The sequence below is a fragment of the Barbus barbus genome (assembly GCF_936440315.1).
Source record: "Barbus barbus genome assembly, chromosome: 2".
Lineage (NCBI taxonomy): Eukaryota > Metazoa > Chordata > Actinopteri > Cypriniformes > Cyprinidae > Barbus > Barbus barbus.
In genome coordinates, this window is record NC_136730.1 from 2,744,244 (window position 1) to 2,816,332 (window position 72,089).

The window sequence follows — 72,089 nt, forward strand, 5'->3', positions numbered from 1 at the left end:
CTGAAATAAATACATTAAATAAACATTAAAATAATTTTGAACGGCAGTGTGTGTGTGTGTGTGTGTGTGTATATATATATATATATATATATATATATATATATATATATATATATATATATATATATATATATATATATATTAGTGCTGTCAATCGATTAAAAAAATTAACTAATTAATCACACATTTTTCTAAAATTAATCGTGATTAATCACGCTTAACCCCACCTAACATTCAAGTTTTTAAATAAACAATCTTCAAATGTACAATGTACAAACAACATAAAGACAGTATATTTTTTATATTTCTTTAATGGTATCTTTTTTATGATTGAAGGCCAGCATCACTGATATCAATACTACTGATGTCTCTATAAAAATTTTTTTTTGCCCCCTGAATATTTAACCATTGACTGTAGCCATTCAGCATTACAGTATAATTGAGAGCGATCAATTTTAACATTTATTAGACTTAACATCTAATTTAAGTGAACTTAAAACAATCTTCACATGAACCCATTATAATAAATGACACATTTAGCCACCTGTGCCCTTCAGCAGAAATATTCAGAAAATGAATACTTACCAAACACTAAATTCTAAATTAAATATAGATGAACCCCTTAAAACTATAAAAGTTATTGATTTGCTCTTTTTTCTTTTGTTCTTGGATTAATAGACATCACAGCAGCTGGTTATTAACTTATTTGCCTGCTATTGCTTTAAAGCTGCTGCTGCTGAAGGTGATGGGGATCTGACATGCATCTTATTTTCTCACAAATCTCTTTACATTTTCTGACTCACTTCAGGTCTGAAAGTCTCAACTAATGAGCGGATGAGTTGAATTGGGTATTTTAGATGAGGGAGACAGTGCTGGGGTGCCTCAGGACAGTTTTTAAAACCATTTCAGAGACAAATACTTAAATGTGACGCATATATAGGCTATTACATGCATGCACACAGTTTAAGGCAGCTTTAATCGCCTTTTTGGAAACTTCATGCCTTAACTGACGGCATAACTACGTCATTGCATGCACGTAGTTTCTTTCGCTGTATGATATGAAATGATATAGGCTACAGCGCGCACCGGCACCTACATATGTGCGTGTATTTGAAGAGTGCGCTACGAGCACAGTATCTTTTACGCGTTTGTTTGACTCGTGTCTGGCGTGGAGGCGACGTATAGAGCACGTGTCTGAAACTTCTCCCGTTTGATGTGCTCATAAAGACATTCTGCATCTAAATAAACGCAATCCTTTGCAAGAAAAAAAGAGACAGAGGCAGCAGTTGCGAATGGGGTGGCCAACCCTAGCCCCGCCCCTGCGTTAATTGCATTAAATATTTTTAACGCTTAATCTGAAAATAATTAATAGCATGCGTTAACGCGCTAATTTTGACACCACTAATATATATATATATATATATATATATATATATATATATATATATATATATATATATATATATATATATATATATATATATATATATATATACAGATATGTGTATGTGTGTACATACAATTTATACATACATATACATATATATCTAAATATCTATATATCTAAATAAAAATAGACTATATTCAGTATATGATCCAAACTAGTAACTAACTACTTGAGTAGTTTTCTTATCTGATGCTTTTTTACTCTTACTCAAGTAACTATTCGGACTATTACTTTTACTTTTACTTGAGTAAATATTTATTCAAGTACTTGAAGAAATTCAGTACAGTTTTTGGGTACTCTACCCACCTCTGATTCTCGGCCCCCCACAGATTACATCTTTGTATGGGGGATGAGAAATCTCTGTAGGAGCTGTTCTCGAGCCCCAAATGGTCACACCTTGTGTGGAGAAATTTTTATCAGATATTGAAAGGAGACCGAATATACAGAAGTACAGAATTCACTTAAGTTTTCAATATTTCTCATAATATAGGTGACTACTGTAAAATTTAGACCAATCTACCAATCACACAGAGACCTTTAAAATTATACCAAACATGAAAGGGAAAGAACAACATTGACAAGATATAACATTTGTAGCATATGGATATTCTTGCTTTTTGGGGAAGAAGAGTGAAGGAGGAGAGGCGGGGGGTAGATGATCAAGGAGATAAATTTGGTCGGGGTGATATTGTTTGTTCTCTTTGGAGATCTCTTCTCCAGATTAGTTTTATGGTTTTATTGCATGGCATCTGTCTTTGCGAGAGTTCCTGAGTTTTGGCCTAAGAATTAATTTTATAAGGAAATAAATTCACTCCTTGCACACTTCTGTGGTCCTTTTTTTAAAAAGTCTCATAAAAAAATTTCAATAAAAAGAGAAAAGCTAAACAGTTTTAAAAAATAACACAACAAGCACGGAGCCCAACCAACCATTTAAGTGTGCATGCGCCAAACAAGAAAGTTTATTGTTTTGTCGTATGACATCTATTTTGTGTGAGTTCCTGATGTTTGGTTTCATGAGGAGTAATTTTCATAATTTTGCCTCTTATAACAGAAATAAGTTTGCATGTTTCAAAATTCAGTTTCAGGAATCAGTAGTTTAAATTTTCACATACAACTTTATTGTGATCAACACAGTGATGAAGAATATTCCAGCAGGTAAGTGAAGAACATAAGATTTTCTGAAAGATGTTCTGATCCGAAGTTTAGGTTTCCCCATCATCGTCATCATCATCATCTCTTTCTTACAGCACATTGAGCTGTAAATAAAAGTTCACTACATCATAAAACAATCTTCCATTTAATTTGTAATATATGCAGATATATTTTAATAATTAGATTTTTACGTAAGTCAACATTCTGTTCAGGTTTTTCCAGTATGTGAATGAACACACTCACCTGGTGCAGCTTCCTTCCGTATCACTTCCTTTTTGGGCGGTTGAGACCATTGCAGTGTTATGTCAGAAAACCCTCGTTCCTCCAGGGCAGACTGAAGCTGAAACAAGCAGAACTCTTAAAACTGCTATCAGTGCACTTAGATTTATGTGTGTTTCCCTCTCTCACCTGTGACAGGAGCTGGGCTCTCATTTCAAGTTCAGACAGACTCGAACTGGACTTCATTTTCATCTTCACAAGGGTCTTCTTCAGTAGAGGACCTACAAGAGTGGCACATGAGAGTGGGCATACACGGACAGAAGAGAAACAAAAATGCTAAAAGAAAATCAAAACATAAAATGCATTGTGACTTCAATGAAATTTGATTGCTTGGGGCGCATGCGCAAGTGCTGACCCACACATGGTGTGCTCGTGTCTGTTTCACATAAAATGTAAGGCATTAATGTTTGCCTGCAAATCCACCACTGGGTCTGCACCCCTTTACCTAAATTGACTACTTCAGACCTATGTGCCCTCTAGAAGCTTGCGTTCTGCAAGTGAACAACACATCATTGTACCATCCAAAAGAGGCACAAAATCACTTTCACAGACTTTTTCATTAACTGTTCCCTTCTGGTGGAATGACCTGCCCAACTCAATCCAAGCAGCTGAGTCCTTATCTCTTCCATCTTTATTTGAACCTCTAAATATAGCACTCTATTCTAATTCTGTTTTATCTATCTGTTTTCTTTGTATTTATAATCTACTTGTTTTCTTTATAAAAAAAATAAAAAAAACACTTGCTACATGTACTGTATGAAGGTCATAGCGCTTGCATATTATTGCTCTTTTGTTGGTTTTGATCGCTTCTATAGTCCTCATTTGTAAGTCGCTTTGGATAAAAGCGTCTGCTACATAATGTAAAATGTAAATGTTTAAGTTTGTTTGTTTGTTTTTATGCTATTTTATCCATAGACGTTTGGAAATATGCTTTTTAAATTTATTTTGGTCTGGATCTGGAGTTTAAAATGTGCAGTAATCTTACACTCGAAGCTGAAGTGGAGTCGGGAAGTTTGAAAACCAACGGACTGATATTTACAGCTGTGATGATTTACTGAGTCTTTGATATAAAATGAAACTCCCGCCGAATTCTCTTTGTGATGTTCCCATCAAAATTATTTATTCCCCACAAACAACGTGAAAAAAAAAAAAAAAAAAAAAGAGATTCTAGAGGAGGAATTCGGAATCGACTCAAACGACACTGCAGCCGCTTTCCGCTGCCCACAGTAACTCTGACTAATGTTCATTCACTCAAGAACAAAATGCCTGAACTCTCATCATTAATGAAATATCATTGAGATTACAAGAGAAGGAATCTGCTCTGCATTATTGAAACATGGTTAACAGAGTCTGACGATATAAGCCTCGAGGGATATTTGTTAATTCGACTGGACCGCGATAGCCAGAAATCATCCAAAACCATCAGAGGAGGACTATGTATGTTTGTCAGCGACCGCTGGGCAACAACTTTAATGGTACATGGGACCTACTGTTTAACTGATTATGAATTGTCTCTTTCATTTAGACCACATTACTTGCCCAGAGAGTGCGGACAAATTACTGTTATCCTGGTCTATGTACCTGGGCCAAACTTCACACTTGCCGCAGAGGGCATTGCTGATAGTTATAACAAGGTGGTGCACAACTCAGCAGATGATCCAGTGTTTTTCCTCTGTGATTGTAACAACTGTGAAATATCCACATTTTTGCCGAATTTGGAGCCTTATATAACTTGTCTGATGAGGCTGGGTAAAATTCTGGACAAGTGTTTTGGTAATGTGGACGGTGCTTATGTTTTGAGGTCACATCCACCATTAGGTCGCTCAGACCATAACGTCATCCACCTTCTTCCAAAATACAGACAGATGTTAAAAAGGGCTAAACCTGCCATCCAAGAGAGCACTAATTGGGACTTGTTCTTTAATTATTTTAATTGTTGTGTAGATCTTGAGCTGTCGAACGACACATTACCAGTTACATTCATTTTTCTTCAAAGACTGTGGTTCAAACTAAAAAGGTTAGAATATTCCCAAATAACAAACCCTGGATTAACAAAGGTCTTAAACAATTTATAAATAAGAAGGGAATGGCTTTTTTAAAGAATGAACGGGTAAAAGAGTGAGTAAAAGAGCTAAATAAAGAAACATAAAATTGCACATGGTAAATGTGTAGCACCTACGGAAAAATGTGCTATTATGTGGTAACAAACAAGACACATACTGTACTTGGTGTACAGGTGGTAAATATGTAGTACTTACAAATAAGTGTGTGTTAATGTTAAATTGCTCTCCACAACAATGATTACAATGTTTGAAGTACTGGTAATTCCTGTATAATGTTTATGTAAAATGGTGCACCTTTATTTTACAGTCCTATTTCCATATACTTACTATGTAAGTACTGGTGTATGTGCCTATTAGTTAATATACAGAACAAGTTACTGCATGCAGTACTCAAGTTGGGGGTATAAACATGTACCAAGGTACTTATTGAATAATTGATTGTAGATGTACATAGTAAGTATATGGAAATATGACTGTAAAATAAAATGCACCATTTTACATAAATATTACACAGGAATTACCAAGTCTTCAAACTTTGTAAGCACTGTTGTGGAGAGCAATTTAACATTAACACACAGCAGGGATGAACGAGGAACACGCAGACGAGGATGTAACTCAAAATAACAGTCTTTAATCAAATCCAAGCAAGGCAAGGCAAGGCAAGGCTGACAGACAGGAACGCTGGGGAGTAACGAGTAGACCAGACGAAATCAAACTGAACAGACAGGACTATGAATACAAGGGATAAACATAGATGATGAGAAAAACACAGCTGGACAAGAATTAACTAATGATCATGCTAAGCGAGGACAGGAAACAAACCAAATAAGGAAACATGAGGCGAGAACACAAGACACACACAACAGAGGACTGACAGTTTCGTGGTATGGCAGTTTAACATTGAAACAGAAAAAAATAAAAATAAAAAAATAACACGAGTAATTAACAAGACAAATTGAATCATCAGCCAGAGGCAGAGTACAATTCAAAAGCTGTTTAAACAATTTATGGAGAGTGAGACAGTTGCAGTGTACTCTGACCATACTCATATATTGTGCCTTGTATTCATGTGTTTTTATTTATTCATTTATTTATTTTTTATTTTTTTATGAGGATAATGTGTGTTCCATGTGTTCTATAGATAGTATACGTTTTCTGTCTATTGTATGTTTTTATGCCAGTGTCAAATATGAATTTCTGTCCAGGGCCTCTGTACAGACAATAAAGTAAAGTAATGTAAAGTAAAGTATCTACAGCAATTTAGTGCAAATGCATCTCTTAAGATTAAATGGATGCAATGATAAGTTGTGTAATGATCCTGAAAAATCTATGAAAAACAACAAAAAAGACCCAGATAACATTAAATACAGGTTCACTTTAAATAAGGATGGACATGGTTTAGTGAATTATTGACTGTTGAAAGCATGCATCTCTTGAACTTAACATTTTCAATCAATAATTTATATTTAAAAAATAAAGTCATTAATAGTTTCCCAAAACACTAAATCTGCTTGTTTGATCTCACCTTCTCCATAGACCTCCACCTCACACAGAGTAAGATACTTTGAATCTCCAAGAATGAACAGATTCACGTATCGACCCTCCATATCGTTACATGTGTAGGTGGAGGAAACACTAGCTGGAATGCTAGAAATCACAGCACATCTAAAGAGAGACGGAGAAACCATTATTTATACTTCTAGTCTTTCTTCACGTGTTTTCAGTGATCTTTATGGATATTAAGCCACAGAAAGAGGGTCTCACATGGGATTGTTGTTGCCGTTGTTCTCCAGAGAGTTTCCAATGTGAATCTCTGCTCCGTCTATTCCCTCTGGACAGCAGTCCAGTCTGTTTGTGATGACAACTCTACTTATTCTGTAAATATAACGCAGATCCACCCTCCACCATGGGTTAGTCTGAGTAGTGGTTGCGGCACATGATGACGACGGTTGTTTGAAACCTGGATTGAAGTCAATGGCTCGTTCAGCAGACCAGGAGCCATAGGTTGATGACTGTGTGACGGTTCTTCCTGTTGCCAAATTACCTGTAAGATGTCATAGGGTCAAGAAATGGTTTTAGTCAGCTCATTTTATACTCTTTGAATGTGCTTTAGGTTTTATTAGATTAATAAATTATGGTGAAAAATAACAAGTTCAAATTATTAACACATTTAATGCACTTGCCCCGCCCCAGACCCACGTGGGTCAAATGAGATTTCATACAGTTGATTGATGACAAATATGAGGCAGGGCAACAACTCACTGCGTGAAGGAGCCTAGAGATGTAGTTAGAATGTCCCTAAAGATATTTTCCTTCAAGATACGGGGAAAAAACGCCCCTGTTTCAGTTTTTGTCTCATATTTACATCATATAGTTAAAGTGGTCCTATTATGCTCTTTTACAAAGTCTTGATTTTGTTTTGGGGGTGTATTAGAACATGCTCTCATGCTTGATGGTTCAAAAATTTAGATGGTTCAAAATATTTTCACATAACTTAGATTTATTACAATACCTTTCTCCCCAGCCTGACACAAACGGCTGGATTAGTTCCGCCTTCCGAAAAATGAAATGTTTTGTGATTGGTTAGCTGTCCCAGTGTGTTGTGATTGGTGAACAGCTTAGATGGTGTTTCAGTATTGCCCTGCCCCTTGCCAGAACAGCAAGTTCATCAGTATTGCTATATATGGAATTATTTTTGTGTCTTTATTATTCAAACAAAAATTCTGTATTTGAGAGCAAAACTAATTATTTTGTAATTAAAAAATAAAAGTTTGCAAAAAAAGTCTTCTTAAGGTTCAAAATTAAAGTAATTGAAAACAAAATAATTTGCAGTGCATGTAAATCTTTAAAAAATATATTTTTCTTTGTGCACTTCAAAAACCTTTTATCACTAATCCACAAATGTTGCTCTCTTTCCTGCCTTCTTTTTTTGCGGGTCTAAAACTTTTGTTTGCGAGTTGAAAAGTTTTGCTTGCGAGTGAAGCTGTGTGTCAGTGGGCCGTCTCTACGCACCAGGATGAAAGGAACTTTTCTATTGGCCACTCTCGATTGAAGTGACAGGTTGACCACGCCCACTACGCTTTCCCGCCACTGACGCCAGGTCTGTCAGAAGAGCGAGCTTCTAGCAGCAATAGCCAGCAACCGCTCCTTTACTGGGTAAGTTAACTAATTTAACATCTTAAATTCAGTGTCTAGTGAACTGAATTATTCTCTCTATATACACACACACACACACACACACAAAAGCTGGCTAACCAAAGACTATAGAAACTTGTAGCTAAGGTACTGTTGTCTAATCAAATCTATTCAGCGGTATCACCAACTACAGACAGGCTTAGCTAACATTATGTATTTAGGTGGAGGAGCATGAGAAGAGAGAATAATTCAGTTCACTAGTCACTGAATTTAAGATGTTAAATTAGTTGATTTACCCAGTTAACTGAAAACATGGCTACAAAGAACCTGCAGTATAAAAGGAGTCAACTTCATCGACAATTTCAATCTTTTCTGGGGCCACAGACAACTGTTTAGACTGGATGGTCTCCACCCAAACAAACTTGGTGCAAGAGTGCTAAAGGACAATATCTATTTCTCCCTCCATCATCCTTCAGTGGTGTGTGCCAATCCACTTAACCTGAATGGCGCACACACACCCCTGGACAGAATATGAGTGACCACAGGTCTTCATATCAGCTTTCGAGCCATCATGGGGTTGTAACATCCCACAAGGTCACTGATAACACCACGCAGCAAAAACAACCATTGTTCATGGACATTCCGGCTGAGTCCTGCCCACAGAGTGACGTATTACAACAGCTCCAAGACTCAGCACCAGGACAACATATTACAGCTACCAGAAATTAAAGAGCCAGAGCCCATCTCACCAGACACATTATTCCTCTCTGCAGCATCTCCACTTCTAAGCTTCTCAAAGAAAATGGAAGAAATGGCGTATGCTGGGACCAAACTCTCCCACTCTTTTGCTGCAAGCCCCCAGATATCAACAAAAAAACGGCGGGCCCCCCAACCACCAAAGACTGCAGGCCCAGCTCTCCCTCCTCCTCCTGCGAGAGCTCTCCGGCCGCTGCCACAACGTCAGGGCCCAAACCCTCCTCCATCTGGTGTAGGTGAACCAAAAACAACTGATAACTACTCTCAGTGATATGTGTCGGGTCCCCGCTATATTAGCAGCAACATTCACAAATATTTACAGAACAAGCGGGAACCCAGTGTGCCTGTAGCCTCCTCTATTTCTGTTTTATCACATGCTAGAAAGTCTAAGACCTTCTCAAGCCGTTTGGCTGACCCATCTAATCTGCATCAATCTAAGATTGCTGTAGAGACTAAATGTAATTCCATCAAATTAGCATTTTTAAACATTCGCTCACTAAACAATAAATAATTTCTGATCAATTATTTAATAACCACAAACAACCTGGATTTTATGTTTCTAAATGAAACATGGCTAGAAGACAGCAGCAGTGCAACAGTCCTAAATGAAACAGCCCCTCCTAACTGCAGGGCTGTTAGGAGAGGTGGAGGTGTTGCTGCTCTGTTTAAAGTTGTTTATCAATGCAAGCAAGTGTCATTTGGTCAGTATTTGTCTTTGAATACCTAAGTATTGTGCTGAGAGGAGCTCCACACATTCTGTTTATCATTATTTACAGGCCTCCTAAATATTTTCCAGCCTTTGTTGAAGAGCTCACTGAACTGTTATCAATGATTTCCTCAGAGTTTGACTGTTTTGCTATTGCGGGGATTTTAATATTCACATAGATAATGCAGAAATCAAAACTACAAAAGAAATTATAACTGTTTTAAACACTGTTGACCTGAGTCAGCATGTGCATGGACCCACACACAATCGTGGACACACTCTAGATTTACTCTAGAGGTCTAAACAGTTCATCCATTGTTATTATGGATGTAGCACTATCTGATCACTTCTGTATTTTCTTTGATATATTGATCTCTGTCACCATTGAATCTAGATCTGTCTCTGTCAGAAAGACTGTCAAAACTTTCTGCAGACTCTGTTGATCTTCTCCTGGATTAACTCAAAAGTTAAGAATGTTATTGATGATATAGCTCCGATAAAGGTCAGCAAGAAGACTGGCAGACAAAAATAATTTTGGAGAAAATCAACAGCAGTTCAGAGTATGAAAAGACAATGCAGAAAAGCTGAGCGGATGTGGTGGAAGATGAAACTCAAAATTCACTATAGCATCTATAAACACAGCCTTCATGCTTTTCAATTAAGGGGAAGTTGTGGCCTAATGGTTAGAGAGTCGGACTTGTAATCCGAAGGTTGCGGGTTCGAGTCTCGGGCCGGCAGGAATTGTAGGTGGGGGGAGTGAATGTCCAGCGCTCTCTCCACCCTCAATACCACGACTGAGGTGCCCTTGAGCAAGGCACCGAACCCCCAACTGCTCCCCGGGCGCTGCAGCATAAAATGGCTGCCCGTTGCTCCGGGTGTATGTTCACGGTGTGTGTGTGTTCACTGCTGTGTGTGTGCACGTTGGATGGGTTAAATGCAGAGCACGAATTCCGAGTATGGGTCACCATACTTGGCTGAATGTCACTTCACTTCACTTCAATGTGGAACTAGCCATAGCTAGACAGACCTTCTTTTCAAACCTTATAAACAGTAACTTAAACAACACTCGCAATCGGTTTGAGACTGTTGAGAGACTGACAAACCCCCCCAAGTCAGATTCCCGGTGAAATGCTCTCCGACAGCAAATGCAATGAGTTTGCTTCCTTCTTTTCTGAGAAGATCAGTAATATCAGAAAGGAGATAGGCAAATCCTCAAGTTATGCAGAGGTCACACAGATTCGACCGCAATTTCAAAAAGAAGTGACTATGTATGTTTTTAAAGCAATTGATAGCAAAATTTTGGAAGAAACAGTACAGCACCTTAAATCGTCAACCTGCTATCTTGACTCACTTCCCACATCTGTTTTCAAAAGTGTGTTTAAATGTTTGGAAGTTGATCTCTTAGAAGTGGTGAAAGCCTCACTTCTTACTAGGACTTTTCCAATGAAGGAGTGGATCGCAGATCTACAATGGCCTTCATAATAATATTCATTATAATGTTTCTTGAATAATTATTAATCAAAGTTACATTTATGCATGTTAGAAAATAAGTTGAATATAGCTTTAGTCTTCCTTTTTACTCTCTAAGAAGCTGCTCTCGTTTTGTGTATGAGACCATGCCCGATAAGGTTTAGGGCAGAGGCAACCTTGAAGTAAGATAAGTGTTTCTCTGCATATGTGTGTTAGTATCTGTCTGTACAGGGAGAAGCGCAGACAGTCCCAGGACAAACGTTCAACTGTCGATGTCCAGCATATCAGATATACGTCTTTGGAGAGACGTATTGCATCTGATCATTTGTCACCAAAATAGTCATCAGAAGATATGCTTCAAGCTTGCATCCATATGTGGAAATTGTCTAAGTTTATCTAGGTTTTGGAACCAATCAGAATTTTGATGACTTATGCATTGACGCAATTAGCAACCTCTGTTAGGGTATAATTGCTGGTGTTTTTGAATTGTAAAGCAGGTTGGCCTACGAACTCCATCGTGAGTGTTAAAGCTGACTTCTGTGGATGAAATTGCAAACTATTTCTTCAGTAAATTTCTTTAATTAATCACAATCTGACTCCTGGTCTTTGTTCATCATACCTGGTCCATGGGTTTTAACTGTTATTCCCCAACACCAGACTCCCTCAAAACTGCAGTTGTTAAGCCCCTTCTGAAAAAGTGCAATCTTGATAACACCATGTTGAGCAACTATAGAACAATATCAAATGTTACTTTCATAGATAAGATTATTTAAAAGGTAGTTTTTAATCAGCTGAACAACTACATAAATTATGTTTTATTAAAAAGGTTCGGGAGGAGCACGATCAGATAATCAGTCTGGCCAGGTGCAGCTTGTCAGCTAATCACCTTAACAAGCACATCAGGTGTGTATATATACACACAGCCAACTGACCTCTGTTCTATTGCAGTTTTTCAGCATCCCGCCTCCACCCCAACTCTGCGCTCCAATCTAAATTTCATCCCATTCTTGGGATGAGGTGGGGAGTTCTCTGGGTTTGGGCTCCATCCCGAGCTCGGAGCCCTCCCTCCTGACAGCACGCCAAATATGCTTACTAATTGCTCAATCGTATTATATGTTAGTGCGAACTCGTGAAACTCAGATGGATATCTGGGCAATTTTCAGTCTGGATTCCGAGCGCATCACAGCAAAGAGACAGCACTCATTAAGATAATAAATGATATTCGCTTTAATTCTGATTCCGGAAAAATATCAGTGCTGGTACTATTAGATCTTAGTGCTGCGTTTGACACTGTCGATCATAACATACTTCTAGAGAGATTGGAAAACTGGGTAAGGCTTTCTGGGATGGCACTCAAATGGTTCAGGTCATACTTAGAAGGGAGAGGTTATTACGTGAGTATAGGAGAGCATACGTCTAAGTGGACGGCCATGACATGCGGAGTCCCACAAGGCTCAATTCTTGCACCGCTCTTGTTTAGCCTGTATATGCTCCCACTAAGTCAGATAATGAGGAAGAACCAAATTGCCTATCACGGCTATGCTGATGATATCCGGATTTACCTAGCCTTATCTTCAAATGACTATAGCCCCATTGACTCCCTCTGCCAATGCATTGATTAAATTAACAGTTGGATGTGCCAAAACCTTCTTCAGTTAAACAAGGAGAAGACTAAAGTCATTGCACTTGGAAACAAAGATGAAGTTCTCAAGGTGAATGCATACCTTGACTCTAGGGGTCAAACAACTAAAAAAATCTTGAGGTGATCCTGGAGACATACCTTAGTTTTAGTAGTCATGTCAAAGCAGTAACTAAATCAGCATATTATCATCTCAAAAACATTGCAAGAATTAGAGGCTGTTTTGTTTCCAGTCAAGACTTGGAGAAACTTGTTCATGCCTTTATCACCAGCAGGGTGGACTATTGTAATTGTCTGCTAACAGGCCTTCCAAAGAAGACCATTAGACAGCTGCAGCTCATCCAGAACGCTGCTGCCAGGATTCTGACTAGAACCAGAAAATCTGAGCATATCACACCAGTCCTCAGGTCCTTACACTGGCTTCCAGTTACATTTTGGATTGGTTTTAAAGTACTTTTACTTGTTTATAAGTCACTCAATGGCCTAGGACCTAAATACAATGCAGATATGCTCATTGATTATAAACCTAAAAGACCACTCAGATCATTAGGATCGAGTCAGTTAGTAATACCAAGGGTTCACACAAAACAAGGGGAGTCCACTTTTAGCTATTATGCTGCCCACAGTTGGAACCAGCTTCCAGAAGAGATCAGATGTGCTAAAAACATTAGCCACATTTAAATCCAGACTCAAAGCTCATCTGTTTAGCTGTGCATTTGTTGAATGAGCACTGTGCTATGTCCAAACTGACTGCATTGTATTTTATGTAATCATTTTCTATTCTTAACTGTTTTAAATGCATTTTAAATCAATTTCTATTTTTTTATTGCTTATTATTGATTATTAATTTTAATGACTATTTCACTTTCTTTTATGTGAAGCCCTTTGAATTACCACTGTGTATGAAATGTGCTATATAAATAAACTTGCCTTGCCTTCCTTTGATTTAGGCAAAGGACTGACACAATGCAAACTTACATGCTCACGCAAATGGTACGCAAATGACAGGAATTGGAATTAATGGAGCTGGTGGAATCTTTTGATTTGCCTTGCACGTGACCTGACCATAATCCAAGCCATAATCCAGTGCTTTGTGATTGGCCGAATACTGTAACGCTCTGACCCGGATAACTCTTAAAATCCATGAAATGAAAGAGACGGAAAACAGAAACTTGGTGTCCCACACATTTTAATGGTTGGTACTCTTAAACGCGCTCCTCTCATACATGAGAGATTAACTCTTTCTTGGCATTACAAACAAAAGTAAAGACAAAATAATAAAGATGGCTGAGCGGAATTATCATCCATGGTGGTTCTCATTTCACAGTCACGTAGTCCTTCTACGTCATCAACATATAGTGCACATTATAAATTAAGTGATCAGTCTCTTAAAGGGCACACCGCACAATAATGTGATGCATTCAAATACATGGTTTTGGCCGTTACAATACCTCAAGCGTGAGATTGAAATGTTATGCCCCTTACCGTATTGTGATGCCATGTCCTGGCACAACGACACAAAAACAGTAAAACCCATTGTAAACGAGGCAGTTGTTGCATCCAGTGGGGACATAATTACTGATTATAATGACTTATACTGTCTTTTTACGCATTGCATCGCACCCTGTAAACAATACCATGTCTGCATTTGTGATTGGAGAAACGACAAACAACAAGTACTGCTATGACGATTCAAACGTGAGTTTTGAGCAGTGTAGTGGCAAATTATTTTAATAAGACAACGTACTTCTGTCAGTCAGAAGCGCCAGACTGTCCTTGAAAAAAAAATGGAATTGCCCCTCTTTATAGAAACAGCCTTTGAGCATAGCTGGCAGGCTACTCCCAGGTTCAGTAAATAGTCCTCCGTTAAAATACGCTGCACACACTCTAATATTTGGGTTGAACTGTTCAGGAACAGTGTTGTAAATACAACTTAACCACTGATTTCTAGTTGTTGTCCTGTTTTGGAAGCCCAAAGAAAGTACTTTCGCTTTCACAACGAAACACAATGACTCCAGGACATGGTGCTGTCACGACAGGCTCAAGCCATGAGAAATTAGCGGAGGACAAAGTCAAGTTGGTTGGGTTTCAACGAAAAAGGTTTATTAACGTAAGTAAAAGAAACACATAAAACATAAAATCAACAGAAACAATGTTTCAGTCGGACCATGATATCAAAGCATCCGACCAAACAAAATATAACTAATAAGGAAATCTAAATAAACAAACCAAAACAAGAACCCAGGAGCAGGCCCCCCACGCCAACACAGCCCCAACATTTATCACAGGAAGAACAGGTGGAGCTCATTCACTTGACGAGTCTCCTGGCCCCACCCACTGGCCGGCCATAGTAGGGAGTACCGGAGACCCGTCACACACCCCCCCCTAAAAGAAAAGACCAAAGTCTTTAAAACAAGCCTTCAGGAAATCCCAGCAATCAAAGTAGAAAGTATCGGTCCAGCTCTCGACAATCCTCCAACTCCAACTCTCCAACTCCTTTCAGCAACCTCTGCGCCTAGGAAGCAAAATTAAGAAAACAACAGAGAAAAGAGAGCGAGAAATAAGACAACTTTACCACACCTAAACTACTTAGACACGAGACAAAGCATCCGCAGTGACATTTTCAGAGCCTTTAATGTGGCGAATATCCAACAGGTATCCCTGCAAAAACAAGCACCACCGCATTAATCTTTGATTAGGATTTTGTAATGAGTGAAGAAAAATTAAAGGGTTGTGATCAGTAAAAACCACCAACGGTCCCTCCGTCGATCCCACATACACCTCAAAGTGTTGCAAAGCCCAAATCAGGGCAAGAGCTTCCTTTTCAATCACTGAATAATTAAGTTGATAACAATTAAACTTCCTAGAAAAGAAACCAACTGGGTGATCAATGCCTTCTTCAGAAATTTGTAACAGAACGGCACCAGCACCCACATTACTGGCATCCACTTGCAAGCGAAATGGCTGATCAAACCTTGGAGCTTTCAAAACAGGACCCTCTGTAAGAAGCATTTTTACTTTCTCAAATGCTTGTTGACAACCCAAAGTCCAGCAAAAATCTCTTCCTGCCCGTAACAAATTTGTCAAAGGGGCCACCACTGTAGAAAAATTCCTACAGAAACAACGATAAAACCCTACCATTCCAAGAAATCGCATAAGTTCCTTCTTTGTGGTAGGAGTAGGGTAATTATCAATCACTTCCACTTTTGCACGGACAGGGCGCACCTGGCCTTGCCCCACCATTTTCCCCAAATAAACAACTGTGGCCTTCGCAAACTCACATTTCAACAAATTAAGGCGAGACACGGCAGGCAAAAACATCGTTTTTTTTTTATTGGTCAATTTTGAGATTTTTGGATATTTGTCTTCAATAACATGTCTTCTTTCAGACTTGTGGTGAAAAAAAGTCCGAAATACACATTTAGGTCTTTATTTTACTGCACTTTGTCTGTTTGCGTCTGTAGATTTCTCATAAATTCAACAAAAGTTGGCGTTCTAAATCAACATGCTGCTCCGCGATCTCTGCCTGTACCCAGTCATCACGTATACTGCTGGAAAGCTCTCTCTCTTCTCTACAATGCTGTCGGATCCAAATATGGTTATTTCCTTTCTATCAGCAACCAATCGTGAAAGTAAAAGAGGGGATTTAACTCTAAATGCGCAATCTCATTGGCTGAAGACAATTTCTGACAACGTGATTCGTTCAGAATCGTCACATGACATGGTATGCGTTGACGCTTCCTTGTTTGGTTAAGCTTTCCGCGGGATCTTTTGAGTGAATTAATGAAAATGACTTCGCGTCAATCATCGAAAAGAGTACAGCAGTTGTCACTTGCAAGGGGGAAAAGGAAAATTAGTGATGGATTACCCAGTGAAATGCCCGCCTCGGGAAGCGCATCTGAACGTAAGCTGTCGATGGGAGGTTTAGAATTTCTAATGTCAGAAATAGCCCAATACGTGTGGCTGTTACCACCTTCTAACATATTATAACATTACTGTAACAATATTTGTTTTGTATGGATGAAATATTTATTTATTTATAAGAATAGAATAAAGTGCCATCTCATTCATTATGTTGTGGTGGTCAGTTTTACTTTTACAGTACAGATTTCTGTGTGCTGTATCTATAAAAACAAAACAAATGAACAGTTATTGATACTATACACATTTCATTTTAGCGGCAGAAATTGAGAGAGGTCTTGAGTCACTTCACAGGACCAGGGAGCAGGTCAGGCAGGCTTATGCAGATATTGATGCAGATGTGGCAGAGTTGCTGAGAGAGGATGCAGATGCGGTGATAGATATCAGTGTGTCTTTTGATGGCACTTGGCAGAAAAGAGGGTTCACATCACACTATGGGATCGGGGTGTGCATCCATATTTTTACGGGACTGGTGATCGACTTTGAGGTTATATCCTCCTATTGCCATGCTTGTGCCCTTAAAGAAGCTGCCAGGCATGAGGGAAAGATTACAGATGAGGAAATTGACAGCTGGAGAGAAACGCATGACTGTGCACAAAATTTTAGGGGCTCAAGCAAGGCTATGGAGCAGGAGGCAGCGAAGAGGATGTGGGCCAGGTCTGTGAGTCGCCACCAGCTGAGATACATTCAGATGCTGTCAGATGGGGACAGTGCTGCATTCAGGGAGGTGGTATCCCTCAACCCATACCCTGGGCATGAGGTAGTAAAATTAGAATGCATCAACCATGCCCATAAGCGTATGGGCACAGCACTACGAAAATTAAGTGCTGAACGCAAATTGGGGGGGAAGGGTCTGGGAAAATTAACGGCCAAAAAATGTAAAACATTACAAAATTATTACAGGGGGGCAATTTTAAATAACCAGGGTTCCATAGAGAAAATGAAAAATGAGATCTGGGCTGATCTCCTCCATAGCATGTCCTGTGACGAAGTCCCCTTGCACACCAGGTGCAACCTGTCCTGGTGTTGGTATAGGAGAGCGGAGGAAAATGGAGAAACTCCAGAGAGCCACAGGCTCCATGCAGGAAACTTTTTGTCTTGGGAGGTGGGCCAGAAGCTGATACCTGTATACCACCGCATGTGCAGCGCATGCAGCATGGTGGCACTCAAAATGCGAATGAGTGCCTCAACTCCGTCATTTGGGCCCGCTGTCCAAAAACAGTGTTTGTAGGTAAGAGTAGAGTTGAGGCAGCTGCAAGTATGGCCATTTCAACTTTTAATGAGGGGGCCTCTGCCATGCTTGCCATTATGGATAAGCTTTGGCTGGAAAGCACTGTCGTTACCGTCACCACCATCAGGGAAACCGACATGCTGAGGATCACAAAAGCCGAATCCATCCGGTCTGAGAGTGTAAAACGTTGCAGAAAGACTCTGAGCACAGCTAAAAAGCTGAAAAGGCATCAGCAAGAGAGGGGTGAGGGGCCTACATATGGTGCAGGCATGGAGAGCTAGGCTTTCAACCCTCATGGGTGAACTTTGTGTTCCGATGGACATAGATGACTAGAGTTGCAGTTCTGATGATAAGTTTGTGTCTGTATTTGTGGTTCTCTGTGGTTAGTTGAAGGTCTTATTTGGCAATGTTGTTTTATTCAGTTGTCATTGTTCATGGTCTACATTGTTATAAACAATTACTTGGCCAGTTGTTTTGCTTGTTAGCAATGTTTTCATATAAAAATGTGTGGATTTTTACAATATAAATCTTTAAAGCCCGTTTTCTCAAAATGACTTTTCTCTCATACTCCAAGTCCGAAATCTCCACTTCAGTAGCACCTGTATACACCAAACTTTCCAGTCTTGTACCTAGTTATATTATGAAGACAATTACAGAGGGATTTGTAAATATATTATTCCTAGCCTGATTTATATAACATTTTATTCCAAAAAACATGGCGAAAATACATTTTTTAAGGCTATTGACAGTATATTCTGATTTACAGGATAACAAAAGTAGATATCCATAAATCCCTCTGTAATTTTTTTCCCATCTCATATGTGAACACAATGAAAAAAGAATTTTGAACCTGGCTTTATCCAATTCTGAGATTTCGTTTTTAAAAATATATGCAAATTAGCGCATATTTAATTAGATAATGACTAATTTGCATATTTAAACATAAAATTACAGAAACTTTGTAATACATTATTTTCTCATCTTAATGTAGGTAATCAACTGGGAAAGTTTCATGGTGATATCTGCTAGTTAAAAATTTTACCCTATTCACCTGTAGTGTCTCGCCTTAACAGTTAAATTGGCCATCAAAAATTGATCAAATAGTGCTCTAATTTGACTTGTGTTCATCCCAAGTTTGACTATAAACGATTACATCGTCCAAATATACAGCACATCCCCTCAACCCGGAAATAACCCGATTCATCAAGCGCTGGAACGTTGCTGGTGCATTTCGCAACCCGAAACTCATAACCTTGTACGAAAATAACCCTGATGGCACAATGAAAGCGGAAACATCTCGAGCTCTTTCAGTTAGAGGCACTTGCCAGTAACCCTTTAGTAAATAAAATTTACTAACAAATCTCGCGTTTCCTACTTGATCAACACAATCTTCAATTCGAGGTAATGGAAACGAATCAGGTTTAGTCACCGCATTTACTTTTCTATAATCAGTACAAAACCTGAATGAACCATCAGGTTTATTCACCAGCAACGATGGAGATGCCCAACTAGAAATAGAAGGTTCAATGATATCATTTTCCAACATATAGTCATTTCATTTTCTAGTTGCTTTTTCTTGTTCGCAGATACTCTATAATAGCGCTGACGAATAGGAGCTGAATCTCCCACATCGATATCATGCTCAATCAATTTTGTGCAAGACGGAGTATCGGGAAAAAGTGTAACGTATTCAAAAATCAGGTTAATCAAATCCGTACGTTGCACCTCTGTTAAATGACTAAACCGATCATACAAAGAATTCAAGGCTTCTGAATTTTGCAACCGACCCTGGAGAATAGAATCCCCAGGATCAATCTCATCCTGACCCCCACCTATCAACACTGAAGTGGTTGGCAACCCCGCCCCAGCAACATGGGAAAAACCTGCGAGCAAAACCGGTTTGACACAAGAGTCAAGTACATCAATCGTTTCTGTTTTATTTACTTTGGTGTCTACAGAATTTTCAGAACCATAAAAAAGTTTCAACAAATTCACATGACACACTCGAGTTTTCTTTTTTCGATCTGGTGTATTTATCAAATAATTAAGATCGGAAATGATCGATCTTAATGACGAGCAACAGTATATGGACCTGCAAATTTTGCCTGAAATGGTGAACCCACAATAGGCATCAAAGCAAGGACCTGATCACCCGACTGAAACGAATGCAACTCTGTACGACGATCGAAAAGTAATTTAATTCGATCTTGTGCTTTACTCAAAGATTCCTTTGCCAGCTGGCATGCTTCAAAAATCCGCCTGCGGAATTCACTTACATATGCCAGAACATTTTTAGGTGGATAATTTTTTTTCCAATCTGCAGACCAAACGGATAAAAGACCATGTACATCATGACCAAAAACAAGGTCGTTCGGACTAAATCCAGTACTTCCCTTAGCGGCTTCACGGGCCGACATCATTAACCCGTTAACGTTTACCAGAGCGACGGCGCACTGAAGCGTTTTTTCCCCACTACTTTAATGTTTATGAATTAATTTAACGTGAAAGAATATCATTAATCTTGACAAACTATATATCATTCTGAAGGTCTAAGCCTCTAGCATCAATAACAGATCGCTGTTTTTCGATGGAAAGCTTATAAGGAATGTATTTGCTACATTTGCGTAAGCAGTACACATCAAACAGGCAGAATAAAAAAGTTGTACGTACCTTTATCATTGTAATAACGAGTCACGAACGCGTCCACTGCTGAAATCCCAGTTTAGTTAGACAGGTAAGGGTCCACAGAACAACATCCCAGCGAGAACTTTTAGTCCAGCGAAACAATAACGTTGTAATAAGGATGAATATTCCTTTGTTTATGTTTCATTTCTTCGGGAGAGTTATTGTTCGCGTCCGTTATGGAATAAATTACGCTCAAAAACAGCGTCTTGGTGGTAAAAAAACAACACGGTGCTGTAGCATACAGTTTTGCAAACAGAATGAGACCGTCCACAGGAAAAAAAGTCTCAGAAAAGCGGAATATAGTTTATTGGAATTTGGCGCTCCCTCCTGAAAGCGTGACGCACGCTGTGACGCAGCTGTCATCTGAGCGGGGCGTAACTTAGCGATCTGCTTTTTACATCAATTTTTAATTTTTTTTAATATGTGTGTGTGTGTGTATTGTGTGGGGAATGTGGCTGTATCTGCATGATTATCATCTGTATGGACGGACATCAGCGTGTTTATTAGCGACTCTATGACGGCTATCATTGTGATTCAATGATCAGCTATTATTGATTATATGGCCCATCTGTATGACCATGTCTGGCAATATCACTTCATGTCTGGCAATCAGAATACTTCAGTATACATACTATATACAAAGCATTTTTTTTCTATTTTTTATTTTTTAGTGCTCAAATAAATCTGTCTATTATTTTATAATTTAAAAACTATGCAGGAATATGTATAATGACTAAAATAGTTTGTATAATTCTGCAATCCATTTGGTGGTTATTTTTCCTCAAACAGGGGGGTGGGAGGACTATAAATAGTTTCAGAAAAATGGTTTGGTTTTCATGGTATCTTCTTCAAATTTGAAATATGAACTCATGAAACATGTGGCTTTCAATCCATTACTTTTCTGGATTGCTCCAGGACTTATTTCATGTATTTGTATATGAAATAAAAAAACATTCAGTGTGGAAAAATATTTTTCAAGGCACGTCAGTGTCTATAACTTTATGTTTTTGAACATTATCAACTCTGGATGATAGATAGTAAAGCCTAGAGTGTCTTCTTTCCAAAGATACCTAATTTGTTTGTGTAGCACACTTTGTCAGGAACTGTTACCATTTTAATTTAGGTAGGTTATTTTCACCTGTGAGGCCCACAATGGGGGCGAAGGTTAACAGGTTAACCAAGGTAACCCAGTTTCCCAGTCTTTACCCATCTGAACACAATACGATCTTAACAAATATTTTAATGTCTGGTCAAATCTTTCCAGTGCACCCTGACTCTGGGGATGATAAGCACTGGAAAGTCTGTTGAATATGAAGCTGCTTCAGAACCTGACTGAACAGATTGGAAGTAAAATTACTTCCTTGATCAGACTGAATAATTTGAGGTATTCCAAAAATTGAGAAACTGAGTCAGTGCTTTTAAAAGTAACTTTGCAGTTAACGCAACGGGTACACAGCTGGATACCTTGTTACTTGGCACATCACAGTAAGCAAATATTCATTTCCCGCTTTTGACTTTGGCAATGGTCCGACACAATCCACTATTAGATGTTCAAATGGTTGACTAATAGCAGGAATTGGATAGAGAGGAGCTGGTTTCACAGACTGGTTTGGCTTACCAGTAAGCTGAAACATTTGACAAGACTTGATGTATTTAGACACATCACGCTTCAGTTTTGGCCAAAATAAGTTTTTCAAAAGCAACTTATATGTTTTTTTCACTCCCAAATGTCCAGATGTATCATGTGCCGTTTTTAAAACAACCTGATGGAGCGACTGAGGTACTACAACTTGCACTACAGGATCACAAATTCTCCATGTGGCACCCACTTTCGATACAACACATCTTTCTCCAGATAATATCCAGAAGGAAGATCAACAATTGTATCATAGGGAACAACTCGATGAAACAACTCTGTGAGAGTAGAGTCAGTTTTTTGTTATTTAATCAAATAATTTCGTGACACAGACAAGATGGAAGGAACTTCTAGAGGTGTACTCACCCCTTTTAATTCAGACTTAGGATCAAGTTGATTTTTAGTCATAGAACGTGTTATCACACATGACGGAAAAACACTTGAACAAAAATTATCAACACCTGTCTCAAAAGTCACAGCAGGTGTTTCACCAAATTTGGTGAAACATTTCGCCAAACTCGTTCACCAGCCAAATAATTTCCCAAGATTACCTGCACTCCTTCCACAGGCAAACAGGAGCACACTGCAACCTCCACCTCTCCCTGGATCAAATCAGAATGTAAAACAATTTTATGTATGGGAACAGATATCACATTCAAACCAATGCCTCTAACCAACACATTGTTTCCAGTATAAGAGTCATATGAAAAGGCTAAAACAGACTCTAAAACAAAGGTTTCTGCTGATCCAGTGTCACGAAGGACTTTTGTTTCTGATACCGCCTCAGTAGAATTAACCAATCTCATAGAGCCGTCTGTAACAAATGGAGAGAAAATTGAACCGGGTGACGAGCAACTCTTTTGTATATTATGCACTTCTGAGGTAGTCACCACAAAAGCTACAGGTTTAACTGAAGGTAAAGACTTAGATATCATTTTTGCAATGTCTTTTACTTTCAAAGATGGACACACTCTTCCAATGACCCATCATGTGGCAATAATTACACATGTTTGATCTTTCTTTTTCTCCAACAGAGACATAACCCTGTCCATCAGGTAAAGCACGCACCGATTTAGAAGACTTACTAGCATCATACCATGATTGTTTCGAAAAATTTCCCTCAGTCTTTCTGTAGCCAAAAGAAGTCTTATGGATCAGAAAAAACTCGTCAGCCATAACGGCTGCCTCATTAACCGTATCGGGTTTACGTTCATGAATGTACGTTGCTAAGCGTTCTGAAACAGAGTTTTTAAACTGTTCAAGCAACATCAATTCCTTCAAATTTTCTAACGTTTTCACGCCAGATGCTGTACACCAACGATTGAAATAAACTGAAATATCGTGAACAAATTCAACATGTGTTTGTTTTTCCGTTTTTTTCCAAGATCTAAACTTGTGTCTGTAGGCCTCTGGGACCAACTCGTAAGCCCTCAACACAGCATTCTTAAGAACCAAATAATCTTTAGCATCTTCTACACTAAGACACGAATACGCTTCTTGAGCTTGTACGATCTTCATGTGGCCAATTACGTGCCTCTGCCACGCGTTCAAACAACAAAAAGAAACGCTCGACATCTTTTTCATCAAACCTAGGGATCAGCCTCATATTAGCCACTAGATCAGAATTATACGAAGCCATACTCTGTTCCACAGTATGTTCTACACCTCCAGACAAAAAAATTTTACCCTCTCTTATTAAATCTAAACGATAACGTTCAACGTCTTGTTGTTGTTGTTGAAACTTAAGTTTAGACATCTCAACATGACTTTGTACTTCCAACATTTTTTCTTTCATCTCCTTTTGAATTAACAATAACTGTTTTTGTTGCTCAAACGTTAAATGGGACATTGTAGACGTATCAACTAAATCGGATTGATTCTCTGAGAGAATAAAATTCCACGTTTAGTTAATTCAGTTTTTATCAATAACTTAACATTATCTTTAAGACGTTTATCATGGCTTACTAAATTAATTCCATAGTGGCCTGCAAGTTCTATTAGTTGATCCCTAGTAAAATTATTTAATAAGTCTTCCGACAGAGCACTAACAAATTCTTCAATTTTCGAGGCCATTTTCAATCAAACAGAAGGCTATTAAATCTTGGAAAAAATATTTGAGGAAAATAAAACTGGAAAATACAATTCCCTCTAACTAAATTTTAAAGCTACCTAAACTCAACCCTAGTCTTCATACAGTTACTTGCAGCGGGTTCTTATACACTGTAACCCAATGTTTGCAATAGCGACCGATTAACAAGTCACCATTACCAAACATGGATGTGTTCCCGAGACGACTGCTCTAACTGCTTTCACCGTACGAACAAAACAAACTAAAAAAATAATATCAAAGTATCCTATCAAGGATACCTCGCTAAACCTATCCAGGGAAAAGAATAATCCAAAATAATCTCGCTAAACCTATCCAGGGAAAAGCATAATCCAAAATAATCTCTCCTCAAATATACAAACAATTAAGCGACACTTACCAGAGTCAAAGTCGAGCTCCCACAAACTAAGAAACTAAACCAACCGACAATAATCCTCCAAAGAATTTGTAAAAACAATACAAATATTACTCAAAAAATGGATGAGCCCCCATATTTGCCACGACAGGCTCAAGCCGTGACAAATTAGCGGAGGATAAAGTCAAGTTGGTTGGGTTTCAACGAAAAAGGTTTATTAACATAAGTAAAAGAAACACATAAAACATAAAATCAACAGAAACTATGTTTCAGTCAGACCATGATATCAAAGCATCCGACCAAACAAAATATAACTAATAAGGAAATCTAAATAAACAAACCAAAACAAGAACCCAGGAGCAGGCCCCCCACGCCAACACAGCCCCAACATTTATCACAGGAAGAACAGGTGGAGATCATTCACTTGACGAGTCTCCTGGCCCCACCCACTGGCCGGCCATAGAAGGGAGTACCGGAGACCCGTCACAGTGCTGGCGGCCCCAACAATACTACAGCGATAATAATAGTTCCACCTTCATTATTTGCATATACATTTGGGCGGTGTTTTGCAAATCTTCCCACACAGTGACATATGGAGCTGGAGCCGGGGCTTGCTCCGTCCACTCCACGCATCGGCCTGGTATTGCAGTGTCTCCAGGAACGGTATGCTTCCCCTTTTCGGGGCTTGGTGTTGGGAAGTCGTGGCCTAATGGTTAGAGAGCTGGGTTCGAGTCTCGGGCCGGCAGGGATTGTAGGTGGGGGGAGTGAATGTCCAGCGCTCTCTCCACCCTCAATACCACGACTGAGGTGCCCTTGAGCAAGGCCCCGAACCCCCAACTGCTCCCCAGGCGCCGCATCATAAATGGCTGGTCATTGCTCCGGGTGTGTGTTCATGGTGTGTGTGTGTTCGTTCACTGCTGTGTGTGTGCACGTTGGATGGGTTAAATGCAGAGCACGAATTCCGAGTATGGGTCACCATACACAAACAGATCGTAACACTCCAAAGTGAAAGGAAAACTTGAAATAGCATCATAAGACCCCAGTTACGTCCTGTGACGTAATTTGTACTGTTCTGGGGTCAGTTACGAGTTTCTGTATGTTCTCTCTTTTCTTTTCTCTTTCCTGTGCTGCTGCTCTAATAGGAGTTGATTACTGGCACCTGATACTCATTTGCTGATGACAAACTAACTCCTCATTCATTGGCTCCTTCAGAGAGGAAACCAGCTATAAAAGCCCCCAAGAAAGCACAGTTGGGGAGGGAGAGAGAAAGAAAGAAAGAAAGAAAGAAAGAAAGAAAGAAAGAAAGAAAGAAAGAAAGAAAGAAAGAAAACACTTTATTACAAACAATTAACACATTATCCAGACAATCAAATAAAAAAAATTAATAAATAAAAAATTAAATAAAAAACATCAAGCCAAAATAGGAGAAAAGACCAAATTGTTTTCAAAAACCTCACACAAAGCTCCACCATAGCACCAAATCAAGTCAAAAGAAAGAAGGTCATTCATCGCTTTAAAATAACGAAAATCAATGAGAATTCTAGATTTTACTGAATTGAAAAAAACTGGCAATAAACTATAACTCATGTTTTGTTCAATTTTATGTTTCCTAGTACCATAGATAGCCATTTTAGCTTGACCTAATAAAAAATTCAAGAGCTGACATTTAAAACGTTTTCTCTGAACATATTTAAAACCACAAATAAAAATCCTAATAGAAAACGTCTCACCAAAACACAAAAATAGATTCTGTAAAACAGTAAACAACGGCTCAAGCCTAGAACATTGAATAAATGCATGAAATACAGTTTCTCTCTGCAGACAGAAAGGACAATCATGACCAACGTCAGGATTTAAAACTGAAATAAAAGCATTAACTGCAATCGCCCCATGCTAAATTCTCCACTGCAGATCCCCAAATTTCTTAGTTAATGGTGACTTGTACAACGTTTTCCATTCAGGGTGCTCACCCTCTTCCAAATGTAAAACATTACGCCAGGGAGTATCCACTCTATTATTTAAGACCATTTTGTTTAGAGATTTAACACACATTTTGTACATTCCTTTTCCGGAAGCTAGCTCCCAGCCAATTATTGTCACATCTTCACAATACAAGAAAACACCTTTACAATCTTCTAAAATGGGAGATAATAACAAAACAGGAAATGGATCATCACTGTTTGGGACACTTAGCCCCTCAGAATAGTCCTCCAGCAGCTTGATTTCTTCCACTGTGAGAGCAGCTCTCCATTGCTCAAGAAGTTTAGCGACTGTACGTTTTGAATGAAGTCCCAAATGTCCAGCAACTAAGTCAACATTTTTGAAGTCTTTTCCAGCTGACTGTAATAGGCACCCAAGAGTTATTACTTTAGAAGAGAGAAGAATTCCATTGAGTTGCAGGAAAAGGGCCCTCAAGCGATATGTCCATGCGTGACCCACAGACTAAAGGTTCTTGTAACAGCCAGTATAAGGAACTTGTTCCGCAGGATCTTTGCACAGTGAACAAAGTCCACACCTTAAAAACATTACGATAAAAAATTGGAAGCTTGGACAAATCCATCTTTTTAGGATTCAACCAGAACAAAGTCTTGTCCATACCTAAGCTTCCAAAAGACTGCAGAACCATGAAAGCTACAGATCTCCAGTTCGAGTCCACTGGTCCAATCAAAAGTCTCTGTACAAATTGAAGCCGAAAAGCTGCTGTCCTGCTCTGCAAGTGCATTAGTCCATGACCACCCTCTTCCTTGGGCAAATACAACACAGCTTTTGGAAACCAGTGCAGATAATCCCAAAAAAAATCAATCAAAATTGACTTAATTTTGAATAAAAAGTTTGCTGGAGGATCAACACACATTAACCGATGCCATAGAGAAGATGCTATCAAGTTATTAATAATCAATATACGACCTCTATATGACAACTTTGGAAGTAAAAATTTCCATTTATCAAGACGACCTTTTATTTTCTCAACAGCTCCTTCAAAGTTTTTTTGTACAACCATTTCATTACCCAAAAACACTCCAAGATACTTAAAACCCTCCCTAGTCCAAAATAAACCATCTGGGAGGTTTGGATCTCCACCTAACCATCTCCCAACCTAAAATTCAACAATTTTAACAGCAAATCGACATCATTTTGACAGCTAATAAAAATAACAACATCATCAGCATATGCCGATAATTTAAACACCTTTAAACATTTTGGAATATGCAAACCATACAAATCTGCTCTTAACTTATTTAAAAAAAGGCTCAATTGCTAAAGCGTAGAGCATACCTGACAGAGCACACCCTTGCCTTACACCTCTAAAAACCTTAAAAGGAGCGCATAAGTCACCATTAACTTTCAAAATACTCTCAGCGTCACTGTACAAAACCTTAACCATTGAAATAAAATTGGAACTAAAGCCAAATGCCTCTAAAACATCCTATAAATACTTATGCTCAACACGATCAAAAGCTCTCAAGGAAGACATTATCAGTTTGTTCATGCAAGAGTTCACTTTATACAATTCTTCATAAAAACTAACTGCTCTTTTTCGAATGTCATGAGAATCTGACAACAACGATCCACTTTCAGATCTCAAAGCATGTATAAATCTTCTTTGTCCATTTTTCTTCTCCAAATTGAAAAAAAATTTGGAAGGTGCATCCATCATTTCTATGCTCTGAAACCGTGATCTGACCAGAGCTCCTTGTGCAACTGTATCTAATAATTTACCTAAAATATTTTTCTTCTTATTAAGAGAATCAAAATTAGCCAAATTACATGTATTATCAACAAGCATCTGAAGCTCCACTAATTCTTTCTCAATTGTTTTCATTGAACGGGTAATGTCTCTTGTGACATTGAGAGTATATTGCTGACACAACTGCTTAATTTGTACTTTTGCAACATCCCACCACTGCTGCAAACATTGAAAAGAAGATTTTGTTGTCGTGTCTTTTCTTCCTTAACAAGCAGTAATGACCACTGACGACTTGAATTAAAATAAATGAACTGTTTACTGAGGTTTTTTTGAACAGGATTACACAGATACAGCGCACACACAATGGAGTCAATCTCACTTCTCTTCTCTATCTTTTTTCCTATCTGCGCGCTCTCACCCACTAAGCATTATGGGTAGATTTTTCTTAAAGCTGAACAACCTTATAAATGACTAAACTGTTTCTGTTATTATTAAAGATGAATTAAACATTTCTATTCTAATTAATTCACAACATCCTCCCCCCATGAACAACTGTTCATCAATTTAAATCTCTAATGCGTAAAGCAATTGAATGGGTCTCTTTAACACAGTCCCTGTGGATGTGCGAACAGCACAGGATCTAACTTTGCCATCTCGGCCTGGGAACAGCTCTTCAATTTTTCCTAATTTCCAGGTTTGTCTCGGCATGTTGGCATCTCCTATGAGAACAATGTCACCCATCTGCAACTCAGTAGGCTTCTGTGTGTTGCAGGAATGTGCAGATTTCAGGTCCAGTAGATAGTCCTTCCTCCAGCGATTCCACAGGTTGTTCATGAGTCGGTTCCTGTATCTCCACCTTTTTGTCATATCCTCTTTACTCACAGTGGGATGATCATAGTCTGCCGGAAATGGTTTTGGAGGCAGTGAAGTGAGTCGTTCACCCACCAAGAAATGTGCTGGTGTTAGTGGCTGCGGCTCATCGTGCTCATTGTGGACAAAGGTGAGGGGTCTGGAATTCAGTGTGGCCTCTACTTCTGCAAGTAGTGTAGACATTTCTTCAAAGGTGAGTGATGCCTTTCCTAGCACCTTCCTCAGGCTCGTTTTCACAGACCTTACAAGCCTCTCCCAAAATCCACCCCACCATGCTGCTCGTTCTACAATGAAACGCCAAGTGATGCCCTTCCCTGAGAAGTATTCCAGAATTTGTGGATCTTTGATGGCTTTCCACAGCTCACCAAGGTCTTGGTTTGCTCTTTTAAAGGTTTTGGCATTGTCTGAATAGATGACCCTGCACAGCCCTCTTCTGGAAACAAATCGCTTAAGTGCTAACAAGAAACTTTCTGTTGACTGACTTGAAACCAGCTCCAAATGCACTGCTCTTGTGACAGCACATGTGAACAGAGCAACATAAGCCTTGCATAGTGCACGATCATTTTTCACATACAGTGGACCTGCAAAGTCTATGCCAGTTACTTCAAATGGGGGGTTCTCTGATATTCTGTCTCGTGGTAATGGAGCAGTGTCCTGCTGTGCGGGCTTTGCTTTAAATCTTTTGCACACAGTACATTTTGACAGAATAGTTTTCACAACTTGTCTGGCTCGCAAAATCCAGTATCTACTTCTAATTTGTACTAGTGTGTCTCTCAGACCAGAATGCATGATAAATTTATGATTGTGCTGAATCAGCAGCTCACAATATCTGTCTTTGTTGGGCAGAATCCATGGATGTTTTTCTCTGTAACTGAAGTCTGACTGATGCAGTCTGCCTCCAACACAGAGCAATTCATCTTTGTCAAGGAAAGGCTTTAGGTCTCTGATTTTTGAATCTGGGTTCAGGGTCTTACCAGCTTTCAGCAAATTGATTTCATGACTAAAGCTGCTATCTTGTGTCAACTTTATCCAGTACTTCTCGGCCTCAAAAATTTCCTCAGCAGTCAACTCACCTCGCATCTTGGAGCTTGAACTTGTATTGTGCACAAACCGCTTGATCCAAGCGGTGATTCGCAGAACTCGCTTCAGCTTACTGTACTTCAGTAAATCCAGCACAGGTTCCATTCTCTTTTCGTCACTGCCGCTACTGAGTTGCACAATGATCTGCTGACCTTGCTTTAGCTCACTGGTCACATCTTCATCGCTTTGATCTTCATCGCTCTCTTCCAATAGATTCGATGCAGTCAGAAATGAAGGTCCTTTCCACCACAGTTCACTTTCCTTCAGGTTAGCTGCAGTCTGGCCTCTGGTGGGAAGGTCTGCAGGATTGGACTTGCCTTTACAGTGAGACCACATTGCAGGATTGGTTAAAGACTGGATTTCTGACACTCGGTTTGACACAAACTGTTTCCATTTGTGAGCTGGACTGCGAATCCACTGCAGCACAATCATCGAATCTGTCCACATATGAACTTGATGGAGCGCTTTAACAGACTGTTTCCTAGTCTTGCTCCAATCACTGCTCCCATCAGCTCAAGACGAGGCAGTGAGATCTTCTTCAGGGGGCTACCCTGGACTTTGAAGCAACAAGGCATGTGGTCTTTGCTCCATCATCAGCTACTCGTAGCAGGTAAGCGACAGTACTATAAGCTTTCTCGCTTGCATCACAAAACACGTGGAGTTGATGTGCAACATGTCTGTGCACTGATTCTATTCCATACCAGCGAGGAATGTGTATGTGGTGGATCTGTGGAAGTTCTGAACACCATCCTTGCCATTCTTGTGCAAGATCTGTGGGGAGCTCCTCATCCCAACCGAGGCCTCGTATCCACATCTCTTGGAAAAGGCATTTTACTCGCACAGTGAATGGGGTAAGAAAGCCTATTGGGTCGAATATGCGAGCAGAGAGCTTTAGAACACTTCTTTTAGTATTCTTTCTTTTAGCTACAGCATCCAGCAATGCAGTCAGGTCAAAGACAAATTCATCTGTTTTAGTTCTCCATACCAAGCCTAGTACCTTTAGCACTGATCCATGTGTTTCGGTCTCCTCTGCAGACTCACTCATTGTGGTCTTCCATTTCTCCTTCAATGCAGCACAGTTGGTTGTCCACTTGCAAAGGTCCATGCCAGCTGCATACATAATCTCCCTTGCACCAGTAGTTATGGAGAAGGCATTTTCGACATCACTTGCACTCGAGATTAAGTCATCAACATAAAGTGATTCTTTTATTATCTTTACTACCTCAGGAAGTTGGTCTTCGTATTCCTTCAGATGCTTTCTCACTGTAGCTGCCAGGAGGAATGGGCTGGGGGACACTCCAAACACCACTCTCGTCATCCGTAGCACACGCAACTTCTCACCTGCGTCTTCATGGGGTGGTTTAGTGAGCCAGAGGAACCGCACTGCATCTCTGTCCTTCTCAGCAAGAGAAATCTGCAAGATAGCCTTCTTGATGTCTGCGGTAAATGCAATCTCATTCAGTCTGAATTTTATTAGTATGCTGAGCAGATCTGGATTCAGGTTAGGACCAGTAAGTAGACAGTCATTTAGTGAGGGAAAGCCAATGTCATGTGATGAAGCATCAAACACTACTCTGAGCTTTGTTGTTACCTTGTCTTCTCGAAGAACAGCATGATGAGGCATGTAATACTTTACAGCGTTTGGAGATGATCCATCCTCCATCACGTCTTCGACGATGCCTTGCTCAAGGTAATCATTCACAACTTCATTATATCTGTGATACAGCACTACATCTGACTGCAACTTTCTTTTAAGCCCTTCAAATCTTTTCCTTGCGATTCTGTAGTTATCTGGGAGTTCTGGTTTGTCAGGTCGCCATGGCAGCTCAACTTCATATCGCCCGTTTTTGTACTGAGTTGTTTTTTCAAACATGTTAAGAGCCTCCTCTTCTTCAGGGCGGTCTGCCTGCTGCATGGTAATGCCAAGGGACTCTATTTCCCAGAAGGCCTTCAGACGTTCTGAGACCAGCGTGTCTTCATTAATTTGTATGTGCATGCATGCTGTGTCAGAAAGACTGGACATTGTGACTGGGCCCTGCACTGACCATCCAAAAATGCTCGCAATGGCCACAAGAGCATCTGTGATTCTTTCCACTTGGCCTGACACTATATGCCAATAATAGTCTGCACCAATCAGCATAGACAACTCTGTATCACAAGTGCTGGGGTCTGTATAGTCTGCCAACTGCAAGCCTTTCCGTTTCAACTCTGCTTGGATGTGCTCACCTGGAATCTTCATCACAGCACTGCACACTTGAGGGGTCTCGAGTGCTTCTACTTCCACCTTCTGCTCTTTGTTCCAGATGCTTTGCAGAATGACTTTAACTGTGTTGCGCTTTGATGTTACTGGTGCTGCAGAGCCAAAAGTATGAAGAGTGAACGTTTCTTGCTTTGTCACAGGCAATTTTAAAGCTCTTACTGTGTTCTCACTGATGAAGCTCCTCTGACTGCCCCCATCCAGTAAGCAGCGAATGCTTTTACGTCCACCAGGTCCTTCTGCCCATGCTCTTACAGTCTGAAGAAGAACAGTGTTCTGTTTATTGGGCTGGATCTTAACAGAATGTGAAGCAAATGAAGCAACTACATCATCTTTGTAGTCAGTGTCTGAAGTGTTTGTTTCTCCTTTCTCACACAAGGCACTATGATGTCTGCCTCCACACACATTACAGCACACCTTGGCTTTACAGAATCTTGCAATGTGCTTTGGACCAAGACAAACAAAGCATAGTCCCAGTTTCATCAATTTTACTTTTCGTGCAGCAATATCAGTTCCTGGACACAGTTCTGATTTGTGTGCTGCACTGTCACAGAAAAGACAGTTCTGTATTCTTTGACTGGTGGTTTGCAGTACTGCAGCTGACGGCATGTGATGCCTTTTCTGCTTCATTTCAATTGATGTGTCTGGTCTTTTAAATGGTTTATGATAGCTCTGACTGTCTTTGGAATGACCTGGCTTAATCAGTTGCATGGCTCTTTCTCTGCTCAGAATCTCTTTCTGTAGAAATTCCATAACTTCTAAGACCTTCCATTCATCACTGGTTCCTCTTTGGCGACTGTACTGAAGAGCAATGTCGTCTGGAATCATCTGTAGCAGAACAGGGCACAGCAGGCTGCCGTATGCCTCTTATGCAACACCCAGCGAGTCTAAGCTACGGATCTGTACTTCACATTCATCGTAAAGTTGTCTCAGAGCACTGACATCGTGTGATTTCTTTACTGGGCAGAGATTCAACAACTTGGTCATATGCGCATTAATAAGCAGATCCTTCCTTCCGAACCGGTTCTGAAGCAGATCAATCGCGTGATCGTAATTTCCGTCTGTCAACATCAGTCCCGCTATTGCCTTTGAAGCAGCGCCGGTTACATATGTCTTTAAATAATTAAACTTCTCTGTTTTGCTCAGCGTGTCATTTCTGTGAATAGCGGTTTCAAACTGATTCCAAAAGTCTTGCCACGAGCCAATTTCACCGCTGAACTTGCTGATAATTAACTTGGGTAACTTAACTGTTTGTCCGCGCTGCAATGGCACTGCGTCACACGGCCTGCTGTTGGTGCTTTCCCGGATTCTCTGCATCACGCGCTTAGCACGAGCCTTCGCGCTGATGACTCGCTCTCCATACTCCTCCGCATTAACAACTTCATTTTCCAAATCATCAATTTCTGTACACTCCTCTATTTCGCGATCTAACTCCAGCAGCGTTTCCTCTTTTGCAGATAACAGGGCTAACAGTTCACTTAATCTGTCAACAATCGGATCATCTTTGCCAACCTCCGTTTCTATGTCTTGCAAAAGTCTCGTTGTGGAACCGCGTACAGCTCTCCGTTTTCTGAGTAGTCTTTCAAGTCGCTCCGCCATTTCGGATGTTGTCTGCAAGTTATCCCGGGTTTCGGCACCAAAGTTTGTCGTGTCTTTTCTTCCTTAACAAGCAGTAATGACCACTGACGACTTGAATTAAAATAAATGAACTGTTTACTGAGGTTTTTTTGAACAGGATTACACAGATACAGCGCACACACAATGGAGTCAATCTCACTTCACTTCTCTATCTTTTTTCCTATCTGCGCGCTCTCACCCTCTAAGCATTATGGGTAGATTTTTCTTAAAGCTGAACAACCTTATAAATGACTAAACTGTTTCTGTTATTATTAAAGATGAATTAAACTTTTCTATTCTAATTAATTCACAACATTTGTAGTTCTAAAAAAATTCCAAAACTCTTTAAACATATCTTTAAAGTGCTTGTCACATAATAAGTTACTATTAAAATGCCAATAAGCACTTTTTGGTTTAATGGAGCTACGAGATACAACACACCGTATCAAACTATGATCAGACAAACCCACTGGACAAATTGAACAGCTTCTAAAAAGATTAACCTGGTGTTTAAAACAGTAAAATCTACCCAACCTTGCCAGTGAGATCAAGTTATCGTAAGCATGAGCCCACGTATATTGCCTTTGAATACCATGGAAATTTCTCCAAACATCAACAATCTCATGGGCTTTCAATAATTGAATAAGTCGTTTTTGTGAGGGCATATGTGGTTCAACATGATTCCTATCAAGAATGCTCTCAGTGCAATTACAATCCCCCCCTAACAACAACGAATTCTCAGGATTACAATTACATAATACATTGCTCAGAGTATCTAGAAAAAGCATTCTTTCCAAAGTATTAACTGGAACATACACACAGATAAAAATAAAAGAACAATTTTCAAACTGGGCAACAACTTTCAGAAGCCTGCCTTTTATAACTTCTTCTACCTGGTAAGAACAGGGAATAAAATTCTTAGAAAATAAAATGGCAACCCCACCACTAGTTGAAGTCAAATGACTTAAAACAGAAAGCCCATTAAATTATTTAGCCCAGTCCGAACTATTTAATATATCACTGTGTGTTTCCTGAACAAGCAAGACATAAATTTTCTTTTGTTTAATTATCTCATATAATTGAAACCTTTTCCCAATATCTCTAGCTCCATTCACATTCAGAGAAGCCATAAAAATATCCCCCATAAATGAACAGAAAGAAAAGAAACAAAATGAGCACAGCCAAAAGAGACAAAAGAAAAAAAGATATTTATGTGCTTTCATTACTGGCATTAACCTTTAGTTGGGCATTAAGTTTGGCAAGAATTTTCTTTAGCCGATACACTTCTTGGTTTGTAAAACCTCCATCTTTTCTTAAAGTCTTTGCCTTTTCAATGAATTGCAGAACATCAGGAAAATATTCTTCAACTCTTACTTTTCTGGCATTTTTGGTCACCTTAAGAAAAGACTTTATATCCTCTACAGTATAGCTCCGGCTAGAAAAGCCACTTTGAGGTAAACTGCATGAAACACTACATTCAGAGAAATCACTCTCACTCTCTGTTTCAGATTGACTCAAATCCCAATTGTCTGTCTTTTTAGTCTGTTTACCAGTGTGCTGTTGCTTTAATTGTCTCTTCTGAGGTGTTTTAAAAGCAACATCGTCTAAGTCCATCATAGAAATCGGATCCTGCTCTATGTTGAGAGACATTTGTTCCAGCTGTAGCAGGGTTATCGCCATCTCGCTGTTCATTCACTAGAACCTGCACTGACTGCCCATCTACCAGAGAAGGCCCGTCTCTTTCCACATCAACCACAGCATTCTCTCTCTCATCAGGTATTACAGACGGCATTACATCTGTAACTTTTTTGTCAACTACTGCCTTTGGTACCGGTTTCTGAGGCAGACTTGTGCTCGGTGCATCGACAGCAGCAGGCAACGCAACAATAACATCCTGTCTCTCATCATCACGCGCAACATTATTTCTCCCGCCATCAGCCGGTAAATGATTTTTCTCCGGTTGATTTAATTTACCTGGACAAGCGCGGATCAAATGACCCGTCTCCCCGCAAGCAAAGCATTTCATGTTGTTTGTTGTGACAAAGATAACATAGTTAAACTCATCCTGATGAAAATTTAAAGCCAAATCCAATTCATCCAAATTGTCTTGTAAAATCATATAGACGTAACGCCTAAAAGACACAACATGCTTCAATAACGGGGACTTGCACCCAATTGGAATCATCTTTATCTGAGAAACAAGTTTGCCATAGCGAGAAAGCATTCCAGTCAAAACCTCATTCGAGATAAAAGGTGGCACATTAGACAAAGTTACTCTTTTCGATGGAGTGGAGAGGGGAAGTACTGGGGTGAAAATACCATTAATCACTACACCACTTTCAACTAGCTGGTTCGCTAGATCAACTGTCTTTACAAACACCACAATAGCATTGTTCATACGAGATGCAGACATGATGTTCTCAGTACCAATCACTTCACCTATAACCAAACTGCATTCTTCCACATTCACAGCGGAGTCTACTTTAACACCATGACGCCGTGTCAGGAAATCAAAACTACCTGAGGCCGCCATGCTCCTGATACAAACCGGGAGCAGATGCTCCGGTATGCTTAGAAAAAACTACCGTACCCTCCCAAACTAAATTAACCAACTATATTCAAGAAAAGAAAGAAAAAAATAGAAAAAAGTACACCACTCGTACCTGCACACGCCAAACGCTCACACTCAACACTCCGCCCACTCACTCAGCACATGCGCACAGAGAGAGAGAGATAGAGAGAGAGACTTTTTTTGACTTTTAAACTTCTCTTTAATTACCAGAAAACATTAATTAATATCTTTTTTTTTTAAACACCAAAACAACAACAACATCATCGTAGAATCATTATCATACATAAATATTCAGAGATCCATCACAATCAACCTCACATATACAGTTATTAATCCCCCACCTATATTTAAAGGTCTCTTTATCCATTATTAAATTATAAAAAGCAAATTCAATTTTATCAACCCCCTAAAAATCAAAGTAACATCAGTCTGTCCCATTCCAAACATCTTATTTTTTCGTGACAACCAAATAGCCAACTTTGCTTGGCCAAAAATAAAGTTCACTAATACATGGGTCTCCCTTTTGGAAAGTTTATATTTAGGACCATAGATAAAGGAAACTTTAGTAAAAGTCTCCCCTAATTTACGGCAGCATTCTTCTAAAAAACAAAACAGAGGAACAAGCCTTTCACATTCACAAAATAAATGAAAAACTGTTTCTGATTGTCCACAGAAAGGGCAACCCTCCCCTACCTGTGGATCAATGTGTGCTCGGTGTCTGTTCGTAGCTATTATACCATGCACAATCCGCCACTGCAGGTCTCCAGACCGTTTATCAATTGGGGGTTTGTACAAGGTCCTCCAACTACCTTTGGGTGAAGAGCCTGACCCAAATAAATCCAACCACTTAGACTCCTTCACACTCTCCAGAGTATGACAGTGAAGAGCTTTTACACACATCACATACAGGTCCTTTTAAAAAAAATTTGCATATTGTAATATAGTTCATTATTTTCTGTAATGTACTGATAAACATTAGACTTTCATATATTTTAGATTCATTACAACACAACTGAAGTAGTTCAAGCCTTTTATTGTTTTAATATTGATGATTTTGGCATACAGCTCATGAAAACCCAAAATTCCTATCTCAAAAAATAGCATATCATGAAAAGGTTCTCTAAACGAGCTATTAACCTAATCATCTGAATCAACTAATTAACTCTAAACACCTGCAAAAGATTCCTGAGGCTTTTAAAAACTCCCAGCCTGGTTCATTACTCAAAACCGCAATCATGGGTAAGACTGCCGCCCTGACTGCTGTCCAGAAGGCCATCATTGACACCCTAAAGCAAGAGGGTAAGACACAGAAAGAAATTTCTGAACGAATAGGCTGTTCCCAGAGTGCTGTATCAAGGCACCTCAGTGGGAAGTCTGTGGGAAGGAAAAAGTGTGGCAGAAAACGCAGCACAACAAGAAGAAGTGACCGGACCCTGAGGAAGATTGTGGAGAAGGACCGATTCCAGACCTTGGGGGACCTGCGGAAGCAGTGGACTGAGTCTGGAGTAGAAACATCCAGAGCCACCGTGTACAGGCGTGTGCAGGAAATGGGCTACAGGTGCCGCATTCCCCAGGTCAAGCCACTTTTGAACCAGAAACAGCGGCAGAAGCGCCTGACCTGGGCTACAGAGAAGCAGCACTGGACTGTTGCTCAGTGGTCCAAAGTACTTTTTTCGGATGAAAGCAAATTTTGCATGTCTGTGGGATATTGTGAAGAGAAAGTTGAGAGACGCAAGACCCAACACTCTGGATGAGCTTAAGGCCGCTATCGAAGCATCCTGGGCCTCCATAACACCTCAGCAGTGCCACAGGCTGATTGCCTCCATGCCACGCCGCATTGAAGCAGTCATTTCTGCAAAAGGATTCCCGACCAAGTATTGAGTGCATAACTGTACATAATTATTTGAAGGTTGACTTTTTTTGTATTAAAAACACTTTTCTTTTATTGGTCGGATGAAATATGCTAATTTTTTGAGATAGGAATTTTGGGTTTTCATGAGCTGTATGCCAAAATCATCAATATTAAAACAATAAAAGGCTTGAACTACTTCAGTTGTGTTGTAATGAATCTAAAATATATGAAAGTCTAATGTTTATCAGTACATTACAGAAAATAATGAACTTTATCACAATATGCAAGTTTTTTGAAAAGGACCTGTATAGTTGCTTCTTCCCAACAGTACTGAAAAGTCCTGACTGAGGTGATGCAAAGGACAGGATGTTACCTTCTGCTTCTTGCCACTCGCCACTTTCTGCTGAAACCTCCAGGTCTGGGAAGGATAATACTTCCTCCCCACCAGGTTCAACTTGGGACACACTAAAATTCTGCGGCAAAGAATCCTGCACTTCGGTCAGAATCTCTGAGCAACTCGAACAGATCTTATGCCAAGCTTAAAAGCCAATGCCATCCTCGGAGGCTAGTTGTATTACTTTAGTGATGTTTGCAGTGTTTCTCAGAAAAGGAGATTTAAAAATATCCAACTCAAGTGCTGGATTGAAAAACAACGGTTCTTCCTTTAGCCACTGAAAATGAGTATCACTTAACTCTCGAGAAGTCCTGAGAAGTGTCCATGATTTTAACACTGACTTGTGAAAGGATGTCAGACCACTCAAGTCCAGTTTATCACCATCCAATAAAAACAAGTGGTGATCAAGTCCCATCTTTCCTGCTCTTCTCAAAAGGGCCCCAGCAACCCCAAACCAACTCATGTCCTCTCCATAAAGAAGCCTTTGAGCTGTCTAGAGTCTGAAGGCCTTAATTCGTGACTTAATGTTGATAAGCCTTTGACCCCACTTGCCTAGGCAGATAGAGGACTGAGGCTCTCAGCCAGTGTTGTCCTGACCAGAAAAAGTATATAAGTCTCTGTTGAATGCCTCTTGTCAAATCTTCTGGGGGCTCCAGCACCATCATTCTGTGCCACAAGCACGAGGCAACCAAATTATTACAGACCAGTACTCTTCCCCTGTAAGAAAGCTGGGGTAGCAGCCAATGCCAGTGAGACAACCGAGCACACACTTTCTCCATTAGGCCCTCCCAGTTTTGCTTCTTGTATTCATCATTTCCCAAAAACACACCCAAATACTTTAAACCTGCCCTTCCCCATTTCACCCCCCCCTGGAAGTAAGGGACCTTTACTGTCTTTTCCACACCACAAAGCATCACTCTTTGCCCAATTAACTTTTGCAGAAGAGGCTTTACCATAACATTCTAAACCTTCTTCTAAACAATGAATATCTCCACTGCCACTAATTAAAACCGTAACATCATCTGCATAAGCAGAAAGTTTAACAAGCTGCTGGGGCATCATTTTAATAATTTGTAGACCCCTTAACTCTCTTCTTAGTTTACATAATAAAGGCTCAATAACAATACTGTAAAGCTGCCCTGAAAGAGGACATCCTTGTCTGATACCCCTTTGAACCCTTATGGGAATACTAAGACCACCGGCCATTTTAATTAAACACGTAGCTTCAGAATAGAGCAGTTTAATTAGGGAAATAAAAGGATCTCCAAACCCAAAGACTTTAAGCGTTTCAAAAAGATAGACATGATCTACCCTATCAAAAGCTTTTTCCTGATCAATTGACAAAAAACCCACATCAACATCATTAATAGAAGCAGTCAAAAAGATCTCTCACCAAATGAAAATTGTCTGCAATATATATACCCTTTATACAATAAGATTGATCTTTATGTATAATTTGTTGCAGTACACTATTTAATCTTTTGGCTAAACATTTAGAGGGAATTTTATACTCAGTACATAGAAGTGCCACAGGCCTCCAGTTCTTTAGCAAAGTTAAATCTCCTTTTTTGGAAGCAAAGTTAAAATTGCACGCTGGCAACTCTTAGGAAGACCTCCTTCATTAGTGGATTCTTGAAGAACTTTAAAAAAGTCAATCCCGATGACAGTCCACAAGCTCCTATAGAACTCAGTAGGAAGACCATCTATTCCAGGTGTACGGCCTAAAGAGAGTTCCATCACGGAGGCAGTCACTTCATCAAAACTAAGTCCTTTTTCCAAACAATTCTTCTGCTCTGAAGTTAGAACAGGGAGATCCTGCGAAAGTTCATTTCTAGCATGTCCATCTGAATTATCAGCAGCAAAAAGAGTAGAGTAGAAGTCCACAGCCAGTCTGCGCATCTCCAGTGGATCAGAAATGATACGCCCAGCACTGTCCTTTAGACTGTACATCTGTTTATCTTGAGCAGCTTTGCGTTCCAAATTAAAGAAAAAAGAAGTAGGAGCATCCATATCTCTCACTGTTAAAAACCTGCTTCTTATAAGTGCACCCTTTACTTTTTCATTTAAAATAGAACTTAAGGAAAGATTCTTCTCAGTCCACTTTTCCTGTAAACCGACAGCATCGTTAACAGTCATGTTTCTCTCAATAGCAATAATATCTTGTTCCAATTGCTCCAATGTTTTCTTTAAACACAAGGTGGAATAGGAGGCATATTGTTGACAAAAAAGACTTTATATGTACTTTCCCCACTTCCCACAACTCAATTATGCTATCAATGTCACGGTTCACTTACCCACGGTCTCACCTCGTCCCGTGGTTTGTCATGTGCGTGCGTGTTGTACGTGCAGGGGTGTGGCCGAGCCGTCATCCACTCACTCCCTTCAGCTGTGTCTCATCACTGAGCCAGCTGTAGCCCATTTCCTCTACCATAAATACCTCTCTCTCATTCCTCTCCTCTGCCAGATTGTTCTTGATGTCTACCCACGTACAGTGTTCCAGTCTTCTCGTCGTCATCTCGTCATCTGGTGTCCCGTCTGGTGTTCGTGGATCGGAGTTCGTGTTGGTGTCGTCGTGTCCTCGTCTCGTGTCTGGAGTTCCCCTGTCGTCGTTGGGTCTGTCTTCACCACCACTCCACCGTGTAGCCCATCCAGTTCCTGTGTCACTCCAGTACCACAGTCCTGTCGGTGTCTCACTTCATTTCATCAATAAACCCTGTCATTTCACTTGCATCTTGTTTCCTCTTCCCTTCAGCCGATCATGACAATCAAAACGGGCCTTTTCAACTTTCGAACTTTCCCAAAATAACTTAAATCTTTCGATAAAAAGTTTATCTTCTAACAGTTTAATATTAAAATGCCAATAATAACTTTTGTGAGGTCGTGTGTCCAAAACACAATCAACTGTGATAAGTTTGTGATCAGAAAAACACATGGGGACAATAGTTGTATTTCTAACTCTATTTCTCATATTTCTAGATACGTAAAACCGGTCCAAACGAGCAGTAGAAATCAGATCAGAGCTGAATTTCACCCAAGTGTACTGTCGCGTTGACAGATTCTGTTCTCTCCAGACATCTAAAAAATGATTGTTAATCACGCTGGCTAAACAGAGTGCTGACTGTGAATGTGGCTCTTCCCCATTTCTATCAAGTGTAAAGTCCAATGTGCAATTCCAGTCCCCCCCCAAAACAATAAAATCTTCATTCTGGTTTTGCCTTAAAAATTGTTTCAGCTTAATTCTATCAGGGCCAATATTAGGAGCATAAACATTTACAAACAAAAATCAGAAACTACTTATCTCTGCCCTTACAATTAACAGCCTTCCTGGTTCTAACTCATGTTTCAATAAAATTTTGGCTTTAACAGTAGGGGAAAAAAGCACAGCCACCCCTGCACTTAAATTAGTCCCATGACTGAGAACACGTTCTCCCTCCCACCACAACCTCCATTCAAATTCATTGCTTTGATTACTATGAGTTTCTTGAAGGAAAATAACATTCAACTCTTTCAAATTAATTATTTCCTTTAAAAAATGATCCTTTCTTACATCCCATTCACATTAAGGGATCCCAATCTTAAGATCTCCATAAGGAGGAGGGGGGGAAAGAGAAAACAGTATAGAAAAGAAATACAGATACAAGTCAGAATGTTCATTTTGTTTTCCCTCTTGTTAGCCTCTCTTTTTGTGTCAATCTACCCGATTGTCTAATTACAGTGATATGTTTCTTCAGGCGAAAACGTTTTTGTTGTGAAAGTTCCTTGTAACTACTCTCTTTTCGTGCCCATATCACAGAAGAGACAAACTTATCAAGGTCAGGGAAAAAATTCCGGACTTCTACACCTGCTTTACCTTTTGTTTTATCAAGAAAGGAATTTATTTCTTCAACAGAGTACAAATCCTTCTCATGTTCTCCTGCCGTTTCCATAAAATCTGACCATTGTTCCTCATCTTTAGTACTATCATGAGTTTGCTGAGATAAACTATCTCGTTCATCAACCAAGCCTTCCTCAGATCCTCTAACTGTCCCTACGTCAGAGGATACACACATGTCTTCATTACCGCTAGTAGCATCAACAGCATTAGATCCATTCTCAATTCTTCCAGTAACAAAACTAGAACCAAGCTGTTCATTGCTCACATGTTTACAAAAAACACTCTCAGTATTTCCAGAGCTACATCCAGGCTTCTCATTACTCACAGTAATTGTATCAAACTTACTCACCTCATTCTGTCCCTTCACCTCAGCTGCTCCATCAACCTGCTCTGAGCCTTTTCTTCCTTTCTCCTTCATATTATGTATATCCATATGAGAAGTAGACGGCCGCGAGTCATTCAACACTTCTTTATGCGGGCACAAAAACCGTTTGTGCCCCAACTCCCCGCATTCAAAACATTTAAGACTCTCGGTACTAGTATACACCATGTACGAGTTATCTCCTTGCGAAACGCGGAAAGATACTTCTAATGTGCGCTCTGATGAAGTTAAGAACATATAGACTACACGTCTAAAAGAGAGCACATGTTTAAGCGCGGCATTTTTGCACCCTAAAGGGATCATTTTGACAGGGCTCGCAATTTTGCCGAATCTCGTTAATTCTTTAATGATAACATCATTAGAAATAAACGGAGGGACATTAGAAATGGTAATTTTGGTAGCTGGAGCGGACAGCGGGGTAACCTGTACAAAAGCTTCCTTCACCCATATTCCGCTCACAGTCAGTTGATTCACTAAAGCTTCACTCGTCAAAAAGACAACAATCGCTTTGCTCATTCGTGAGGCCGACAGTATGTTCTCAAACCCGACTTGCTCTCCCACAACTACGAGCAACTCTTCTACCGTAACATCGGGGTCTGACGCACACCTGCACCCATTACGGAGTGAGAGAACAGTGGCGTTCCTTGCACGGAAGCTGCCGCCATCCCGGCATTTACAGTACCGCAAAACCCGTGGTACACTTCCTAAAAGGACGACCCAATACACACAATAAAAGAAAACCAAACGACTAAAAAGAGGGAAAAAAAGTCCAAGAAAAAGCAATAATTGCTTCACTCACTCACACCAGCACACCCCACTCTCGTGCAAACTCACTCAACTAACGCCCACGCATGCGCACACACAGAGATATATATATTCTGGGGACCTTCTCTGCATCCCCAGATAAGTGTTGCTAGTTGTTGTATTTTTTGGTGTTTGTTAACTGATACTTAATGTCAGTCTGTGCTAGAGTTCTGGTTAGCATACTGCTGCTGTGCTCCCGCCTAGATTGTTAAATCTAGCTCCCAATAATGCTGAATTTTTGATTAATTCTTTATTTAATACTTGTTAAATTTTTATAATTTGCAGGGAGGAGGGTGCCATTTTCTTTTGTCAATTATTTTTCTCCTGTTTTTGGGTAAGTTAGGCAGTTAAGGAAGTGTTATTGTCTTTTTGTTATTCTTCTTTCCCCCCCTGTGTTAGGGAAGTTAGATTTTAAAATTGAGTAAGATTCTGTTTTGTTTGTTGTTTTGGCCTTGCCCCCTCCTGAAGCCTTTTTGCTTTGTTTCTGTGGTCCCTTTATGTAATAAAGCAAATTTGTAGTGGATCTTTTAGTGGACTGGGATGAGAGGCTCCATGTGGACTTTCATTTTGTTACGTATTTCTCAATTCCCCTAGATTAATTATAAAACGGGAAAGTAACAACCCCTTTAATGTAACATTTAAAAACTAGTCTGATCAAAAGGCTGAATCCTGACTGACTAGAGGTAGTGGTGGGCAGAGCGAGGCTTCGTGAAACACTGAAGCAGTTGAAGCAAATGTGTCGAGGTTTCGAAACGTTTCGACACCCGTCTCTACAGTGACACCTAGTGGGCATTTTCAAGTATTGCTCTGAAACAGCGTCGACAAAGAAACAGTTAAGCGAATTGACAAATTATAATGTATGTTGTGTTAGTTGGTCTAGTAAGTGATTTGGGGGAGTGGTTAGTGTGCTCGACTGGAATGCTGTCTCCTTGGGTTCGAATCCTGGGGGAAGTCATCTTCACAAAATTATAATAAACAATTAAAATGTGTGTTTTTATTGTTCTGTTCTTGTAAAGTGTTGAAACATCGGTCTGACATCTGAATGAACTCTTTGTGAATAAATAAGTGTTATTTTGGTAATGAAAAATAGACAATAAAATACATCAAGCCACAATGTCTTTTTTTTTTTTTTTACAAATAAAGATTTTTATTTAAAAATATTAATTGTTCTGCTGTTGATGGACTTAGCCTACTTCTTTTTTACATAGAATTTCTCCAGCCTTTGTAAAAATCCTCTCACAAAAACCCACAAAGTGAAGATGCGTTAACTCCACTTTTATACTTTGTGGGAGTTAGGTTGAGACAGATGTGCAATTGTGTGATTTGTTCCCGATCCTGTCAATCAAATGCAGAATCGGCAGGTATGCCATGTCTCGAAACACTTGTGACATGCCCCGATGCTTTGAAACGCCTTAGTCACGTGACATGGGTGTTTCGAATCACCATAGTCATGTGACATGGGTGTTTCGAATCACGCTTCGTAGCAGTGTTTCGAAACATCTGCGCTTCGGGATCTCGACTCTGTGTCAAAACGTCAGTTTCACGTCAGCCATCCCTAACTAGAGGAAGAGTTGGGGATGGAGGTGGGTAATTAGGTATTGAGCAACGGGAAGCTGGTTTTTACTCTTTCTTTTAGTAGAAGCGCCCAGGGGAATTGCTGAAAAGGGACACCACTGTTCACACCCTATCACCACCTAGAACAGCCCTTCGACACACAGCAGATGGCTTTGTGGAGTATAACCGCTTTCATACAACCACTCGGCACGCTGCAACCTTATATACCTGTATGTACGGGGAGTGGCTCAGCATGCAAAATCCATTAGCCTAATTTCATTGACATTTTCTCATAAGCTCAGAGATGATTTGGTCTCCCGAGTAAACCCTAATGTCGTCACGATATAACTCATAGTGACTGACAGATAGGGAACATAAATTGTAAATTTTTGAGAGAAAAATATAAAACATAAATCATTGGATCACATTTTATTCCATTCTGAATGCCAGCTGTACCAACATTATAAACACAAGCTTTTTAGTTATCCTCACTTTACAAAAATAATTTAAATTTAACCGTATTCAGAACAGAACAAGAATGACAAAAATATAAGTAAAGTTGGGCTCATAGCCTACCTGTCTCATTTGGCATGAATCCAAATGTTTCCATATTCACAATGTATATGAAGCTATTATTTATTATAAGGTGTTGTACTCCACATGTGTTCCAATATCAATGGAAAAAAATCATGAGCAAAAATTCACTATTTCTCATTTTTGGTCATAAAGTAAAGGCATAATTCAAAACCGCAAAGTGTTAGCAGTTTGAAGATTCAAAAATATTAACAAAGTTTATTAGAATTCTCTAAACTCTGTTCCATTCTTATTCTATTCTTGAACCTGAACGAAAAAAGGAGGAACCAAAATGAAAACATTTAGCTTTTAAATCCATGTATTTTATACAACCCCCACACACTCACACCCCATCTCATACTTCTGAGTGGGAGATCTTCCCAGGGCAGCAGTCTGCCTCTCAGACTAAAATCAGGGCACCAACTCCAGAGATAGCACCAGAGGTGAGGGGATACAGTGACCGAGGTGGCCGGGCCAGGTCCCCTTAGGCCTCCCCATGGCACCCATTTTATTCAGAAGGCAGGACTTCTTCTGTCAAATAGTGCATTTTGCTTTCTCCCAATCATAATAATATACAAACACTGTCTGAGTATATGTTGAGTACCTGATCTCAACTAGAGCGAATTATACTAAAAACTACTGTAATGAAGTAAGAATAGCTTTTTTTTTTTTTAATTGTCAATTTGGCCTGGAAAGTGTTTAGACCAAGTTATTAAGTAGCTCTGAATTACCTGGAATCCAATAGACTCCCACTTCACAGAGAGTAAGTGTCTTTGAAGTTCCAGGAATATTGACAGTAACATAAAGTCCCTCCATCCCAAAACACGAGTAGCTGTAGGTAGCTCCTGCTGGAATAATAGAAACTACAGCACACCTGGAGAAAGATGAAAGAGTGAGTCGCTCCTGTGTTTTTGTTGATCGTTATTAGTATGACTATTAATTTGTATTTTTCTTCTCTTATCCCTGAATGTAGTTTATAATATTGATGTTTTATACAATTTTTTTATTTATTTTTTTTCACACAAATGAAACATTTTACATAGAACATAAAATGTTGCTGTTTTTATGTCATGTTACTAACCTTCTCGTAACCAAGGTAGCCACCAATATTAATGCTTTTAACACTTGACCTACATGTTTTCCTCGGCGTTTGAGCAATATATATATATATTTTTTATGTAATAGAACCCAGGGAATGTAGTAATGCAAGTTTCCCTATCAAGGGAACTTCGAACTGCGTCCTCTAGAGGTCGCTATGGGGAACTCCATCTACGTGACCCGTGTCTGAAGCATATATACAAAAACACCAAATATTGGCCGGCGACAGCCTATGACGTCACTCCCGGTGCGCCACAGTATAAAAGGGCGCCGGGAGAAAGCATCATCCTCTTCTTCGTCTTCAATGACTGTTTTGTTTGAAGCGTGCATCTTACGAGGTAAGTATGCTTTACTTTTGTAATGGCGAGCACTAGCAAGGCGTTTGAGAGATGTGTGCATCCGTGTCCACATTATCGGATGCTTGATGACTCGCATGATCTTTGCGTCTTTGGTTTGCGCGCTGCATATACTGCGAGCGTTTTTCTAAAAGCTCCGCTCTCGTCTGTCTCTCTTTCCGAGGAAAAAGGGGCAGCCGTCTGCTTCCCGCGGTTCAGGACCCTCCGCTGCTGAAGCACGGAGGAAAATGAGCTCATGGGGTTTGCAGGTGGTTCTCGCCAATGAGTTACAGAAGGGATTTTCCTTCTCGCGCTCGTCTGCCGCGAGCGAGGGCGAGCTGTTGGATGACAATGACGCGATTTTGCTGACGTCATCTGAGGAAAAGAAAAACGCTGGAATGTGATACATACGCAGCAGCAGGTCAGGCTGTCGCCTCATTACACACTATGGCAGTGTTTCAGGCATATCAGGCTGATCTGTTGAAAGACCTGGATAAAAGTCAGGGTTTGTAAAAAATAAAAAAATTTACCTGACGAGGTTGCTGAGCTGTGCCGCACCACTGATTTAGCTCTTTGAGCCATTAAGCATAGATTAATTCTATGGCGACCATGGTGGTAACGGAGAGACATCTGTGGGTGAACCTGGCAGATATTGAGAAGAGAGAGAAAAAAAAAGGGCTTTCTTCTTAGTGCTCCGGTTTCGCCTTCCGTACTTTTTGGTACCTCCGTCGAGTCAGTGGTTGAAAGGTTTAGGGAGGCGAAGGCGCGTTCAGCGGCTTTTTAAACCTTCATTTAAATGAGAAGGTCCAGGTCTGAGTTCAAACAGCGCAGGGGTCCTGGCCCATCCCGATCTGAGGATCAGAAATGGGCACAGAAGGCTAGTGTCGCGACTCGCGCCCTTCCCCGCCTGCGGGTAGGGCTTCAGGGTGGCGCGGGTCAAAGAGAGGTAGCAAGACCTGAGGGAGGTGGTCCGTTCTTCTGCGCGGGATCCATGGATGGGTGAGTACGATCCAATTTTATCAGATTCGCTGGTATGTGTGTTTTATACCATTCGAACTAACCTAAAATAAACCAGTACTACAGGCTGGTATCAGGTGTAGTGCTGAGCAACTTTATTACAATGCTTTGGTTCTGAGGAGCAGCATTTTCTAGTCTGGCCCTTTTGTTCTTCAAACGAGGCCATGATAGGTGCATAGAGGTTTAGGTTAGAACTGCTCACCCTTATTAGGGTTTTAAGTAGCAGTTTCCCTGACCCCTTGTTGCCTTCTGTTCAGCTACCTATTACCCTTATACTATTTACAGCAGCCTGTTCGGGTTGTTAGGTATCCCTAAAACTGTTTGTAGGTCGAGCTAGCTTTGCTCCCCTCGCCTAGAATGTGGAGGGTTATTTATGAGCATGCCGCTCCCTCCTGAGTGTTTGAAACCCTTTTGCTGTAAGTAGAGTTTCCGCTCCCAGAGCTTTGTTACTTAACAACCTGATCCTGGTTGCTGCTGTACTCCTCCAAGCCCTACCCTGTTGGTCGAGCTGGCACTGCTCCCCTCACTTAGAGGGTTGCCTATGAGCATGCCGCTCCCTGCTGAGCGTCAGAGTTTCCTCTCATATGAGAGTCGAGTCTCCGCCCTCAGAGCTCCGTTATTCAGAAACCTCAGCCCGTCAGGCCTTTCTCTAGGCCTCCTTGTCAGGTTGCTCTCATAGATGGTCGAGCTAGCATTGCTCTCCTCACTTTAGAGGGTTATTTATGAGCATGTTGCTCCCTTTCTGAGCTCTCTTTGTTGGGTGAGCTGGCATCGCTCCCCTTATTTAGAGGGTCTCTTATGAGCGTGTCGCTCCCTTCTGAGTGTCTGAGTTCCCTCTCATGTTGAGAGTTGAGTTCTCCGCTCTCCAGAGCTCTTTCTTGGTAGAGTTAGCATTGTTCCCCTCATTTAGAGGGTCATCTATGAACATGCTGCTCCCTCCAGAGAGCATCTGACAATACGGTTTCTAAAACCCATATTTGGTAAGTGCGCACACTAGTCTCTGTGCACTTTTCTAAGAACCACACTGTGGTAAGATCGCACACCAAGTGTTTTGCGGTCTTTTCTAAAATCCTGTATGGTATGGGTTACGCGCTGAGACTTCGTCCCATTCTTTGAGTTGGTAGGCCTCGGTTTTTACCTTATGCCCCACTCTACTTATGTATGTGCTGAGTATCCTCTCATACTGAGAGTTGAGTTCTCCGCTATCTAGAGCTCTGCCTTGGTTGAACTAGCATGGCTTCCCCTCATTATAGAGGGTCACCTATGAGCATGTTGCTCTTCTTGTGGGTCGAGCTGGCATTTCTCTCCTCTCTATAGAGGATTACTTATGAGCATGCCGCTCCCTTACGAGCGTCTGAGTCCCCTCTTACGTTGAGGGTTGAGTTTTTCGCTCTTCAGAGCTATGCCTTGGTAGAGCTAGCATCGCTCCCCTCTTTTTGGGGGTCACTTATGAGCATGCTGCTCCCTCTAGAGCATTTGGAGAAGATAATTTTCAAATCCATGATTATGGTAAGTGCGCACGCTAGTCTTTGTGCACTTTCTGAAATCCACGCTGTGGTAAGATCGCACACCGATTGTCTTGTGGTCTTTTCTAAAAATCCTGTATGGTATGGGTTACGCACTGAGGTTTCGTCCCATTCTTTGAGTTGGTTAGGCCCCGGTCTCCTTGGGCCCCACTCTACTTACATATGCGCTGAGTATCCTCTCTGTCTTGGTAGAGCTAGCATTGCTCCCCTCATTTAGAGGGTCGCCTATGAGCATGCTGCTCCCTCAGGAGCTCTCTTTGCTGGTCGAGATAGCATTGCTCCCCTCTCTTAGAGGGTCACTTTGAATATGAGCATGCTGCTCCCTCCAGAGAGCATCTGATAGAGAGTAACGTTATTAAAGCTAGAGCATTTGGAGAATAGAAATTTCAAATCCATGATTATGGTAAGTGCGCACGCTAGTCTCTGGGCACTTTCTGAAATCCACGCTGTGGTAAGATCGCACACCGAGTGTCTTGTGGTCTTTTCTAAAAATCCTGTATGGTATGGGTTACGCGCTGAGGCTTCGTCCCATTCTTTGAGTTGGTTAGGCCCCGGTCTCCTTGGGCCCCACTCTACTCATGTATGTGCTAGTATCCTCTCATGAACTGAGAGTTAAGTTCTCCGCTCTCTGGAGCTCTGTCTTGGTAGAGCTGGCATTGGTCCCCTCGTTAGAGGGTTGCCTATGAGCATGCCGCTCCCTGCTGAGCGTCTGAGTTTTCCCCTCTTATGAGAGTCGAGTCTCCGCTCTCAGAGCTCCGTTATTCAGAAATTTTAGCACGTCAGGCCTTTCTTTAGGCCTCCTTGTCATCTGACAATACGGTTTCTAAAATCCATATTTGGTAAGTGTGCACGCTAGTCTCTGTGCACTTTTCTAAAAACCACGCTGTGGTAAGATCGCACACCGAGTGTCTTGTGGACTTTTCTAAAAATCCTGTATGGTATGGGTTACGCGCTGAGGCTTCGTCCCATTCTTTGAGTTGCTTAGGCCCCGGTCTCCTTGGGCCCCACTCTACTCATGTATGTGCTAGTATCCTCTCATGAACTGAGAGTTAAGTTCTCCGCTCTCTGGAGCTCTGTCTTGGTAGAGCTGGCATTGGTCCCCTCGTTAGAGGGTTGCCTATGAGCATGCCGCTCCCTGCTGAGCGTCTGAGTTTTCCCCTCTTATGAGAGTCGAGTCTCCGCTCTCAGAGCTCCGTTATTCAGAAATTTTAGCACGTCAGGCCTTTCTTTAGGCCTCCTTGTCATCTGACAATACGGTTTCTAAAATCCATATTTGGTAAGTGCGCACGCTAGTCTCTGTGCACTTTTCTAAAAACCACGCTGTGGTAAGATCGCACACCGAGTGTCTTGTGGTCTTTTCTAAAAATCCTGTATGGTATGGGTAACGCGCTGAGGCTTCGTCCCATTCTTTGAGTTGGATAGGCCCCGGTCTCCTTGGGCCCCACTCTACTCATGTATGTGCTAGTATCCTCTCATAACTGAGAGTTAAGTTCTCCGCTCTCTGGAGCTCTGTCTTGGTAGAGCTGGCATTGCTCCCCTCACTATAGAGGGTTACTTTGAGCATGCTGCTCCCTCACAAGCTCTCCTTGTTGGTCGAGCCGGCACTGCTCCCCTCGCTATAGAGGGTTATCTATGAGCTTGCTGCTCCCTCCAGAGCATATGAAAAGAACGATGTTTATAAATCCATGTTATGGTAAGTGCGCACGCTAGTCTTTGTGCACTTTCTGAAAGCCACGCTGTGGTAAGATCGCACACCGAGTGTCTTGTGGTCTTTTCTAAAAATCCTGTATGGTATGGGTTACGCGCTGAGGCTTCGTCCCATTCTTTGAGTCGGTTAGGCCCCGGTCTCCTTGGGCCCCACTCTACCTATGTATCCCCAGTGATACCATTTGCACGGGGGCTACTACTAAGGATCTGTTGATACAGTTCCTTCAGCGAGCTCTTGTAGGAGCAAGCAGTAGCCCCTGGGTGACAGGCCAGGCTTAGTTACTATCCTAAGCGCTTGGTCGTATCCCCTTAAAGGAATCCTTCTTTCTGATTCCAAGCCTTGAGTTTTACCCTAGGTCCAGGAGGTCCGGCCTCTATCAGGTAAGTCCGGGGTATGAAACTCAGGCCTTTGGCCGAAGGGGATAATGTCACTGACCGCCGTCAATTCATCCCAGGGACAACTCCTTTATCGTTGATAAGAGTTGATGCTTAGTGCTCGCCTTTGGAATGGCATGCACTTCCCTCAGCATGGCGGCGTGGGTATATCGTTCCCCATAGCGACCTCTAGAGGACGCAGTTCGAAGTTCCCTTGATAGGGAACGTCTCAGGTTACGTATGTAACCATGATTCCCTGAGAGGGAACGAGACACTGCGTCCTCTAGACTTTAGGCCATGCTTCGGATGCAGCTTCAGACGAAGAAGTGGATGATGCTTTCTCCCGGCGCCCTTTTATACTGTGGCGCACCGGGAGTGACGTCATAGGCTGTCACCGGCCAATATTTGGTGTTTTTGTATATATGCTTCAGACACGGGTCACGTAGATGGAGTTCCCCATAGCGACCTCTAGAGGACGCAGTGTCTCGTTCCCTCTCAGGGAACCATGGTTACATACGTAACCTGAGACGATTTTCTTTATTCTAGAACAATGTTTAGTGTTGTATTTGATTATAGGTGACGGTAATTCATTCTGTGATCAGTGGAGGCATGGTCTCGTGCTCTGAGGGAATTGAGCATTTGCAGCACCTGCTGTGAACTTGATAAAGATGTTTTCGTGATTTGCTGGTGCTTTTTATATTTGCATGTGTTTTCTGAAGTTCCAGCGCGTTGAACTCTCTCGGCCACCGTAGTGATAAAATAAAATGACCATGTACTGCAAAATAACAGCATGAATGCATTTGTATAGTGTTATTCTCGCACGCTGGTTGCAAAACAATAAACACAACACAAACACTTATGTCCTGCTTTTTTTAAGTTTAAAAACACAGCCTAAATGTAGTCCAATTTAGGAACAAATGAGTCTTATGACAAGAGTGACTGGTTTGAATCAGTCAGACGAATCCTTCATTTATTTGCAGGGATGTTCGTGTTGAAATTAATAATGTTTTTGACTATTTATATGACAATGTATTGTTTTGCTTCTTGAAGATTTGGATAAGGTGATTTTGAATTCCTTCAGGCAAATCCAGTGAACTCTTGCTGCTTTCTGTAGATTTTTTATTTTATTTTGTGGTCTTGTACCAATATTAGAGTGGGGAAAACGCCCCCCTTAGGGTAAATACTGTTTTTCTCAAATAACCACTAGATAAAGTCTAAATTAATTTATGTTGTAACTATGGACTACATGGGCTAGAGTGATGTAGAAATATTCATCATGAAGCTTACACTAGTGATGTTATATATAATGTTACACGCACACAGTATACTGTATATTCAAAATATATATGTTCAGGCTTAATTAATGTAGTTACTCTGTTCTGAACATCAAATCCTTTGTTTTTCCAGGTAATGTTTTCCAACAAGTTGGCTGGATAAAAATATTTGGATATTATATTTGAAAATGACCTCAAGTTAACATCAGGTAGCATTTTAGCTAGGCAGTTAGCATCAGCTAACAATGTTTTTGAAATGCATCTATTATAATTTTGTTGTCATTGATTGTATTCTTTTTCATTTTAACCTAAAACTGCTAGCACTCTGATTTTGCTGTAAATGTACAAGCAAATAGTTTTGACAGACTGGGGGGTATTTGCCCCACCTATGGGGCAAAACGCTCCATTACTCATTTTATTGTTATTATTATTTTTTTTTTTTTTTTGGTAAAAATCTAATAACATAAACTCTGGACATTTTTTCATATTTTGTCTTTCATATATATGCCGTCACTAAAACTATTCTGGACACATTCAACTTTTGTTTCACACACAAAAAAAAAAAAAAACACTAAAGGGGGCGTTTCCCCCACTCTACCCTAACATAGTCTAAACACCTGCAAATAGTGAATATGGCCTAACTACTGACCAACTGGACAGAATCTGTAGCTATTAAAGAATATCTGAGAGACTCACACTGGGTTGCTGAGAAGATCTGAAGAATTGTTTCCAATCCGAATCTCTGCCCCGTTTATCCTGTTTGCACAGCAGTCGAGTCTGTTAGTGATGGTCACTCTGTTCACTCTGTACGTCTTCTTCAGATCCAGCTTCCACCACGGGTCACTCTGTGTGTATGTATGAGTACAGGTATAGCTCGTCCCATCCAGAGCATTCTGGGCAGCCCAGTCACTGCTATGTGTTGTCGACTGAACGGCTGTTCCCCATGCTGCTATGTTCACTTGAAGTTTAAAGGAAAAACTTTAAGTACAATTACAATTATTTATTTCTAATTTGATTGGAATTTTACATAAAATAACAGTGTTTCCCCTGCCATTATAATGCTCAAAACGACTATTTAAATATGAATTCAAAGAATGACGCAGACGTATGAGGCGCCACGTAGGATTTAAATCAAACTTCGCTTATCAATACATGCATAAAACACTTGCATATACACCTATAAATGACTCACATATACATGTATACTATTGGTTGTTCAATATATGAAATATACTTGCACACTAATATGAAATCCATACCAATACATCTTAAGTTAGTAATGAATGCATATACACTTGTGAATAACTTGTATATACATAAACTTGACGCATGCATACACCTATAAACACTCGCACATACATATAAACTCGCTGCATGCAGACACACCCATACATGCTTGCATATACATATAAACTTGATCATTTTAAAAACGCTGTCTTAACACATTAAGCCACGTTAAGCGTATTCCTTATGGGAGGAAACGCTGTAATTAAAGACGTTGCGTTCTTATTCTAGACTCATCTGCTTGTCTGTACATTGTATGCTTTATTAATAATGTGTTTATTGAGTTTGTTTAAAAAAAAAAAAAAATTAATGCATTAAGCCAAGCTAAGCGTTTTAAAATGCCGTTCGTTGTAGTTCTTGGAAAGGATTTAAAAAAAAAAAAACGAAATATCTCCCTTTGGAGTGGACTTTAATATTTGTAACTTTGTAGACACACTACACACTGACTAAAATTCAAAAAGTGAAAAAAAAAAAACATAATAGGACCCCTTTAAAATTATGTATATGAATGTATGATTATGTATAAGTTCAATATTTGAATCTATTGAAATTATATATTGTCAACACTGACTGATTTTGCTCAATTTGGTTAATGAAAATAGTTCCAAACAAACATCACAGCAGAACAGTCGCGCATCTCTGAGCAACACACAGCGGTGTTTCGTTACTGAATGACTCGCGTTTTGAAATTTGATTAATTTGAGTCAATGATTCAGTGGTCCATTCATAGGGACAGGCACTTGTTTCATTCTTGAATGAATCAGCTGTCTGGACGAATCGTTTGAAGCCAAGCTTCAATGACTCATTAAGACTGCCACCTACTGGCGGGTTTCCTTCATAGTAGCTTATCTTTGCATTTTTCCCAACATATCATATTTGTATATTGCTCACAACATTATTTATGCTGTTATAATTTTGCAATCTAAATGCATTCGTGTTATATTTCAGCTACATTGACCTGTCGGTAAATGTAAATGCATCTGAATGCCACTCCAGTCACTTCTGTGTCTTCTGCAGTGGAAAAATCTTTTTTTTATTTTTTTATACTGATTTAATTTGATTGGTAACAGCCCTATATTGTCTTATTATAGTAAGTGAAATTATTAACAAAATGTAAGAATCTGCTATGAAAGATGATGCATGCATTTAATACGTTGAGGGAAAATGTTCTTTAAATAGGCCAAAAATGACCTGGAAATCAATTTAAATAAACTTTTGTATGCAGTATTAAGTCATATAAAACTATTTCCCAACAACAAAATTGTGGGCAGTGAAAATGCAAAGTGGCTAGTAAATTTGGAAAACCACTAGCCACAGTGGCTGGTGTCCAAAAAAGTTAATGTCAAGCCCTGCTCATATCATATACACGCAGAAATGTAAAGGTATTCACGGCAACCCGTCAAACTAAAAATTCGGTTTAACTTGAAGACTTGGCAGAAATACATTACTATTGTTCAGTAGAACGTACATAATAATAGGCTACTACTACTATTATTAAAATAATTAAAACCTAATTTTTAAGGAATAATCAAACAAAAGCCTAGTTCTTCAATGTTTTAATTGTAATATTAAATTCCCTTTATTTTCCACAAATAAAATGTTTATATAAACCAAAACAATAACAAAGAAAACATTAAAAAGAAAAAAACAGAACATAAAGCTATGCAAAATACGATTCTCAATATGCAATTCAACAGCATTAATTGCTGGTTGGTTTTGATGGTACTAGTTTAATTTATGTACGTAGGCAGGTATCAATTAATGCTGTTGAATTGCGTATTGAAAATTGCATTTTGCACAGCTTTATATGTTCTGTTTTTTATGTTATTGTTTTGGTTTATTTGTTGGGGTATTATTATTATAATAATGTTGTGTTAGGTCATGTGACCTTTAATCACCAGGAGGTATAAAGAGTGGCATATCAGTGTTGTTAATTTGTCTGATGAAGAGCCTGTATGCTCGAAACTTTACCACACTATGCAAAAGTTTTTTAAATAAACATGTTTTGATATTTTTGGAGCTTTGGTGTTGCCGACTTTACATTCCTAATATGCTTCTACTTGTTTTTTAGTCGAGCACCCATTTGAGATCGATGTGCGTGCTGTTGCTTGCTTTTTGCCATAATTATCTAAATAAATGTGTGGGGGCTCAGCTAATATGTTTATATAGTACTTGACTGTCTACTATTTATGATATGACAAAGTGAATGGGAAATTAAAACATTTGAAGGACTTAATCTGCATGATTTTTTACATCTTACACCAAACTGAAATCAATCATTCTTGGAGCCCAGAAAATGTTTCACAGCAGCACAAACTCAAGAGATGTAATAGTGTTTAATTAACAAAACCTTACCTTCGCTTCCTGCCTTTGTTAGAATTGAGAAAAAGCCTTAAAATGAAAAACAGAGAATGATGCTTAATATTTGGCAAGCATTTTAAACCTAGATTTATACTTATATAAAACATATAAAAAAATGAGTATTGTTTTATCAGGTATTAATATCTCACTCAATTTAGCTCCTCAAATGAAAGTATAATGTTTAGGGGTATTTAGATAACATGAATCAAGAACAAAACTTTCAATTATGTTTTAGGGTCTTCTGTTGTGTTTCTGTCTGTAAGATAGAGCTAAAAACAGACTTAAGATCACGGAAGTGCAGTATTAGAGAGATTGTATGTTTTACTCACCCAGTAAAAATGACAGACTCTTGTAAAAATCCCTCATGTTCATTTCAGGTAATTTGGGAATGGTTCTGCATTCATTTCAGGATGTTTGAATGAACGTTGTTCCTGGGAGAGACACATTAGTTCAACTTTACCTCAGTCACATGATCCTTTTTCTCCTCCCATTTTTTTCCGACTGGAGCAGGAGAAATGTTAACAAAAAAAATTTGTTTCGATTTGTGGAATTCAGCATGCTTTATGTTTCAAAAGCTATTGTCATTATTCTGCTTCCATAGACAGTCTTCCTAAACTACATTAAGGGTTGTATTCCCTTTGGTATTCAAATTCAGTGGCATCTCATTTGAACTTGAATTCTGTCATTACTCCATGTTGTTCTAACCTGTATGCATTTCAGTGAAACACCAAGAGTGACTTTTTGAAGTGAATGAGGACTAAAGCTGACAAGTTCCGAAAAAAAATAAAATAAAATCATAATGATGCCATAGAAGTGGTTCATATGACAGTTTCCCCAGTCTTTATCTGTCTTAAGGCATGTTGTTTCCATCTTGTGAGTGTTGCACCTATAGGGGTGTAGCACCAAATGTTGGGCCCCGGTCACAGAACCAAGGGGTGGACTACCACACCAAAAACACACTGCTTTATTTTGACGATTCACAACTTATATTTACAAGTAAATTATTTAATTATTTAGAATGTTCAAATATTTTAAATTAAGGAATCATTGTTTAAAAATATCACGCCAAATCAGTAATAAAATGAATAATAAAAAAACATTGCATACATTTTTCTTTCATCTGTTACTTATTATTACTGTCAATAATTTCAAATTCAGGACAGACTTCAGTACGGTACAATAATAGCCTACTTAATTTAGCGGATTCACTCTTCCATGCACGTATGCGGTTGTCACTCCTGAAACTGTGCTGTGTTTAGTGTTAGTAGCATGAAAAATGCAACTTTTATTGTAATAGTTAATAGGATATATACAGAAAGTGTGCTCCCTTTCATCACTAAAGCTGTCCGTAACAAACTCGAATATGTACGCCGCTGTTTGAAAGCAGCTGCCTATCAGTGGGTATTTAATTAAGAAAAACTGGTAATATCACATATTTTCAATTTAAGTATCCTCTTTTTTACGGGTATTTTCTAGCGGGTAGTGTCTAGAAAAGTGCTATAGAAATGCAACAAATGAATTATAATGAATAATTATGAATAAATATTTGTAGTTCCACTATTACCCCCTGTCCGACGCCCCTGGTTGCACCTGCCAGTTTTACATTTATCTTTTATTTTCTTTTCCATCTTACAGGCAAGGAAAAGGTTTTGCAAGACTTTTGCATTTTGTTGTTTTTATGCATGGAGGCTGCCTGTCAAAACTACCGGAAAGCACACAAACACCATCCTGCATCTAGTTTGACACAAGAAGATCTGTTTCTAGATAACAAAAGGCTAATATAAATAAAAGTTCATATAACAGGGTTTTATGCCACACTTTTCCATTTGTATTCACATCTACTCACTTACTAAAACCACTTGTTTTTATTATTCTCATTTCCAGTGGTTTTATTTTATTTTAAAAATAGTATATGAAAATGTTATGGATTCATGTTAATGTTTATGCAGTCTTGCCAACAATACCTCTTATATCAAGTTTAATCTAAATTGTCAAATTTTTAATGTTAGCCATTTTATCAGCTCCTGCAAGCTATTGATGAAATGCACATAATATAATGCACTTAAATAACTTTATCAGGAAGACTGAATTGTCTATTTGTGTTTGAAACTATTTTGTACAAAGCAAAGCCATTTTTCTTTGTATCGTTTGCTTAGAAAGCATGTTCACGAAACCATGAAGGTTGAATGTAAATGTAAATGTAAATGTTCCCAAATTGCTTACTCAGAAAAGCACAAAAATGCGAGGAAGTGCACTATGACTGTCTGTACCATCAATACAAGGTCATTGTGTTTTACTTTTTCTTTTACTTTTACATTTACATTTATTCATTTAGCTGACGCTTTTATCCAAAGCGACTTACAATTGCTATATATGTCAGAGGTCGCACGCCTCTGGAGCAACTAGGGGTTAAGTGTCTTGCTCAGGGACACATTGGTGTCTCACAGTGGATTCGAACCCGGGTCTCTCACACCAAAGGCACGTGTCTGATCCACTGCGCCATCACCACCCCTTTTCTTTTTTTTTCTGTCCCAAGCAAATCATCTGCAGCAAAACTTATTTGCTTATTTCTAAAACAAATGTTTGCATATAGTGTTTATCTTTCCCCGATTAACTAGGTTGTAAAGTTTGTTTGACTAGGTTCACAATTCTTTTGCTCATGTAAATAATGTTGATGTACTTTTTTCTTCGATACGTACCTCGGTTTTGACGTCAAGGCTCGATATGGTTTCGGTACAGCACAAGGAAAAAAAATACTAAACATACATACATATACATAAAAATCTAACATTTCATTGGATAATAAGAATTTAAAATGGGGGGAAATATCATTATGAAATAAATGTTTTTCTCTAATACACATTGCCCACAATTAAAGGCATCCTTTTATTCAATACTTTTTAAAACTTCCATTTGCCAGTTTAACAGCTCTAAATTTTCTCCTATAATGCCTGATGAGGTTAGAGAACACCTAATGTCCATCACCTGCTTACAAATGGAGCAGCATTTAATACACAGAGCCGTAGTTCACTGACAAGCTACGCAATACCGCGTCATAATCGCAGATGAATCACATTCGGTTATGAACGCGATATTGCGTAGCTTGTCAGCGAACTACGGCTCTGTGTATTAAATGCTGCTCCATTTGAAAGCAGGTGATGGACATTTACTGCTAATCACAGAACCAGCTTTACTGACGAGACACGCATGACAATCACATGTGATTAATCGTGCAGCCCTATTTTACACAAACCCTGGTTTACTCCAACAAACATGCTGGATGAAGTTTTGTTTGATAGAAACAACACCCTCTCTGTTGAGTTTTTGGTTTCATTTACTCTTATATGTAAACTAATTCTGCTTTTTAGATTGCATGTTACCAATCGTTCCTCCCTGCTGCGACTGCTCCACTGGGCAAACAAGCTTTTCCAACTGAAAGCCAGTTATTTTTGTAGGGAAGTGTTTTGGGGTGACCACAAGATGTCGCTATGACACTGTTGTGTTAGGGCAGTTTCAAGTACTTTTAGCACAATTTGAGCCTTTTGATGTACCGTAGTGTTGATAGGCGTGTAGTGCGCCATCTTTTCTTCAGTTCATTTTATCAACACTATAGGTAAGATGTGTTAATAGTAGTGGAAGTTTCAATTTAAAGTATCTTTGTTGTTATCGCTCTAAAGTTCTATCTATTGAGATATTTTGTGTTCTAAACTGCTAAAGACCTAAATGCAGAGTAATATGGAGAGTTAAAATGTTTTTTTTGTTCTCTCTTTGGAGTGTGATTAATACAAGGTGGCTGATGCAAAGCTATGCATGATTATATAAGCAGCGAGGGATGATTGTTATTGAATTAAATGTGCATTGAAATGTATTTTACTAGATAAACCTTAAGTGAGTTCATGTTATCAACACTATAGATGCCGTGCTGTGGAATAAACGGTCAAGCCATGATCCCGAACCCCTCTGTGTCCGCGTCTCCTCTCTACCACCACCCACGAACACACACAACACAACGCAGAGAAGCAGCGGCGGTGCTAGAGGCCAGCAAGCACGCAGAGAGCGATAGGGCTACATCTTTGGTGCCGTGACCCAGATCGTGGCACCACTAGACCGAAGAGGAAGATAATTCTACAGCCAGTGGTTTGAATGCTGAACTCTATGTAATAGACAAACAGAATTCTTAACCAAACTGGTGATTTTGGGGATGCATCATCGTCACCGCTATATCCTTTGCAGCCTGCTGGGAATCTGAACTGTTTGGTTGTTTCAATCTGAGTGATTTACTGTTATGTAAAACATATTTTATGGTTTATTGATAAGGAGGAATTTTTTTTTTTTTTTGCCTATTGAGATTCATGTAATTTTTCTGAGATTATTGTGCATCTACTTGATATTCAGTGAGACATACAACAGATATTTAGGTGTAAAGTGACAAGCCAATTTAGTTTATAAGTTTTTGGGATAAACTGGTTGTATATGTCCCTCTGCTAACTTCGTTAAAATACATAGCTTACTTTAGCACTTTTTTTTTTTCTTGTACAAGATAGGAACATTTTACATAACACCTACTTACAATCCAATTACACTGCCATTTAACCTGCTTGCACATAGTAAATACACATTTACATTCTACAATGTCGCAGACCTATGCAAACTCAACACAAAACTTGCATAGCTCCTTTTCCGGCACATCCAGTCTCCTACCGTCAGCTGAGCATGCCACAAATTACCCACCATTGCCCTTAGAACGACATACTCCACCACCCCCAACAAACTTGCTCTATGGTGATCAGTACGTGACGCCAGCCCATGCATCAAGGCTGCCAGGCACTGGGGCCTCAGGGCAGGTACCGCCACTCTGTTTCGACAACAATGCAAGTACAGGTGGCCAGGTAGATAGGTTGGTGGATGCCTCTGTTCGTAAACGTAGTGGCCATGGGCCCTCAGGAGCAACGCTTTGGCAAAGCTCTACAAATCATAGTTTTGTTGAGATGCCAGCTGAGCAGCAGTCACCCAGACCCCTTCTAGTTGCACCACCAAATCCAGCCCAGCCAACTAGGCCCAGCCCCCAGGCTTACTCTAGTTATTCGTATCCCCCTTCTGTGCCTGCACCGCATCTTCAGAGGCTGCCAGCTCCGAATATTACAATTAAGCACGTAACCGCTGGGCAGGCCCTTCATGTGTATTCTCCCGAAGCCACATTTCACACCACTCAAGTTCCAGGCTATAGTGGATCCACCCCATTGCCCCCATCTGCTAATGCATGGGTTCCCAGCATGACTCCACATAGCCCTCAGATAGCGTTAGACAAGGCAACCACTGATGCTACTCTTGAACCGTCTTCTCAACAGACACCGATTCCCCCTTCCCACCTTAATGTGCATGTTGATGCTCTCTCTCAAGCTGCCCCTCCACCTACATCTGCCAGCCAATCGGCCTACCCACAAGTGACACAGTTCAGGCCTCCTGCTCGAGCAGTCGCCAACCAGTGCCTTCCCACAGCAGCCCATGGCAGTTTCATGCAAACTCATCAGGTGAAAAATGTTCAAGTCTTCACAGGAAATCCAGACTGTAGGATACTGGTGGAAGACTGGATTCGCGACTTGCAGTACCTCTTGGAGGCAATAGAGCTCCCAATGTACCTTCGCTTCTCCACTGTTGTGCGACACCTGGGTGGTGAAGGCCGAAATCTCATCCTTAACCTACCTCCCCATGATCAGACCCCTGAGAAAGCATTTGAGGAACTGAGGGCCGAATACAGCGACACACGAGGCTCCCTAGACCCTCTGGCGGACTTCTATGAGCGGAGCCAGAATTCAGGGGAGCCTGTTCTTATGCTATAGCACTGGAGGCAAAGTTGCGGACGGTGGAAGAGAAGCAAAGAGGAGCTAAGCCCTTTCTGGATCGAGATAGCAAACTAACCCGGCAGTTCATGAGGGGCCTTACCGACGAGGAGGTGTACACAAGAATCGCACCAATGGCACCCAGGCTCTTGAGCTTCAGAGATTTGCAGGCAGAGCTCCGAAATTTAGCCAGAGAAACTAAGAAGTTCCAGACGCAGTGTAAAGCAAAGAAAACATATGCTCAGGTGCATGTAACATCAGGAGGGGGTGGAAACACCAAAATGGATAGGCCAAAGCACACATCTGAAATGTCAGAGTTGACAGAAATGGTTACGAAGTTAGCCCTCATTCAGGAAGAACAAATGGCTAAGCTGTCCCAACTAGAAATGAGAATGGCCTCCCCATTAGCTGTCCAGCCAGCAAAGGGGAAAGCAAGCCAGAGTCTAAGCTTTGTCTGTTACCGGTGTGGAGAGCCAGGCCACACAGTGCTTCCGGATCCAAGCCCAGCAGAAGCCCAGCAGCTTAAGACCCCTGCTGATGGACACATGCACTCTGCTCAAAATTTTAACGCTTAGTGCCCATGGCAGCTGGGGCATCCATGGGTACACAGCAAGGGCCCCACCCACCCGTGAAGAGGATTCACACTGACGGAGGGGAGACACCCCTAGTGGGTCCCAGGAACGAAGGGGAAGTGGAAGTCAATGGCAAGGCATGTAAGGCTCTCATTGACTCCGGCTCGCAGATCACCAGTATTACTCACAACTACTGGCAGAGCCACCCAGCTCTACAGAAGCAGACGCTACAGTCTTCTACGATACCAATAGAGGGTGCAGCAGGTCAGATCGTACCTTACCATGGTGTTCTGCACATCGACCTGAAAGTGCTGGGGAAAGAATTCAAGGCAGTATCTACCTTTGTTGTTCCTGATTCCGACTATCGCTCTTCAGTCCCCCTGTTGGAGGGAACCAATATCATTCGAGCCTCTCGAACCCACCTTCAAGCAGCTTATGGTCCGCACCAGGTCAAAGAGAAGCATCCAGAGTGGTACACAGCTTTACTGAAGGTGGGGAGCGCCAAGCAAAGTGTAATGCATGATGTTGTGGGTCCTGCTGTTTACACTGGTCGTACAATACACCTCCCTGGTGGGAAAGAGATGGATTTAAGGTGTAGGATTAAAGCTGGCCCTCAAAGGAAGAATTATACAGCCCTGATAGAAGGTCATCCCTCCTTGCAGCTCCCCCAGGACGTCTTAGTGGCCAAAGTGCTCGCAAATGTGAAAAGAGGTTGTGCTCCAGTTAGAGTGATGAATCTTTCCCAGCGAGTCATTACGATCAAACGACGCACAAGTCTGGCCAGTGCAGTCCTGGTGGACAAGGTGGTAGAGTTCCCAGATAAAAAGCATGGTGAAGTTGGGAACAGAGGGGCATGTCTCAGTCTGGACCAAGTAGTGACTAGCTGTGGGGTTGACCTAAGTGAAGCAGTGGTGGAAAGTGAGGACCAACGTGCTCTACTTAAGGATCTGCTGGACAAGAATGCAGATTTGTTCTCCCAACATCCCATGGACTATGGTCACACCACAACAGTACATCATGAGATTCCCCTGGTTCATCTGAGGCCCTTCCGACTGCCATACCGCAAGATTCCCCCCTCCCAGTGGCAAGATGTGAAGCGGTTATTGATGGAAATGGAGACAGCAGGAGTCATTCGACCCAGTAAAAGTCCGTACGCATCCCCTGTGGTGGTTGTGACCAAGAAGGACGGGTCACTCCGATTGTGTATTGACTACAGGAAGCTCAACTCCTGCAGCACTCGAGATGCATTCCCTCTGCCAAGGATAGAGGAGGCTCTAGAGGCTTTAGGACAAGCAAAGTACTTCTCCACCCTTGACCTTACGTCTGGATACTGGCAGGTGGAGGTTGCAGAACAAGACAAGCACAAGACAGCATTCAGCACTCCCATGGGGCTGTTTGAGGCCAATAGAATGCCTTTTGGGCTGCAAAATGCACCCTCCACCTTTCAAAGACTGATGACCTCCTGTTTTGGGGACTTAAACTTCACCCATCTTCTTATTTACCTTGATGACATCATCATTTTCTCTAAGTCCTTTAATGAACATCTGGAGAGGCTCCAGCTGGCTTTCGATAGGCTTCGGGAGTATGGCTTGAAACTGAAGCCGTCCAAGTGCCAGCTTGTGAGGAAGGAGGTGCAGTACTTGGGACACTTGGTGTCTGCAGAGGGCATCAGGACAGACCCAGAGAAGATCAGCAAGGTCAAGGATTGGGAGAGGCCTACTAATCGTATGGAAGTGCTGCGGTTTTTGGGTTTCGCGGGTTACTACAGGAGGTATGTTAAGGGTTACTCTAACTTGGCTGCTCCGTTATACCGCCTTACCTCCGGTGACCCTAGAAAGAAGAAAAGAGGGACCCAGAAAAGTCCAGGCCCTGACCAGTCATTTCTGTGGACAGCTGAATGCGAGGAGGCTTTTCAGTCTTTAAAAGAAAAGCTGATAAGTGCTCCAGTGCTAGGCTATCCGGACTACAGTCAGCCCTTTCTGCTGCAAACTGATGCCTCAGGAATGGGGCTTGGTGCGGTGTTAGTACAGGTCCAAGATGGGGTGGAAAGGGTCATTGCGTATGCGAGCAGAGGCCTGAGCCCACCTGAGACGAGGTATCCGGCACACAAGCTTGAGTTCCTCGCTCTCAAGTGGGCCGTGACGGATAAGTTCCATGACCACCTTTACAGGCGCAAGTTCTCCGTTCTGACGGACAATAATCCTCTGAAATATGTAATGGCCTCATCCAAACTCGACGCCACAGGTCAGCGATGGGTTTCTCATCTGTCCACATTTGACTTTGACATTCAGTATCGGAGGGGACAGGATAACTCCAACGCTGATGCCCTATCACGTATGTCCAACCAGGAGGTGATAGAGACCCTGCAGTCATGCCCGCAGCAGTTGAGGACTGGTGGACCGAGACACGAGGAGGGACAAACCACCCAGGAGCCTGAGGAGGTCTCAGGCGAGGATACAGCTGGCACAGAGGAACCTGAAAGCGGTCAGGAGACCAGTGAGGTATATGTGGATGTGGGGATGGAGGCACTGCCTGCTATGACCATACAGGAGCTTCGAGCAGGGCAGAAGGAAGACAGAGTTATTGGTCCCATCCTCCACTTTAAGAGCAGGAACCACAAACCAAGCCACAGCGAGAGGATGACAGTGGGAGCCACGGGGGGTCTCCTCTTAAAAGAGTGGAGGAGGTTATTGGTAAAAGAAGGGATCTTGTACCGTAGCATTAGAGACTGCCATAAAGGGGTAGTGGAGCAACTAGTACTGCCTGAAAAGTTGCGTGAAACCATCAAAATAGCCCTCCACAATGACTCAGGGCATTTTGGGATTTGAGAGGACACTACAGATGATAAGGGAAAGATTTTACTGGCCAAGAATGTTCCAGGAGATTAAAGCTTGGTGCGAACAGTGTGAGAGGTGCTGCCTTAGAAAAACTCCCACAGCCAACGTCAGGGCCCCCCTTGTCAGTATCCATACCAGTGCCCCCATGGAGCAGGTCTGTGTGGACTTCTTGATGCGGGAAAAGTCCAAGGGTGGTATAGAGAATGTGCTCATTGTCACAGACCACTTTTCTCGCTACGCGCAGGCCTTCTCCACCAGTGACCAAAAGGCACGAACAGTAGCCAGGGTCTTGTGGAGGAATTTCTTCTGCCGGTTTGGGTTCCCTGCAAGGTTGCACGCTGATCAAGGGCGCAATTTTGAAAGTGCAATTGTGAAGGAGCTATGCAAGTGTACTGGCATCACTAAAACCCACACCACGCCCTACCACCCCCAGGGCAACAGGACCACCGAAAGATTCAACCGCACCCTGATGAACATGCTGGGAACACTAGAATCGCACCTGAAGCCCCAGTGGCATGAGTATGTGGATGCCATGACACACGCATATAACTGCTCGCGACATGACTCCACTGGATACAGCCCGTACTACCTCATGTTCGGCAGGCATCCAAGGCTCCCAGTGGACCTCATCTTCAGGGCCCCCACAACGGACCAGCCGTGTGAATACAGCGAGTACGTCCAGACCTTGTATGACTCTCTGACGCAGGCCTATGCCCTGGCTAATCAGACATCTCAGCTGGCGAAAGGACAACAGAAAAAGTATTATGACAAAAGAGCTAAGAGTGCAGACTTCAGTCCAGGAGATAGAGTCTTAGTCAAGGTATGTCATGTGGAGGGGAAGCAGAAGTTGAGAGATCGATGGGAGGCACAGCTATATGTTGTGGTCAGGAAGCAACCAGGTTTGCCTGTGTACGTGGTGCGGCCAGAAGATGGAGGAGCAGAAAGAGTGGTTCATAGAAACCTCTTGACGCAGTGCATGTTTCTTCCAGTGGAACAAGATGAAGGAGCGATCGTAAAAGAGGGAGAGTCAGAGGATGAGATAAGTGGGGCAGGCATTGAATGGGAAGGCGAAGAGGGAACAGGGAGTGATGGTTCAGAGGAGGCTCTGGACAGAGCCCTGATTGGAGCGGCCGATGACGAGGGGGAGCAAATAAGCACAGAGGAGGCTGACATGTGGACAGAAGAAACAGGTGACAGAGAGGGAGTGCTTATTACTGGTAGTGAGGCCACCTCCACTCAAGGGCCCATTCCTCCAAGGAGAAACCCAAAAAGAAACCGGCATCCCCCGATTAAACTCTCCCTCGAATCCCAAGTTGTGAAACTGGAGAGTGACTTCGAAAAAATAGAAAGAGGGAGAAAAGTGTGGCTAAGGGCTAAAAAATAAGAAGAGCAGCAGGGCATAAGCAGAGCCATACTGCATGCACCCTGATAACAGTTAGCTACCCCGCACACACAATCTACACACGTTGTGTGCTATACATTTACTCAAAACACATTTATTGTTTTGATTGTCATAGACCAGACCACACTTGAGTTTTGGTTAATCTGATGGCTGGGACGCCATCAATTAAAGAAGGGGTGGATGTAGGGAAGTGTTTTGGGTAGACCACAAGATGTCGCTATGACACTGTTGTGTTAGGGCAGTTTCAAGTACTTTTAGCACTGTTTGAGCCTTTTGATGTACCGTAGTGTTGATAGGCGTGTAGTGCGCCATCTTTTCTTCAGTTCATGTTATCAACACTATAGGTAAGATGTGTTAATAGTAGTGGAAGTTTCAATTTAAAGTATCTTTGTTGTTATCGCTCTAAAGTTCTATCTATTGAGATATTTTGTGTTCTAAACTGCTAAAGACCTAAATGCAGAGTAATATGGAGAGTTAAAATGTTTTTTTTGTTCTCTCTTTGGAGTGTGATTAATACAAGGTGGCTGATGCAAAGCTATGCGTGATTATATAAGCAGCGAGAGATTGTTATTGAATTAAATGTGCATTGAAATGTATTTTACTAGATAACCCTTAAGTGAGTTCATGTTATCAACACTATAGATGCCGTGCTGTGGAATAAACGGTCAAGCCACGATCCCGATCCCCTCTGTGTCCGCGTCTCCTCTCTACCACCACCCACGAACACACACAACACAACGCAGAGAAGCAGCGGCGGTGCTAGAGGCCAGCAAGCACGCAGAGAGCGATAGGGCTACATTTTCATTGGAATGAATGGTAACATTTGTTTTTATTATTTCTTCATATTGTGTTTTTTGTTTGTTGTGAACAAGAGATAATTGTTTTTCTCTGAAATTTCAGGAAGATACAATCTCTTCCTTCCATCAGTAAACTGCTCCTTTGCTCCTTTACTTGCTGAACATGCGGCCATTTCTCACCATCATGCATACAAAAGCGCATTCATGGATGTGTGAGGTAATAATGACAATTAGATGTATTTCTTACCATTTGCACCACACATTATAATTGTCTGTCCTCTGCCCCTACTTGTTGTTTTCCAAATTATAACATTCATGTAAATGTGTTACAGTTAAAATGGGGGGGACGCAATCAAGAAGGAGCTGAAACAACAATCAGAGAGGAGGTTGAACAGGTTAACAGCTTCCTCTCTCGAGCAGCCATATGTCCCAAGTACATGTCAAAAGCCGGTAAGCATTTTTCATGTATAGTTGTGTCCAAATTGAGACCAAGGGGTTGATGCTCGGCCTTTGCATTTTAGAGGTCCATGCATAGGTGCTCCCTTAGATAACAACTGTCTTGTCAGCACTTTTACACTGATCAGGATTCTCTTTATAATAATTTAACTTCTGACATGTTAATTAAGTGTATGATTATTTCCAGGTTTATGTGACAATATTAGATAATGATCAATGTAGTATCTGACCTGTGGTCCTCACTGTGAACCTAAATTAATGCACATACATTGTGTGTCAAGTTCGCACAGACATGCTAACAATCCAGGCAAGTGGCTGGAACAAGCGAAAAGCAGGACATTGACCGGACACTGGCCAAAAGACACATCAAGGTACTAACTAGGAAAATATGTATAATAACATTTTTGTTTTTAAATTGTGTCTCAGCATTTGTTAACACTGATATTTCTTTCGGACAGACTGTACAAAGGATTGCAGAGGCAACAAAGGACCTGGAGAAACTCACAGCTGAGTTATCCCTACAGCAAGACACAGTCCAGCAGTGGGTGTCTGATGTTCAGCAGTGGACCTCAGGTACTTTGAAAAAATTATTTGATGGGATATTTTAAGAATCATTGGCTCTGCTCTTGTACAGGGGATCTGAAAAGAGGCTGATTGTAAACTGAAATTGGCATTAATTAATTTGTTTGTTGTTGTCCAAAGGAGCAACAATCCAAAATGACCTGCAGAGGACCATCGAGGGGCTATATTTGGGTATCAAACAGCGAAAATTTCAGCTGTATCGTCAGTCTGGTGAGAGCAGAAAATTAAATTAAATTCAAGTTTATTTGTATAGTGCTTTTTACGATACAAACCATTGCAAAGCAACTTTACAGAAAATTAAGTTTCTACGATATTTAGTAGTACTGTAGCTTATAAGTGGTGACTGTCAGTTTATGTGCATATGACAGGAATTTTCAGAAAAATTAATACAAGACATAGTCAACCAGACGATGAACACTATTAACAGCAAGTATAATGTGCTTGCATAGTAAGTAGCAATATTTGTTAGTTCTGAATGTTGTTTCAGGGTTGGCATCATCTCTTCTCAGGTGTTCTGGATCCAGACTTGAGCTGTGTGGCAAAACAGAGAAACAAATAGAGACATCATTAGCGTAGCTGCTTGTTCCAACAAAGTAAAATTAATTAGTTTAACCCAAGCTAAAGAATAAGAATGCGCATTTGATCAGATACAACTGCAGTCACAGTAATGTAAAGGCCGCTAGTAATGCAGATTTGTGAAAAAATGAATTCACTACTGATTTATACGTAGTAAAAATAGCAAAGCCTTTTATTTAAAAATAAAAAAAAAACATCTTTTGAAGTAGGTTTACTATAGGTCAGGGCAGCATACTGAAAAACTGTCAAAATCATAATAAGGTTGAGTGCAATATCCAAATATTTCCAATATTTCTGCATAGTGCAGAGATGTCCTGACCTACCAATTTTGTCCTCTATATATAATATATATATGATTGTTTAAAATAGATTCTGAAAAAAATGTCCCACGTTTTTTCACAATTTTTCAAATGATTATGAAACTTGTGATGCAAAAATGATCACATAACATCTGTCACAATAATCATAACACATACACACATATTGGGAAATCTTATTCTGTATGGTGCTTTTGTGTAGTCATCGTGTGACTGCACACTCATTTTGTGTTTCTCATTGTACGTGGGAACAAGCGAAGGCATCAACTGAGAAGAAAGATTGCTGTTGAGAAGAAAGCCTTGGAAGTTGCCATCAATGACCACAATGCTACAGTTGGGGAAGTTGAAAAACTGCCTCCTCCCAGTGAACTCCTGGCATTGGACAACTACTCCTGGCCATGGGAATGTAAGTACTTCCTCTGAAATGCACTGAATACAAATTGTTTGATGCACACATCTTGATGTAAATATGGAATCCGATGTAAAAAAAAAATGTTAAGACACTGAGCAATATGCAAAAAAAAGAATACAGTAATTTGTAAATGGATGTGATCGAACCCCTTCGCGAAGCTCTGATGTTCCTGTCAGGGTTTATTTCTCTATTGTATGCATGCAAAACGTCTTCTGTCCCAATATTTTTATAGGAGGTTATAAGATAACACTTTGATGAAATGTATTGCAGGTCATGGTGATATGGAGCGGAAAAACAATGTTTTTGACAAGGTAATGCTGCTGGCTAGACTGAAAGAAGAATAATTGATTGTGGTTTGCGAAGTCAAGCAGCACATGGAGTACATGAGGAGTGTTGCTGGACAGATTCAAGAGTTCACCTTTCAGCTCACTGGAGACACCAATGGGAAATGTAAAGACAATAAATAGTTAGACTTTTTCTTCAATTTGCTTCTCTGGTAACCATTGGCTCATTTCTTTATATTTTAATGTCACATTCTCAGGCAGTACAGAGGGCTTAATGGAGAAAGGACGTGAGGGACTACTCTGTGTGCTGAAGAGAAGATTGTGTGAAGTTGAAGCACAACTGGCTACAGCACGCATAACATACAAAAGTATTCTTGGACTGCAAACATTGCCCTTAGATGACTTTTCTGAAGAGGAAGACTCAGAGAATACTTCCTCAACTGATGAGGAACTGGGAGAGTAGTTATTAGAGAGATGATGTGTATGACTCTAAGATGTCGTCACATTGTGTTGAACCCAAACGTCAGTGCTGTTATAACTTGTCTGTGCTTGTTTGTATATATTGTACCTACTGTAGTTTACATAACCTATTGTACTGTTACTCTCTCCAACAGTGTGCTATTCCAGCTTATGTTTCCACATGTTAGTATATTAATACTTTCACTCACTCACTCGCACACGCACACACACACACTCTCACACACGCACGCACACACACACACACACTCTCACTCTCTCGTTCACAGTCTCACACACGTGCGCACACACACACACACACACACACACCCCTACCTATCTGAAGAAATATAGTCTTTATTTTGAACAGGGCATAGTCTCTTAGCTCTAGAAAGCCTACTTTATTAATTTCACCAAGTAAAGTGAACTGTTGTTTCAACTATAGTCATGTCTCTTTTGTTTGATTCATGAATAGTTTTCAT

The 72,089-nt window shown here is 40.6% G+C and overlaps 1 protein-coding gene across 1 annotated transcript; it reads right to left on the reverse strand.

Annotated features, from left to right (window-relative positions):
- Positions 1-2,379: 2,379 nt before the first annotated feature.
- Positions 2,380-57,698, reverse strand: LOC306879496 (uncharacterized protein). Its single transcript, XM_079432485.1, has 9 exons — positions 57,406-57,698; positions 57,071-57,106; positions 54,128-54,389; positions 46,831-46,973; positions 6,706-6,985; positions 6,467-6,606; positions 3,008-3,099; positions 2,843-2,939; positions 2,380-2,703 (listed from the first exon to the last, which is right to left on the reverse strand). Exons 1-9 carry the CDS (start codon positions 57,446-57,448, stop codon positions 2,678-2,680), a joined length of 1,119 nt encoding a protein of 372 aa, XP_079288611.1. The 5' UTR covers positions 57,449-57,698; the 3' UTR covers positions 2,380-2,677.
- Between the last annotated feature and the right edge of the window lie 14,391 nt (positions 57,699-72,089).

Bases quoted from the DNA above. Each gene is read 5' to 3' on its own strand.
- LOC306879496 (XM_079432485.1), bottom strand. From the start codon at position 57,448: ATGAACATGAGGGATTTTTACAAGAGTCTGTCATTTTTACTGG. The intron at 57,107-57,405 runs GTGAGTAAAACA...TTTCATTTTAAG, and splicing joins GAGTCTGTCATTTTTACTGG to GCTTTTTCTCAATTCTAACA. The intron at 2,704-2,842 runs GTGAGTGTGTTC...TTTTATTTACAG, and splicing joins ACGGAAGGAAGCTGCACCAG to CTCAATGTGCTGTAAGAAAG.